The sequence below is a fragment of the Schistocerca piceifrons genome, chromosome 8 (genome assembly GCF_021461385.2).
Source record: "Schistocerca piceifrons isolate TAMUIC-IGC-003096 chromosome 8, iqSchPice1.1, whole genome shotgun sequence".
Taxonomy (NCBI): Eukaryota; Metazoa; Arthropoda; class Insecta; order Orthoptera; family Acrididae; genus Schistocerca; species Schistocerca piceifrons.
This window is the reverse complement of record NC_060145.1, coordinates 244195396-244267484: the sequence shown is the minus strand read 5'-3', so window position 1 is coordinate 244267484 and position 72089 is coordinate 244195396. Positions and strand designations below refer to the sequence as shown.

General features: G+C 40.2%; 1 protein-coding gene and 1 non-coding gene across 2 annotated transcripts; both read left to right on the top strand.

Moving 5' to 3' along the window:
* The first annotated feature begins 29903 nt into the window (after nt 1-29903).
* On the top strand, nt 29904-64723 carry LOC124711594. Its single transcript, XM_047241747.1, has 4 exons — nt 29904-30040; nt 33776-33900; nt 38234-38488; nt 64340-64723. Exons 1-4 carry the CDS (start codon nt 30026-30028, stop codon nt 64659-64661), a joined length of 717 nt encoding a protein of 238 aa, XP_047097703.1. The 5' UTR covers nt 29904-30025; the 3' UTR covers nt 64662-64723.
* Nucleotides 34965-35041, top strand: Trnas-cga. The gene has a single exon. It is a non-coding gene; the product is annotated as a tRNA-Ser (tRNA).
* Nucleotides 64724-72089: the final 7366 nt, after the last annotated feature.

Here is a 72089-nt window from a genome sequence, read left to right as displayed (position 1 = left end):
TAAAGCTTCTTAAAAGCAAAAACACATGGGAAAAAAGTGACAAGTAAGAAAAACATAGTTAATTTACGTAGTATATGTTGGATAGCCACTGAATGCTGCTCTGCCAGAAGGTTTCTATCCTCATGTCCCAGAATATCGACCCACAGATTGAAATATGAGCACATACTTCAGTAAAGGTATTTTTTATGATTTTAGTTGGGGACGTAAGTCTTGCATACCGATCGCTGTAATAATTCGTTAGGCATTTGCACAGGACTACAGGACCTTCCAATTCACGCAGCCTTAAGAACAGAGCTGGTCACCACAAGTCGATCATTATTCCCAAGGCATACCATTAGAGTTGTGAACAATGATGGGCGACTATTTTATGGATTCTTTGATTGAACATTCTTTTCTCAGTCGGCATTAATTATTCTTTAGATACCTTAACTATCTTATATCCATGAGCCTTTTTCATAGGAGGCGCTCCTGAGATATTTAGGAATTGTTTATAAGGAAATAGGCCAATATGACTTTGGGATAGTGGGATTAATATCTTCTACTTTTATTTCAAAAATAACATGTTCAGTTGCTTTCCACTACATCGGAATTCTAAGCACCCTCTTCGAAATAGTGACACCAGTGGGAGATAAAACACTCAGGCGTACATTATTCGAACACAATTAAATATACCTATAAAAAATCTTCTGCCACGAAATACTTTATACACCAAACCTCAGGGTTTTGAAACACCGCCTGGCACCATTCACCAAAGGATTCTCAATTTCTACAATATTTACTCACTCAGTTATGGCCTTAATACCATTCGAGATTACCTTAAACAACATTAAGAATATCCACCATAGAAAAGTTAGCATAGCTGTACTTCCCATTAGAAGAGAGAACAATTACGTAGTAGAGCGGTGTAAGCTTTATTTGTCTCAACTAACGGCGCTAAAGTCTGTAATTTGTGTCACCTTTCAAAACAGAACATGTGTTCACCATCTTCAGCTTCCTATCCAGTTGTGCTCATTTATCTTAGAAAAATCAAATAAACTACTAATTGAGCCTACAGTTCCGCCGGGACTCGACCGCCTTCAACGACGTGATCAGCTCTTGATCACACCTTGTCTCAGTCTCCTCCAAACATATTTTATAATAACATTCATCTGACAACTAACTGTCGAATAACAAACTTCAGCTAACTTTAATACATAGCTTCTTAGGAATGTAGATTTCCTGCTGAGTAAGAAATAAAAATACTTACAGGTCCTGTTTTATTTTAAGATGTGCTTAATTTTAATTGACGTTGGTGATTTCGGCCGTGAGTTAAGCTGCCTTCCTCAGGGGCAGAGTGCAAGTAGCTAGACCACTGCGGGGTTACAAGACGTGGGAGGTAGAATATTTATTGTTGCTTTTCCAGCACTGACCACTTACAGTCGTGCACCACTCATACCGATCAGTTGCTATGGCACAAATTTCGAGCTGAAATTACGTGGATTCGTGAACGCACATTATATAGATGGCATCTTCAAATACCGTAAGGAGTCAGTAGCAACCGATATGAGGATAAATTAAAACTGTTGTTATAAAACAATGAGTAGAAGTGAAATAACCTTCAGTATATTCAGTAAACATTTGTGATCATCTCTCATACTGCAACATGCATTTAAATATACACTGAGGTGACAGAAGTCATCAGAGACCGACATGCACAAACATAGATGGCAGTAGTATCGCGTGCACAATGTATAAAAGGGCAGTGCAATGGCGCTGTTGCCATTTATAATCAGGTGATTCATGTGCAAGGATTTTCGACGTGATTATGGCTGAACGACATAATTTAACATACTCTGAAAGCAGATTGTTACTTGGAGCTGAAGATATGGGACATTCCAATTTGGAAATCGTTAGGGAATTCAGTATTCCGAGAGTCACAGTGTCAGCAGTGTGCCGAAAATACTAAATGTGAGTCATTACTTCTCACCACGTACAACACAGTGCCTGGTCGCCATCGACCAAGAGCAGTGGCGTTTGCCTATTGTCAGTGCCAACAGACAAGCAACACTGCTTGGAACAAGAGTATTATTCAATGTGGGACGTATGACGAAAGTATCAGTTAAGAGAGTACCGCGAAATCTGCCATTGATGGGCTATGGCAACAGACGGCCAAAGCGAGTGTCTTTGCTAGCAGCACAACATCGCACATAGCTCCTCTACAGAGCTCGTCAACAAACCTAATAGACTCTTACGGTTAGGGAACCGTAGCCTGGTGTGGGAGTGTGAGTTTTTTTTTGTCAAGTTGCACAATGGATTGATGCAACAAGTATCCTTTGGTTCCAGCATAAAATAATTTCCACCTCACACTACTATAGATGTCAGACAGACGCTCCTAATGTACCAACAAGAACTGCTTGAAAAACATTCAGCAACAAATATCTTCTGTAGTTGTCCGCTGTAAGGAAAAGACACAAAAATATTCTGTATTCTTACGTAACTAGTGGATTACTTGGGTACTGGTGTATTGCTAGTTAGTGTAAGAAAAACATTAAACGAACAGAAAATATTATTTATTGCAAAAAAAATCTGACAAATCAAGTGAAACCATTTCTTATAAATTAATAAATTTCTGGGTTCTTTTTTGGAACAGTACATTTGCTCTTATGGATAGGAATGCTATTAATTTACAAACGTTGGTAAGGTTTTTTTTCTCCCTGTTCTTTAAGATTGTTATTTACTTGGCATAATGGCTGAGAGCCACGCCTACACAACTTGAATAACTTTTCTAGGTGCCTCATGATGACTGGGTGTTGTGTGATGTCCTTAGGTTAGTTAGGTTTAAGTAGTTCTAAGTTCTAGGGGACTGATGACCATAGCTGTTAAGTCCCATAGTGCTCAGAGCCATTTGAACCATTTTTTTTTCTAGGTATGGTCAAGGCTGTGGCATGAGAAATGTAATGGAGTGTACTGTAATGGAGGACACATGTAGTGGACAATATCATGAGCTGCGATGACTGCTGCCCATGTCGCTCACTGCTGACAAATAAAACAACTATCGCTTTCTATCTGGATTGACCTTCGCCAATAAGACTGTCCCTATGTCTTGATGATGTCAAGAATGCCTATCTGCCCCTAGGTTAACTATTGGTGTGGTACACCAGTCAGATAACCATCCACCGTGATGCCACTCAATATTCGTTCACAGGCGTTTAACTAGTACTCAGTCTGTGTTTACACCGCACAATAAGTGAGGCGGCCAACACAGTGAACAACACTTAATCGCGAGCGTCTCAATATAGAGTGCCACTCCAATTCACTAACGACAGATGTGCTCTCCCAGTGAAGTACTGAGGAGAGACTTTGTTCCTCACTCTTTGCGTACACGTACGAGCACACTCACTCTCGTTACGTGTTCCCGCTCCAAGAGCGACAATGGAACAGCCCCTTTTTCTGGAAAAGTTACAAGGGTATATCATTCGCTGTCTTCCCTCACCCCTCTGGCTCTTTGCGTCAGAAATATTCCGCCAATCAGCGTTCCTCTTTTAAACGATGGAATGACGTTTCGTTTAAGTCGACCAGTGAGAGATATGTAGCATCTCAGTTAGGCATATACTGTCCTCTTGTGAGAACTCCGTAACTGCACAGTCGGTCCGTCAAAAAATGCTTCTTCTGGGCACTCCCACACAATGTAGCGGAATATGCTTTTAATTCGAACACGGGGGGTCGTTATCCCTTCACTCTGCTTTTGCTGTCCTCTCTCTTGGCGGTCGTTCCGGCCGAAGTAGGTGGGCGCCGACCCACCCCTCTGAAGGGACGGGCCTCCCAGCGGGCCGGCCGCCTCCCTAGAACGAAAATTCCTGTGGCCGTCAGGTTGTGCACGCCAGCGTCGACTTTCTCAACCTCGGTGCGCACTTGCGATTTACTTCGTAGATTTGCATATTACTGACATGAATTCATACAAAATATGCTTCTACCTCATCGAGTTTGGGTTCGAATGAAGTGTCTTGATTGCCATTTTTTACATTGGGCACTTGTTACTACCGCCTTCTATAAATGTTCATTTTGGCATCCCTTCACTTTTATCAGCTCAGTGTATGTATCACGACTCATTCTTAAAGCCTGGATTGGGTTCTATGCTCTGGAATATATTCAAGTAAACTGCCAGTCTCCAGGAAAACTGTGTTATGGCCTTCAGTCCTTAATGCTCCACATGGTTAACCTTCAGAATGCTATTCAGTGTCCAGCCGGACTTCATTCTTAAACTTTTTAGTTTTTTAAGTGAAATATGTAATTTTAAATTTTCAGACTTTTTGATGTGTTATAGATTTGGTCATCTTTGTTACCGTGAAGAGTTCCGTAAAATCCTCAGTAAATATAATAGTAAAGAAAGAAATTACAACTAGTGTTCCTCACGAAAGAAATCAAATACAGCTTGTGTTCCTCTCGGACCCCTCAATGCAGTTCATGTCCCACAAGATTTTCTGCATTCAGTGAGTTTTATGTTCGCTGCCTTGTTTTTTTCAGTTATTGTAGCATTTTATGGATTTAGAGTAAGTTATGCCAATAATAAATGGAAGCAATGATGAAGATGATTATGAAAGACATGTTGGAAGCTCGGATTCAGAGAACGAAAATACTTTAAAACAAGAAGAGGAAACTCCAGACATACAAGAATGTGGAAATCACAGTGAAGGTAATAGTGACAGAAACAATTAACACAACAATGTTGGGTGCCTCATTGCTGAAAATGGTATGGTACACTCGGATGATCAGCCAGAGACAACTCAACAGGCTGCTCACAATGTAATTACTGTGCCTCCTGGTTGAAGTACCTTGATGACCACTGTGGCCGAGCAGTTATAGGCGCTTCAGTCCGGAACCACTCGGTTGCAAAGGTCACAGGTTCGGATCCCGCCTCGAGAATGGATGTGTGTGATGTCCTTAGGTTTGTTAGGTTTACGTAATTCTAAGTCTAGGACACTGATGACCTCAGATGTTAATTCCCATAGTGCTTAGAGCCATTTGAACAATTTGAACCACCTCATTTCAACGTATTTAGTAGGGAGAAAAGCTTTCGAATTTTTCGTTGATGAACATATCGCTTAAATTATTGTGATTACACTAATAAAAAGGCTCAATGTCTTTATGGCGAATGGAATGCGGAATATCCCAATAGACTGCATCAATGGCAGCTGCAAATATTGATGAAATTTAAGCCTTTTTTACACATTGTCGACACAAAGTGATCTCTGAAGGTTAAAATAGAGTCTGTAGAGTATCTATACTCTACAATTCCTATCTCCACGATGGAGAATTTCCTTGCCACAATGTTTAGAATTAGGTTTCGACAGTTGTCATCATTTATTAGATTTAATGAAGTGAGTACAAGGACCGAACGAAAAGGAGACCATAAAGTAGCAGCAGTTAGAGTTATGTTTCACTCTTTTACTACCCATTGCAAACCCAACTGTGATCCTGATTCACATGTGACTTGGACGAAAAAACACAAGTTTCCTCAGAGGTAATATAAAGTCGAAAAATACTCATAAGACTCTAAGCTGTGGCAGATGTTATCATAGTGCCTAAACTTACAGGTTTATACCAGAAGAGTGGGAAGTGCAAACAAAAAGTACCAAGTACAATGAACTGTGCTTGACCTAACGAACTGTCTTCAAGCGGGCACAGTGTAACGACAGATAACTTCCTTATCTTGTTCCTCTTTAAAATGAATTTGACCATCTGTCGTACCCTCAGAAAGAACAAGACAGAGATACCAAGAGTCTTGCTTCATAATACAGCCAGAACAGTGGAGTCCTCCACTTTGGCCTTGAAAGATTAGGTCTCCTATACCACCATAAAATAGCACGTTGTAATTTTGCTAACAGGGGAACTCCCAACCGCACCATACTCAAATTTAGGTGGAAAATGGCGCAGTGCATACTAGTAGTAATAGTAGTAGTAGTATGGTATTCTGTCTTACGGCAGGTCTTGTCATGGGTTAAGCCTCTTCCACTTTTGTCAGTCCATAGCCAGTCTTAGTGGGTACTCGTGGTCTAGGGGTAGCATCTGATTTGTAATCAAAACATCTTCGGTCCCGGGTTCGATCCCCGCCGCTGCCTAAATTTTGATAAATAATCAGCATTGGCGGCCGAACACTTCCGGCATAAGAAGTCAGCCTCATTCTGCCAACGGCCTTGTCAAAGAGGGCGGAGGAGCTGATAGAGGTTCAGGGCACTCTCTTGTCCTAGGGGTGGGAAATTGCCCCTAAAGGCGGAAGAATCAGCAATTATCAACGACATGAGGATGCAGAAGGCAATGGAAACCACTGCATTAAAGAAACGTAACGTGTATCCACAGGACATGTGGCCTGTAATTGAAGAAGTGTCATGATGATCTCTCCATTGGCAAAAGATTCCGGAATAGTCCCCCATTCGGATCTCCGGGAGGGGCTGCCAAGGGGGAGGTTACCATGAGAATGAATAATCAACGGAAGGATAACGTTCTACGAGTCGGCACGTGGAATGTCAGAAGCTTGAACGTGGTAGGGAAACTAGAAAATCTGAAAAGGGAAATGCAAAGGCTCATTCTAGATATAGTAGGGGTCAGTGAAGTGAAGTGGAAGGAAGACAAGGATTTCTGGTCAGATGAGTTTCGGGTAATATCAACAGCAGCAGAAAATGGTATAACAGGTGTAGGACTCGTTATGAATAGGAAGGTAGGGCAGAGGGTGTGTTACTGTGAACAGTTCAGTGACCAGGTTGTTCTAATCAGAATCGACAGCAGACCAACACCGACAACGATTGTTCAGGTATACATGCCGACGTCGCAAGCTGAAGATGAACAGATAGAGAAAGTGTATGATGATATTGAAAGGGTAATGCAGTATGTAAAGGGGGACGAAAATCTAATAGTCATGGGCGACTGGAATGCAGTTGTAGGGGAAGGAGTAGAAGAAAAGGTTACAGGAGAATATGGGCTTGGGACAAGGAATGAAAGAGGAGAAAGACTAATTGAGTTCTGTAACAAGTTTCAGCTAGTAATAGTGAATACCCTGTTCAAGAATCACAAGAGGAGGAGGTATACTTGGAAAAGGCTGGGAGATACGGGAAGATTTCAATTAGATTACATCATGGTCAGACAGAGATTCCGAAATCAGATACCGGTTTGTAAGGCGTACCCGGGAGCTGATATAGACTCAGATCACTGTATAGTAGTGATGAAGAGTAGGCCGAAGTTCAAGACATTAGTCAGGAAGAATCAATACGCAAAGAAGTGGGATACGGAAGTACTGAGGAATGACGAGATATGTTTGAAGTTCTCTAACGCTATAGATACAGCAATAAGGAATAGCGCAGTAGGCAGTACAGTTGAAGAGGAATGGACATCTCTAAAAAGGGCCATCACAGAAGTTGGGAAGGAAAACATAGGTACAAAGAAGGTAGCTGCGAAGAAACCATGGATAACAGAAGAAATACTTCAGTTGATTGATGAAAGGAGGAAGTATAAACATGTTCCGGAAAATCAGGAATGCAGAAATACAAGTGCTGAGGAATGAAATAAATAGGAAGTGCAGGGAAGCTAAGACGAAATGGCTGCAGGAAAAATGTGAAGACATCGAAAAAGATATGATTGTCGGAAGGACAGACTCAACATACAGGAAAGTCAAAACAACCTTTGGTGACATTAAAAGCAGCGGTGGTAACGTTAAGAGTGCAACGGGAATTCCACTGTTAAATGCAGAGGACAGAGCAGATAGGTGCAAAGAATAGATTGAAAGCCTCTATGAGGGTGAAGATTTGTCTGATGTGGTAGAAGAAGAAACAGGATTCGATTTAGAAGAGATAGGGGATCCAGTATTAGAATCGGAATTTAAAAGAGCTTTGGAGGACTTACGGTCAAATAAGGCAGAAGGGATAGATAACATTCCATCAGAATTTCTAAATTCATTTGGGGTAGTGGCAACAAAACGACTATTCACTTTGGTGTGTAGAATATATGAGTCTGGCGATATACCATCTGACTTTCGGAAAAGCATCATCCACACAATTCCGAAGACGGCAAGAGCTGACAAGTGCGAGAATTATCGCACAATCAGCTTAACAGCTCATGCATCGAAGCTGCTTACAAGAATGATATACAGAAGAATGGAAAAGAAAATTGAGAATGCGCTAGGTGACGATCAGTTTGGCTTTAGGAAAAGTAAAGGGACGAGAGAGGCAATTCTGACGTTACGGCTAATAATGGAAGCAAGGCTAACGAAAAATCAAGACACTTTCATAGGATTTGTCGACCTGGAAAAAGCGTTCGACAATATAAAATGGTGCAAGCTGTTCGAGATTCTGAAAAAAGTAGGGGTAAGCTATAATGAGAGACGGGTCATATACAATATGTACAACAACCAAGAGGGAATAATAAGAGTGGACGATCGAGAACGAAGTGCTCGTATTAAGAAGTGTGTAAGACAAGGCTGTAGCCTTTCGCCCCTACTCTTCACTCTGTATATCGAGGAAGCAATGATGGAAATAAAAGAAAGGTTCAGGAGTGGAATTAAAATACAAGGTGAAAGGATATCAATGATACGATTCGCTGATGACATTGCTATCCTGAGTGAAAGTGAAGATTAATTAAATGATCTGCTGACCGGAATGAAGAGTCTAATGAGTACACAGTATGGTTTGGGAGTAAATCGGGGAAAGACGAAGGTAATGAGAAGTAGTAGAAATGATAACAGCGAGAAACTTAACATCAGGATTGGTGGTCACGAAGTCAATGAAGTTGAAGAATTCTGCTACCTAGGCAGTAAAATAACCAATGACGGACGGAGCAAGGAGGACTTCAAAAGCAGACTCGCTATGGCAAAAAAGGCATTTCTGGCCAAGAGAAGTCTACTAATATCAAATACCGGCCTTAATTTGAGGAAGAAATTTCTGAAGATGTACGTCTGGAGTACAGCATTGTATAGTAGTGAAACATGGACTGTGGGAAAACCGGAACAGAAGAGAATCGAAGCATTTGAGATGTGGTGCTATAGACGAATGTTGAAAATTAGGTGGACTGATAAGGTAAGGAATGAGGAGGTTCTACCCAGAATCGGAGAGGAAAGGAATATGTGGATAACACTGATAAGGAGAAGGGACAGGATGATAGGACATCTGCTAAGACATGAGGGAATGACTTCCATGGTACTAGAGGGAGCTGCAGAGGGCAAAAACTGTAGAGGAAAACAGAGATTGGAATACGTCAAGCAAATAATTGAGAACGTAGGTTCAAGTGCTACTCTGAGAAAGGAATTCGTGGCGGGCCGCATCAAACCAGTCAGTAGACTGATGGCAAAAAAAAAAAAAAAGCCAGTCTTTTCATTTCTGGATATTTGTCTCCTTTGATATTGGCCAGCATTTGATACCTTCATTTTCCTCTTCCCCTTTTTTCCCTCCACCATTCCTTCTATTCTGTCCTTCAATGAACATTCCCTCTTCAATGTCCAACCCAGTTCCATTTTCTCTTTCTGATGACTCTCGGCATGTTTCTTTCTCCTCCAGCTCTTCTTAATACTTCTTCATTCCCGATGCGGTCTTCCCATTTCGCGTTTTCCATTCTTCTCCATAACCACGTCTCTAGTGCCTCCCATCTTCTTTCATCTTCCTTCCTCAATGTCCAGGTCTCCGCACCATGTAGTTCAACGCTCCAGATATAACATTTGGCAAGTCTTTTTGTCAGATCTTTGTTTAGTTGTCCACAAAGTAATTTCTGATTCCTCTTGAATCCTTCTTATGCCATTGCAATTCTTTTCCTAATTTCTGTTGATCAATACATATCATCCGTTATTACACTTCCCAAGGAAATGAAGTTATTAACTTGCTCTGATTCCTCTCCCCGTATTTTCATAAGGCATTTTCTCCCCTTTCCTCCAGTTACTATGTTTTTCGTGTTCTTCTTGTTAATCTTCATTCCATAGTGTTCTAATTCTGTGTTTAGATCACGTAACATTTGTTCCATCTCTCTTGCACTCTCTGCCATCACAACCATCTCGTCTGCAAATCTTATACACTCCACTCTCCGACCTCCTATACTAACTCCTTTTTCTCCATCAAAACTGTCACTAATAATTTCCCCAGATATATATTGAACAGTGTTGGTGATAAACAACAACCTTGTCTTACACCCCTTCCCAGTTCAGTTTCTTCACTCATCACACCTCCTATTCATACTCTTGCTCTTTGGTTCAAATATAAATTTCTAACTAGCCGTCTATAACTCCAGCCAATTCCATGTTTCATTAGGATTTCCATCAGTTTCTCCTATCTGACACAGTCAAAAGACTTCTCAAGATCAATGAACACAACATACACCTTCCTTTTCTTCTTCATGTACCTCTCCCCTATCACTCTCAGTAGCTCAATGGCATCACTAGTTTCCAATCCTTTCCTGAAACCAAACTGTTCATCTCCTATACTGCAATTCAGCTTTCCATATAGCCTTCTGTTGAGCGTCCTCAGCAAGACTTTGGCCGAATGCGATTTCAGACTCACTGTTCTATGTTCCTCACACTTTTTGCTGTTCTTTTTCTTTTCTGTGGATGTTAAGATACATTCTGTAAAGTCCTTTGGTCATTTTCCTGTCATGTGAATTTGATTGCACAATTGAGTCAACTCCCTTTTCCCGTATTTCCCCAATGACTTTAACAGTTCCGCAGGAATCTCATCAGTTCCCATTGCCTTTCCATTTTTCATTTCCTTTATAGATTCTTCAATCTCAGTAGTAGGTATTATATTTCCTTTGTCATCATATGCACCTTTATCTTCTTCATCTAGCCCAAGGTCTTCTTCACTTGGTCGGCTGTCTGCAGCGTACAATAATTCTAAACATTCTTCCCACCTTCTCATTATTTCTTGGGGTTCACGCACCATTTTACCGTCTGCTGCTTCTCCTTCCTTTAGTCCATTGTTGTTTCTCTTTTCCCTGAATGTCAAATCCATTGCTTCTTTGTACATCAAAGCATATTTTCCTTCTTTCTCTAATTTCTCTATCTTGTCACACTTTTCTGTCAGCCATTTCTCCTTTGCTTTTTCTGTCTTCCTTCTTAATTCGATAGTTAACCTCCTGTAGTTGCGCTTCCTTTTATCCGTGTTTATAGTTTTCCATGTCCTGCGATCATCCATCTTGGTTATCATATGTGCTGTTACCCATTCTTTCTTTACTTTTTTCCTCTCCTTGACTCCAACCCGTTAAGAACTGCACACGGATCAAACATGAAAACGGGAAGAAAGTTAACTGAAGTGTGAAAAATGAAGCAAAATAGAACAGTTAATGATCCAGGCTAAAGATGCGCAACAATGGGTGAGTTGCAAGATGTATGGCGCCGTGGTTGTGTGGTAACGCTGTTGGACTACAAAGAGAGAGATCCGTATTCAAGGCTCCCTTGTGCCCCTTATTTTTAACAAAATTATGAACTTCCCGTCCGGTCATTGGCGTATCTAATCTCCTTTTCTAGCCTTCGCATTTGAATTTCTATACAATGTTTATAGAACATGAGTCGTGTGGTAAGAATATAGTATTACGGTCGCAAGTAAATGTGCTGAATAGTGAGAGTAGGCTTGATGCCGCATAGACTTCTGAAAGAAATTCAAACAACAAATAAAGGGATGTGAATGATGAAACAACAAAGGAATTCAGGAGTCATAACTTGAAAAATGGAACGCAAGAGTCATTACATGTTGTATTCGCATGTATAACAAGTAGGATATACGCATGTCTTAAGGTCTCTTCCTTACACCTCGCTGTTGCAAACGGACGTTACAGCACGACACAGGCTCAGATTTCAATACAGCGAACAGACACGTCAATGACCCGACAGACAGCTATAATTTTGTGAAAAAAAGGAGGCAGATGCGGGCGATCTGAACATGGATCTATCCCTTCTCATTCCATCACCGTGGCCACATAAAGACGAAGACATGGATATTCCAGTTAATCAATGTTGCACATCTTGAGCTGTGACTGTTCACTGTTTCTGTTTTGCTTCTTTTTTCACAGTTCAGTACACCATCTTCACGTTTTCATGCTTGATCTGTGTTCAGCTTTCGACGGACTATGCACTGGGCCACCTTACCACAAAATCTGAGGGAACTGCAATAGAAAGGTTCCCTTGTAAGTACTCAGCACCATGTCAAAAGATCTGAAAATTACAAACGAAACCGTAAACCAGATATAGTTCTCCATTATAATCAAACAAATGGCGGTGCTGATACAGTGGATAAAATGATTGGCGAGTATTCTACAAATCGTACAACAGCAAGATAGCATTCTGTACATGAACTTGTTTGAAATAGGATCCGTAAATGTGTTCACGTTATGGAAGGCGAAGAGCTCTACCTAAAAAGCAAATTCTGCAGACCGCGTAAGATGTTCTCTTCTAGAACTAGGAAAGGAGCCGGCAATTCCACATGTGAAGAAGAGGGTACAAACTGCAGTCCGCCTACACAGAAGTATTGCTGATACTTTTAGAAACCATATCCCGGAAGAGAAGAATGCAGAAATTGCAGGAGGAGCAATAAAACTGAGAGGCCTTTTTCAGTTACGTTCAAGAAAAATGATAAAAATCTGAAACCTAGTGTTAGAGTAAGCAAGAGGTTTTGACGATTTTAAGTACTTTATACAGTTCATCCATTGTCACCCTGTGTGTATAAATCGACCAGTAATGATGGCAATTCCCTCATGTACGAAGATCTCGTTTTATTCAATTCAAAGGCATTATAAAAGACAGAGAAATAAACACTTCTTACAGTAAAATACTAAACACTATGAAAAGAAATAGAAGAAACTATATACACAGCTACAGACTTAGCTTTATATACAAATGTCTCCGTTATTTGAGAACACAGGTATAGTAATTTGAAACACAAAACATTAAAATAAGTCTACTAAACTTAGTGGATATTCTATATTCAAGTAATGACTATCTCTATTGACTCTGTTGAATGCTACAGTGGGTTGTTTTCATGCCATAGTTTAAAGTTCATTCAAGATACACACTATCGCTTAGAATGTCATATTCCCACTACCTGTTATCTAAATAAATATATACAATGTAATCAGGCATTGTGTTATAGAATCTGTTCTGTTCCCAGTATTTAGTTCATCTGATGAGTTTGAATATTGTCTCAAATATTGCTTATTCTAGGAATATACACTACTGACCAATGATATCCGCAACCAATAGTGCAGATAGTACCGCTGACAGAAAATTTTCCCAGTCCACGTGGATTCTAAGTTAAGTAAGACTCCATGATTTTCTTCCATTAAGAGGGACGTTCCAAAAGTAGGTTTCGTCATTGTTTTTGAAAGGGTAGGTAACACAAACAAACGCCATTTGAAATCACACCAGCATGCTGGTTCTACTACGGTCGGGATGACAGTGGAAGAGGAATGACCCATGCGCAGAGTGCCGAAGAAGAGAAAGTATGAGCAATCCTGCGTGCCAACGTTATTGGAGGACACGTCATGATGGCAAACCGATGAGTACTGACAGCATGGTTGTCAATGAAAGCGAGTGCTGTTATCCAGCATGAATGGGCACAAGTTGCTCTAATCTGTCAATGCCTACAGATCGAGTATCGTGAAGAGGTCATGTCTCGTCAGATGGTTGGTCCCTGGTGTTGCATTTCAGAGAATAAAGGAAAAGTGTTGAGGATCAACTTCGAAGTAAGCGACCCCCCACATCCGAAAATAACAGGGTATAGATTGCAGAGTACACGTGCATTAAAGTGCCACACACGTTTAGGCTCATCACATGCTCCATGATGTGTTGGATTACCGGAAGATATTTTGGGTGCAGAGAAAAATGACCCTGGATCGCAACAGTATAGGGACACACACATCCTCTATCACTTGATGTGATACACGTGAGACGGAAATAAGTTCCTGTTCAGTATAATCACAGACTATGAAAGATGGATGCTCCAATTTACCCCAGTATCCAAGGCCACCTCAATAATGGGTAAGTATTACAGTTCACCGGTGAGGAAAAAAATTCGAAGAATCAGCAGCTACAGAGAAGTTCATGGCCTCCGTGTTCTGCGAAGCACAAGGTGTAACTCTCCTTGATATCCTCCAGCAAGGGACCGTCAATGTGGTATGTTACTGGGGCACCATCACGAAGCTCAGTTCGGCCATTCGAGGAAGGAGACCAACGCTATCGAGCGATGGGATTGTGCTCTTAGAAAACAACACAAAAGCACATGCAGCGAGATTCATACAGAATGAGATTCATCCTTTAGGATGGAAGAGCCTGGTCCACCTCGCTTACCGATCCAATGTTGGGCAACTATAATTTCACTTGTCTCCTGAACTGAAAGCCAAACACTCGATATGTCACTTCCGAATAGTGCTGAGGTGGAGCTGGACTGGCTATGGGACAATATCTTGCATTCCAGGGTACTGAATTTTACTATAGTGGTACCTTGAAACCGATTCCAAACTACGACAAATACCTCATCATCGCCGGCTGTTATGTCGGAAAACAGTGCAAGGTGTATAGCTTATGAAACAGCAGTGTATTTGTATTTGAAAATTACAAAGGTTAATTTTAGATCGTCCATGATATTTGCTCAAATAATACAAGATATTCTACTCAACATGTTTGTTGGTTAGCTGCATAAATGCGGATGAATTTGTAAAATTTTCTGGATGAAATTTCGATATAAAAATTTCTTTAGTTTGAAGTTCATGAACAGATGTTCTCCACTACTACACGTAAAATCTGATTCAGTGACAGAAAGTATACAGCATGTTTACCATCAGTGAGTGTATATTCTCCCAGAACTCCTTTGATAACACTAGTTAACAAATTTAAACTTTCTTTCTGCATCTGGTTTGTAAATGGGTGGATTTACCTTATTTTAGGGTGCTGAATACACTGGTAAAATCAGTTTTTCACTCTGACGTCACTTTTCCTAGACACACAACAGAATAAAAAATGATAACAATTAAGTAAAAAAAAAATACATCTCAGAATGTTTGAAATCAATACTACACTCCTGGAAATTGATATAAGAACACCGTGAATTCATTGTCCCAGGAAGGGGAAACTTTATTGACACATTCCTGGAGTCAGATACATCACATGATCACACTGACAGAACCACAGGCACATAGACACAGGCAACAGAGCACGCACAATGTCGGCACTAGTACAGTGTATATCCACCTTTCGCAGCAATGCAGGCTGCTATTCTCCCATGGAGACGATCATAGTGATGCTGGATGTAGTCCTGTGGAACGGCTTGCCATGCCATTTCCACCTGGCGCCTCAGTTGGACCAGCGTTCGTGCTGGACGTGCAGACCGCGTGAGACGACGCTTCATCCAGTCCCAAACATGCTCAATGGGGGACAGATCCGGAGATCTTGCTGGCCAGGGTTGTTGACTTACACCTTCTAGAGCACGTTGGGTGGCACGGGATACATGCGGACGTGCATTGTCCTGTTGGAACAGCAAGTTCCCTTGCCGGTCTAGGAATGGTAGAACAATGGGTTCGATGACGGTTTGGATGTACCGTGCACTATTCAGTGTCCCCTCGACGACCACCAGTGGTGTACGGCCAGTGTAGGAGATCGCTCCCCACACCATGATGCCGGGTGTTGGCCCTGTGTGCCTCGGTCGTATGCAGTCCTGATTGTGGCGCTCACCTGCACGGCGCCAAACACGCATACGACCATCATTGGCACCAAGGCAGAAGTGACTCTCATCGCTGAAGACGACACGTCTCCATTCGTCCTTCCATTCACGCCTGTCGCGACACCACTGGAGGCGGGCTGCACGATGTTGGGGCGTGAGCGGAAGACGGCCTAACGGTGTGCGGCACCGTAGCCCAGCTTCATCGAGACGGTTGCGAATGGTCCTCGCCGATACCCCAGGAGCAACAGTGTCCCTAATTTGCTGGGAAGTGGCGGTGCGGTCCCCTACGGCACTGCGTAGGATCCTACGGTCTTGGCGTGCATTCGTGCGTCGCTGCGGTCCGGTCCCAGGTCGACGGGCACGTGCACCTTCCGCCAACCACTGGCGACAACATCGATGTACTGTGGAGACCTCACGCCCCACGTGTTGAGCAATTCGGCGGTACGTCCACCCGGCCTCCCGCATGCCCACTATACGCCCTCGCTCAAAGTCCGTCAACTGCACATACGGTTCACGTCCACGCTGTCGCGGCATGCTACCAGTGTTAAAGACTGCGATGGAGCTCCGTATGCCACGGCAAACTGGCTGACACTGACGGCGGCGGTGCACAAATGCTGCGCAGCTAGCGCCATTCGACGGCCAACACCGCGGTTCCTGGTGTGTCCGCTGTGCCGTGCGTGTGATCATTGCTTGTACAGCCCTCTCGCAGTGTCCGGAGCAAGTATGGTGGGTCTGACACACCGGTGTCAATGTGTTCTTTTTTCCATTTCCAGGAGTGTATTTTGTATGTATATATGGACATGATGCCAATAAAAGGTCCACATTAGTTCAGGAGATAATTTCAGCTTTAATCGTCTCTGGTTTTTGAAAAATGCGACGACGGATCTCTTCTTTTGTTTGCCGTTTCATCACTCTCCTAACAAGACTCCATCATCGAAGTGTTCTATTGGCCTTGGTAACGGTGTTCCATGATGAGAATGTCTTGGTGAAAGCGTTCATCATGCTCATCGCTTACGGCTCCAAAATTTTCCGCGAAGAAATCGAGGTGAGAACGTGAACAGTGAATTTTAAGTGACATTCTACACCCCATGTTCTTACTGTTGTCCAACAGATCATTCACAATGGTAAGATAGTGTTTGTCTTTTCTGTTACCCAAAACGCCCTTCACAATTACTTTGAAAGGAGACCAAGCGGCTAATTGAATATCTGGAATCAAAGGTGGGACCTTCCAGCAATTTTCTTGTTAATGCTCCGACAAATATACCCTCTTTCAACTTTCTTTCCCTTGATTTGGGAATTTTTCTTTTACGTAATTGAAGGCCTCACCTTCTTTATCCAGAGCTTTTACAAAGTTATAGATACCGCCCAACTCCATAGGAAGGGCAGGGAAAATGTTTGTATCGGGCTTAACCAATGGGGTATTGTTCAGACTTACGTTTCCAAGAATATATTACTTCCTTATAGGCCATACCTTGCCTGTATGGTGGTTCTTGGTGTCACGGCTGTCTCAAAGGTACAAAAAGCAGCTGTATTTTGTGAGTTCAGCCTGTAAACCTGTAAGGATTGCAACAACTCTTAAATCACATCAAATCTGCCAATCATGATCCATATATTTGATTGCCTCTAGCAGCAAAGCCATGGTTTCATAAGTTTCATTCATGTCTACTGCGTAAGCCAAACATACCGATGGAAATGCATTGCCATTTTGCAGTAGTACTGCTTTCAAGCTGGTTTTACTGGAGTCATTAATAGTCGCCACCCCTGTGGATTATGTCATACACCTAGCTATATCATCAGACCATTGACATCTCTACATACATACATTGAATTCTGCATATCAAAATACTGAGCGAAGGAAGCACCTCTTCATCTGAAATAGGAAATTTTAGTCCCTTGTTGCAGTGTCGACCCCAAGAATTCAGCTTGCTGTTTCGAAAGTTTTAGATCACGAAATAAATCGTTAATTTTTTTTTTTAGATTAAAGAGCTGTGGCGAAGTGTTGTGGTGTTGAGGGCAGTACTCTTCGATATGTTCAATACTTTCTGACTCACTTGACATGGTGTCTGGTTCCGTGGCTTTCAAGTTACAGACAGGAACAGGCAACCCCTCATCAGAGGGCACCGGCAGATGCACTGAAGATATATTTTGATACCATATTTTGTGTCTAGTTTTGCTTGAATGTCCCGAAATGTTCGTAAGACAGAAATAACAGTCTAAATAATGGTCGTCAGGCTCACACCACAGCATCAGAACAGTGGATGGCATGGCTCGGCATTTTCCTTCTAACCACTCGGTTAAGCATGTAGTACAGGCTATGCAGGCAATATGAGGTGCAAAACTTTTATCTTAATCACCAAAAGGACAATCGAAATACAATGTATTTGCCCTTTTAATCAAATCAGTGATTGATTTTCTTTTGGCTTTTGGAGTGAATTTCCCTCTTACATAACAAAAGTTGTCGGGTGGTCTGGACAGCAACGAGATTTACTAGTTGCCATTTTCCTTAGAGTAAGTTTTAAACTCAAAAAGTTTGCACTATCTTTCACAGGAAACACTCACTGAGGATCTCTTTCACACCACTGGATTACCACACCAACCATTTACTGACGGTTTGTAGATCTTCTACCTCTTCTCTGCAAATAAAAAATCAAAACAGAAGAACACCAAAAAGCGAAATACTGAATACGAAAAATAAAAAACCTTTAAAAACTCAAAATTAGTGCGTGCTAGAAGGTTTCGAAAGGTATATTCGGAGTGTACATATCAAAATACATGCTAGTTTAAGTATCTCATCACAGATGCCAAATGGCTGTTGAATAGTGTAATTAGAGTTGTGGTAGAAGGTTTTTTGGTATGTAATTCGACATATTTTCAAAAAATATCGTAAAGTAGCTCTAGGTCTTTGAAGTCGCCACGAGCTGAATACGGAGGACCCATGGTATCGACAGATACCATTGCAATAGTTTGGTTATTAGATAGCGTGCATTAGTGATTGACAACATTTGTTTGATGGCTTTGTCTTCTGACACCTCATACTGGTTTTTAATGAGTGTCGCACTTGTCTCCACATGTCGCGAAAATAAGAGGAAAGATTTGTCATTCTCGAACATTTTGGCACTCTGTAATATCCCCATGTGTGATGTGCATACCAAATAAAAAGTATCTTGACAAGCATTGAAAATACAAACACACCAAGAATCGGACTGCCTACTTCACATGTGGAACAGTATTTTATTCTGTATTTTGTCGTGATGGGTCACTTTTCCAATATGATTCTGTGAATTAAGTAACTTAACTTTCTTCAACCAATGCTCAGCGACCTGTAAAAATTCCCTATTTCACAAAAGTCTAATAACTGTTATCTGTAATTGCTGTCTTTTGTCGAAAACATTTGCAACCTAATGATTGATACACAAGTTCTAATTCAGGTAGACCTTGATGTAGCAGACATCTGCTTCTACAATGACCATTCCACAAAAATATGCTATTCTAAAATCATATTTCTATAAGAATAAGAACAAACTTGCTGGACCAGCATGAAGCAGTTTACATATATCGAGATAACTTAAAGCTGGGTGATCAGAGTAAATTATAACATAATTGCAGTAAATATAGTAATCAATTTTTTAAAAGCCTGCACTACATTGATAGTCTCCAACTCAGTGGCAGAATAGGTTCACCATATTCAGACAGTTACGGCTAGTAAAATTTATTAAATAAATGTCACTTTTACCATTATCATCAAGAAAACTGAAGGATACATTCCCCCAAACTCGAGAAAGCAGCGTTAGGGCAACGGAGGGTAATGTAAATTTCAGAATTCATCAGAATGTGATTTATTGCATCAAAATTCTCCTGGCAATTCCTTTACAAACTCCACAACACATTTTTTTTTAAATAAACTTAATTGCACTTTACTGTTTGGAAGATGATCAGGCACAAAACATCTAAAAAATGAATGTAATCCTAGGAATACTTTGAACTGTATTTTGATTTTTGAAATCAGAAAATTCTTGGTTGCACTAATCTTATATGGTACTGGAGTTATACCTGTCGAATTAATCAGTTGGTCCAGATATTTGACTTCATCTCTTTCAAAGTTTGACTTTTGAGGTTGGCAGCGAATTCTTCATTTTAAAACTTCTGTAATGTACTCTTTAATAAAACAAAACGTTTTTTCCCAAGGAGGAGTGGCTAAAACAAGTCATCTACATGTAAGTTTACTTTCACGAATAGATCAGGCACTAACACAATGGCTATTGCACTGACAAAGCTGCCTAAACTTACATACAGTCCAATAGGTAACACTCAAAGCTGAAGGCTTCTTCCTGCATTCCTGAAATTGCGAACGCTCCATATGTTCTAGTGTCTTCTAAGGAGTGCATGTGCCAGTACAATTTTCTCATATCAGAACTTGTAAGGAGTTTAGTAGCATGAAATTTTTGTCATTATTTGTCTAAATATCCCAATCTAGTGCCAACTGGAGCAATGATTTTAGTAATTGCCTGTGCTTCTTGTAGAAGGCACAAATTGCCACCAGCCTGGCTACTGCTAATAAATAATTACAATAACGTGACGGTGATGGTTCTATAATTTTCCATTTTAACATCTGTTGCACCAATTTCGCAAACACCTTTCTTTTTGTCCTTGTGATGGAGTAATAGTTTTGGCAGTAAATTGTATGTGAAATTACCTTCTGATGATATTGGTACTTGGCTTTCTATTAACAATTTTAATGTATTATTATTATTATTTAGTTAATTAAAATTATTTATTATTATTAATGAATATTATTTATGTGTGGTTTTATTTTAATTATTGGTTTAGTTATTCGTTTTAGTTGGTTTATCTTAGTTACTTATTTCCTTTTATCTTTACTCTCCTGAAGATCTGGCAAATATAAATATTTCGTTTTCAATACCACAAGAGAGTAAGATATGTTTTCAGCAGCTGCGATCTCGCGGGAATTCCTCGCCATTATCTGCTCCACATGAAATCACTAAAACCTTTACTCGCTGCACAGATTGTTTGGCTCAACTGTGCTCTTTGTTGGTTGATGAGGCTGGATGATAGGTCTAACAATTTAACAAATTAAAGTTTATTAATTCGGATATAATTCTGGCCCTGGAAAGTTCAAGTTCGCACTATCGTTCCAAACTACGTCTCGTAAAATCTGTACCGTGATAATTAACTGATTTCAGTATGGAGATCTACACACCTTTAATACTTGATGTTAGTTATTTGATTGTATTTGGTGCAAAAACTATTTGAACGTTTACTATATACCGTAATGGCGTTTCACAATAATACAATCTCTCCCCTCCTCTCATACGTCCGATCTCTGCATTTCATTCACAAAGAGTCTTTAAAATAAAGTCTTTGGTTCGGTAAGACACGGAGATGCGTTCATAGCACCGGACGTCCTATTCTCGCAGTCGGTGTATGCCGTTCACCATAATATCAATTCGTCGCACCATCAGTACTCCTTTAGAAATTCTATGGGAAAGATGCTTTCGACTGTCAATCCATACACAACAAGGAACTGTCTAACAATGGCTCTATTTCCTACAATTACCTCATGTCATAACCTTTCAGTGAGTGCTTCAACAAGTTTGCAGTTTTGTACCAGGTAGCTAGATACCGTCAGAACTTTATTAATATTGTGATTCTTCGTTTCTCTAGGCGTATTTTATGACGAAATAAATCTCGCGTGAACAGCCTGGTATGAGTGTGCGTAGGGCACAATATTTTGGCAATCGATCACGTTGCCATCATACGGTGCGCTGATGTACTGACCGGCGGTTACAAGGAAGGGCAAATTCGGAAGGCTCTACTTCCTACATCTGCAGCACCGACGGAAACTGAGGATGAACCTCAGGAGGAGGCTGCGTTGGCTGTTATTCCGTTTTGTGGGGCCTTATCTGGAAAAAGTGGACGCATTTTACGTAAACACCAAGTGAAAACCATCTTCCGTCCTCCAAGCAAAACCAAGAGCCTTCTTGGTAGTGTCAAGGGCAACCTTGGTCTACGTAAATCAGGGGTTTATCAGATACCCTGCCAATGCGGTAGTGTATACATAGGGAAGACCATTCGCACCATTGAGGACCGATACCGAGAACATCAACGGCACACTAGACTGCAACAGCCCAGGAAGTCGGCAATCGCTGAGCATTGCCTGTCGGAACTCCACAGCATGGATTATGACCAAAGCAAAGTCCTGACACAGACTTCCAAATACTGAGACTGTGTCATCAAAGAAGCCATAGAGATCAGAGTAAGGGAGCCACAACTAAATTGTGACAGCGGTAACATCCTTAGCAAGGCGTGGGAACCCGCGATCACCCGGATTAAGAAGAAAAAGGATATGTCCCAGAGTGTACCGACTTCGGGGGAGGAGGGAAGAATAACGAGAGCGGTGCCGGCAGACCCTCCTGAACCAGAAGACCAGGGACGCAGCGCCCAGATGCCGGGAGAACGGACTCTGTACGTGGACCGCGCGCGGGGCGCGGACCGCACCGACTCATAGGAAGCGCCTGAGGGAGGAGCGGGAGGGGGATTGTCCGATATATACACGGCGCCGGCCCACCGTCGGTCAGTACATCAGCGCACCTGATGATGGCAACGTGGTCGATTGCCGAAATATTGTGTCCTATGCACACTCATACCAGGTTGTTCACCTGATATTTATTTCTTCATTACCATTATTAAACAGACTCACGACATCACATTTACAAGAGCATATGAGTAATAACGGCTATAGTCGAAGTTTTTCCCGCAGTAGCATTAATATTGGCTGAAATATATTTCTACATTGATTATGGCATTTATAATGGTCAGTACCTAGCTCATCAGTACTGTCTATGCCTTCAGTTTATCTTATCAGGTTCAGTGATGTGTGCTCTCTGTCTCCACTACATCCCATAGCCGTCATTGGAGGTCTAATGCCGCTGGTTCTAGTGTTGTGAATGAGTCATAGGTGCACAGAATTCTTCAGTCACCTCAATAACATTCACAGTTGGATTTTGCATTTTCTAGCTTTTGTCAACAGTGTGGTTTCGTACTCGGCCACTTCGCTGCAGTGTGTCATCTAGATGTAACTGACGGTGGTTTCCTGTGTCGGAAGTCCACGAATTATTATTGTTTTGATTCCATTGACCTACTCAGTTACTATAGTACCTCATGTGATACATATTAGCTGCTGGTCTTCTCGTGCTAGAATTCAGTCGACCACGGTTTGCATGCTGACTACTATGCAATGATGGTTCCGCTGGCTGCCTTACAAAGTTAATGCTGCAGCATTTTGATCTCCAGTGATTGTGGAACTGTGTGCGTTGTAGAGTGGTCTGAGCCATTCCACCATTTTTAATTCGTAACACATCTCTGTACAAACAGGTTCTTTCCAATTTCAGATTTTATATAAATACTTTTCGAAATATATCACTACTGTCAATTGGCTCAGACGGCTTCATCCCAATATATGGTTTCATTTAAATTCTTTCAGAAATATTTTCAAAAACTGTGTTCTCTACTGTGGAATGGATTCAGGTTGAACACTTATTTGCAGATTCTTTCCTGTACGCAGTTTTACAAATACTTCGACAGGAACGCTTCCTTGAAACGGTCCATAGGTTTGGCAGCATTCGGCTGTTTCAGTTGCCCAAACTGTGACTTCCCCTAGGATGTAGCCGGTAGTGAAATGTATTTTCTGTTGTTGTGACGAAGATCTCGGTTAATTCCCTCAACAGATTTAATTAACACAACAAGATGAATATTTCAATTAACCCCCCATAAGAAAAATGGATAATTAAGAACAGGTGCCACCCCCCACCCCCCTTCACACACACCGTGTGACATACGGTTTTCTGAGAGACTAGAATGATATATTTCATCTCTATGCATTGCATCATATAGTTTTGGACTGTTTTAATCACCACTTGCCCTAGTAATAGAAGCTGTCGTGTGATATACCATATGACTGAACATGTCTCATTTCTCTGCCACCTAAAAATCCCTGTCGCGTACTGTTAATCGGAGAAGTAACGCTGTCACACCACTTGCCCTAGTAATAGAAGCTGTCGTGTCATATACCATATGACTGACCATGTCTCATTTCTCTGCCACCTAAAAATCCCTGTCGTGTACTGTTAATCGGAGAAGTAACGCTGTCACACAAATCAGGAAGATCTCTCCTTAGCTTTGATTTGATTGAACTCCAATTTAACTGGTTCCTCTCTGATAACGCGTTGGTAACAGAGTGTTGTGTAATGAGATGTAGTTAAGAATCTAACTAACGTTGATCTGAATGTGAAACACTTTCCCTCTGTACGGATCTTTAATTCGACTTCCTGTTCAGCAATGAAGTTGTACGCCTTTTCACTTTCCTTCTGAATAGATTCTTTAAAACAAGTTAGTTTGTTAATATTCGTATTGCCGCGGGAATGCCCTAGTATGAAGTCTCCATTTCCTAAATTTCTGTTGTGGGGGCATCCTGTTGCGATTACAATTCAGTCAGCTTAGATGACATGTTATCTTGTTGTTGCCTCTAAGATATAATGACGTAATTCGGTCTTGGGCAGAGCTATCTGATAGAATAATTTCTTGGCTCTCAGCTTGCGACTCTATCTCGCATAACGTAGCGTCGTTATATTCTACACCCGCATCAGTGAATTCGCTAGTAGCGGCGTATGGATCCATATCAAAATGTTTTTCAGGTTCCATTTGTATAGGTTTTCTCATACTTACCGTAAGAAAGACTGAAACTGACTGAGTAAATTATTTTAGTTTAATAACAGCACACAAATAATAATAATAATAATAATAACAGCAATAATAACTCAGAATGTGAACTTTTCAGGAAGAAAACATACTGTCTTGAAACAGTGCAACAGCACCATGGCATGTTGTGCAAATGTAGACAAAGTCAGAAACCGTGTGCAGATTTGAAAACAGCGGCTACCTAGGCAGTGAAACTAAATACTTTTCGTTTCAATGTCCAAAGGACGCCGGCCAAGCTAGCAACAGAAACACAGCAGAGCTTCATGGAGCGGTAGCACACCATGTAGGAGCGGCCCCGCTGACAAACATAGAACGCGGGAAACTATGGTAATCGAGCCTCGAGTGCAGTGCTGAAGATTAGGTGGACAGGTCACGTAACTAATCGAGAGGTGTAGAATACAATGGGTAGAAAAGAAATATGGGCCACAACCTGAGTAAAAGGCTTGATCGGATGATAGGACACATTGTGAGACATCAAGAGACCACCAGTTTAGTACTGGAAGGAACTGTGGGGTGTTAAAATTTGTAGAGAGAGACAAAGAGATGAATACAATAAGCAGAATCGGAAGGATGTAGGTTGCAGTAGTTATTCGGAGATGAAGAGGCTTGCACAGGACAGAGTCACATGAATAGCTGCATCAAACCAGTATTCGGACTGAAGACCACAACAACTGTATACCAAGATTAATTAAAATTTAGTTTTTACCATCCTTCCAGTGTTGAATTTTTGATAGTCAGCAGTGTAGACAGATATATATACACAATTGCATGTTGGTGTTACAACAAGGAACCCTTTTTATATGATGGAACTTTTTATGCAACACGAGAGAGGAGGTCATGAGGCGAGTGAAACGTTTATTACTTGCCTTTCCATACATGAACTGGAAAGTAAAGCCATTCAGTTTATACAACATTGTATAAGTAGATGCTGTTTCCAAATACCATGGGCGAATGTTACAGAAAGGACGGAATATTTTACTGATAACCAGACATATAGAAACCTCACACCTAAGGGAGGTACCTGGAGTGTAGATTCAGTTATAGAGTGTAACGCATGTTTCTTTTACCTTACATGTCGACGTGGAATATAATGAGACACCCTTACAAAGACAAATGAAAAACTGTTGTAAAAGTGTTAAACAAAACACCTGTTTCGTGTACAGTGGCCCTTACTTTTTTATGCGTTTCCTTCCCTATTCCCAGCTTCTCCCTCTCCCTGTCCGTCCTTTGTGTGTGTGTGTGTGTGTGTGTGTGTGTGTGTGTGTGTGTGTGTGTGTGTGTGTGTGTGTGTTTGTGTGTAGTGCATGTCTCTTTCTGTAAGTAAAGAGAGCATAGAGAGTACACTGGTCGGCGACAGTTATAGCAGAAAGAAATGGCGGTCCACTGCAGGAAACCTGTTTGGTACACGCAGTATGAAATAAGATACCAGTCTCTCTGCCGGACTCATAAGGTGGTGACTTCCAGAATAATGTAATTACTGTCTACCAATAATCTGTTGACCATCTCTCTCATCTCGTGCAGGCTCTGCAAATTATATGGCTGCATAGCTATTATGTGAATCCCCGCGTACAAGGAACAATAACGACTCAAAAAAAGTCAAGAGTTGTGAGTCGTCATGTAAAACTGTAGTTGCTGATATATCCGCCACAAAGCTAGACAACAACCTCGTACGGTAACAAGACGAATGAGAATAATGTGCTAAACGTTAGCAATGGAAGCGTGAATTTGAGTATGAATATCGCTAGATGGACGACATATCAATTCAGCGCTAGCGGTATAGCCTGAAGATCACAGTCAAGACGTGGAATGCATATCACTAATAAAAGCTCAATACATTTTTTTTCATTAATAGAGCCATTTTTGTAAATATTTTAGGGGGAAAGGAGAACAGAAGCCGAATGACTCAGTAGAGAAGACGATTAGAAAGATCAGAAACTACTGAGATAAGAAAATTTATATGTATGAAAGTGATTATACAAGTCCACAGACTTAACTGCTGCTCCAACCTGCTCGGAGCCTCTAGTCATTGAAGACTACGAGGCGTTGTTTTCCTGTGTGCCACTAACTTGTTATCCAGTAGTTGATTAGTCTGATAGCTGCTTTATACATATTCCATTTACACGATAAATGTCATTATGTGAAATGTATTAGCAGAACATACAAAAAACACACATATATTTTAAAAACTGAAAGGATTTTTTTTCTGTGGTCACATGCTGGCCATTTACAGGCTTTCCCGGTAAAAGAGCAAGTTATTTCTATTGAAGAAGTCCTTTGTTACACAGAAGGTGTTGTTAAAGACGTACATCCTTGATCTACGTCTGAAAACACCTATGTTCTTTGTCAGACATTTATTTCCATTTACTATTAAAAACAGCCTTGATCACGATTTATTTATTATGGTGACCACAGTAGTGGTCGAAACCGGTCACCTTAATAAATAAATCGTGATAAAGGCTGTTTTTAATAGTAAATATTTGTAACACATTGATCACTGTCACTCCCATAATGTATTCAAAAGTAATTAATTTATTTCTATGGATACGTGTTCTCTCCCTGCTCCAAAGTTATATTAATTAAATAGCAATGTAGAAAATTTTTCCTTCTAGTGGTTCAGTACTTTTACACATTCAGTATTTAGTGTTTTTTTCTGTTGATGTTTCTTTGCTTTCCATGACAGGAAATGCTTGTATCATCTGTAAGCAAGACTAATTCTGCCTCTTCATTCAAATGTTATGTTGCTGCATAAATTCGTAGTACTTTTGTTCTCCGTTTTGATATTCCGGGTTTTGTGAATTAATTATGGATTGTCATTTCCATTTGTAGCTCACTGTTGTTATTTGAGTTTACATATTCTCATTCTGTCATTTTGAGCCAGTGAGCGGAGCTGTGGGTGGTAGACAATCGAGTGGCAATTGGAGACATCGATATATTTCCGACGTATCCTATTTGATTTGAGTAGAGCGGTGAGAGAAGCTGAAACATCCAGAAACATTTGAGCCTTGTATGGGAATAATATCATTAGTCAGAGCACGGCGAGAAAATGGTTTTGTCTTTTTAAGGAGGATCTTTTTGTGATTAGTGGCTTTCCACCTTCATTAAAACCGTCGGGGTTCGATGAAAACTCACCTCAGTGTACTCGAGAGATGGCATATGCAATGAACTGTGGTCATTCCACCCTCGTGGGATATTCGCATGGAATGGGAAAAGTTCATAAATTGGTTGTACAGGTGCGGCATGCTTTAAGACAAGAATCAGCGGATGAACCTATGTGCACCTCTGCTAGACTCGTGAAGAATACCGATTCCCATCCTGTATCGTTATTGGTGACGGTGAATGGTGTCTTTATGTGAACAGTAGGAAGAAAAAGGAGTGGTTTAGCCCCAACAAAGCAGCAACAACCTGTTTAAAGACCTGCGCTCATTCACATATCATAATGTTATGCATCTGGTGGAACAACGACGGTGGAGTATACTACGAATTGCTTTCCCGAGTTGTAGCCATCACTGCTGACCTTTATTGCAAACAACTGGGGAGTCCTGCAGACGTAATCCAAAAACAACCACCATGAAGACTGCGTGAAGTCGTGACACTCCTTGATGAAGCCGTTCGCATTCTACTAGAATGACAAAAAACACTGTATGAGAGCTCTGTTGGGAAGTCATTCAGCACCCACCTTACTCACCAGATGTTACGCCCTCAGTTTTTCACTTTTTCCTCTCTCTATCGAGCAACCTTCAAAGAATTTCTTTCCGGATGGAAATTAGCTGAGGACACGGCTCGGCAAGTTCTTCATCTCTAAATCAAGTGATTTCAACATTCGAGGAATCTAAAAGTTACTCCAGCATTGTAAATAGAGACGGAAGGTATATTACTGGTGACTAAAGTCTCTGTTATGTGTATCTGTTGTGTTTATTAACGAACCCCAAAATGAACGACGCTGCGGAAGATCTTTGACGTCAAATAAACACGTGAGAGGAAGCGGTGAATGTGTATTTTATCGTTTTCGGCCAGGAGAAAGGTGATGATCATGAAAGGGTTTGAGTAACCAATTGGTCATTTCGAAATGGAGGGGAAACAGCTTTCAGATGACTCATCAAATATCTTGGCAGTGTTATCTCCGACACAGTTTCCATAAATGATGAAATCACTCACAGATTCAAGCAGACAGTGGATTCTACAAGATAGCTGATTATCTAGTACGATAGAAGAAAGTATCTCTAAATTGTAAAAGAGTAACAAATGAAACCTATTTCATGCCCATGGTCGTGAAACATGGAACAAGAGATGTAAAGATATGAACGGAATCCAGGAGACTGAGATGGGGCTTGTTCGCCATATGGTCGAGAAGAGAAGAAGAGTAAGAAATGATGAAATCCGAAAACAGTCTCATATTGTAAGACTACAGGATAAAATAACATCTCAGCGGCAGATATTTAATGATGATGTACGATATATGCATGCTAACAGGCTACCAGGTCTAATCTATGATTTTAAACTCGGAAATAAAAGACCAACAGCAATACTAGATCTCAGATACAGGGACACGGTGAAATGTGACATCGAGCCGAGAGTACGTACCTGGGATGCCATCGAAGGAGGAGAGAAGCTTATGGACCATAACTGGTGGAGAAGCTTCGTTTGTTGACCTGTCATATACGACTGAACGACGTCGGATGATGATAAATAAATTAGCCATTATTAGGTTACAGAAATTTGATTAATACAACATATGCTAACACATATAGAACTAGAACATTAGTTTCCCAGTAACACTTATGTATGCCTAGTCTGTGTGCGTTTGCATTCGTCTCAGAAGAGCCCAATGGACAACTTGCTTGGCACGTGCAGTCTTGTGGTTAGTGATCTTCTTTTTATAAAGCCTTTCTATCACTACGATGAATGCCTTGTACAACGATCATTATTAGTGAACTGGGCAAGAGAGATTATACAAGCAATAAAAAATTATACCAAAATACCGCCGGCAATCATACGACAGTCTCTTCTCGGCAGAAGGCTCCGGTAGATCAAAAATTTTGTAAAATAACAATTGTTACAGTCTATGAGCCATGGCAATGTATATATAACGGTAAAGCGTGAACGCGTGTGTGTGCGTGCGTGCGTGTGTGTGTTTGTGAGAGAAAGAAGAGAGAGATAGACAGACAGGCAGAGAGACAGATCACAAACGTGTGCTTCATACCATTTAAATACATGTGTAGTAAATTTTGGAAATATTAATTATTAATTTTAAACATTATAACCGCACTAAGATCACTTGATTTTAAGCGACTTCAAAGAAAGTAATAATAATATTTCTCGTAAATCAAAGCCGTCGGTAGGTACCTTGTTTTGGTGGATACTTTAGGCCAGAAAAATCATAGGTTGCACTGTACAGTTTTGAGACAGTACAGTCATCGGGCAAAATTCATTTCTGGTATTCAGCGTGATTGTTTCCGCAGCGACTCTGGCAGTACCGCGTGTGTGCCCCTCACCTTCAGACCGGTCTGCCGGGAGTGGGGTCCGCCTGCAGGGTCGCCGGCAGATTATAACTTGGCGAAGTCGTCTGGTTGCGTCCACAGTGCTCGATAGCCGCAGAGATGAGCTCAAGTACGGTAAGTCGCCAGGCTACTCACTCACCTTCACTGTGAAACTTCAAACTTGTCAAACGCGTCATATCCTTCCTCTATTTCTCTCTCCCTCACTTTCTTACTCTCTCTATTTCTCCACACAGCCGCACACACATACACATAAACGCACACACACACACACACACACACACACACACACACACACACACTCACACGGGCAGGGCTTCATATCACGTTAGTCCCGCGTGAGTAAGATGTACTTGACATCAGCTCGTGACACCGAGTGAGGAATAAAGCTATATATGCTACATATATTAATGTTTTCTTTGTTATAATTGTTCTGTGGGAAATATCTTTACTCTAACGACTTCAATCGAAAAACAATGATGTTAAAATAAAGTGTTGTCTCTGGTCAGTGGTTGTTACAACAACGACGTAGAACATGTTAAACCTTTCTATCAAATTATTTGCCTTCGTATATCCATTTTTGCCATCAGTTTTGTACAATAACTTGTTATCGTTATCTTCAACAACAGACCCCCCCCCCCCCGTCCCCCACTCTCACTGCAGTCTCGACGTCGCGAAGAAATGTTTCTGCCCGTAGGCCGTTACGTCTGATGGAATTCCATTAAAAAGATCCGTGTCATCAACAGGTTCCACATCCCTCAGCGGTCAAATCCACAGAAATTTACAATACTTGCAAGGAAAGCACTTCAGCTATGACATCAAAACGATTTGAAATTTATTGATTTAAAATCTATCTGTTAAATGAAAATCTATCTGTTAAACTCTGAATTTGTGTAGTTTCTATGTTTGAAAGGCAACGAAACTACAGATTAATAGAAGAACACGTCATTAAAGAAACATTATCATCTAACTGAGAATTATACCAAGAAGATGCACATGGATGATAAATTAGGCATTACTAGCCTACAAAAATTTACTTGAAATAAGATGTTAATACATTCAATTGTAACGCACTCATATTTCTCCAAGTGGTTGCCTTTTGGTCCTACGTTCTTCCTTTAACTCGTCATCTAAGAGTAAATACGACGTTCAATGAGGTGATTAAAATACTGTTGAAGTTACCAGATCCTGAGAAAAGCCTGGAAATTATGATCACTGTTGCTTTTCATACTCGACTACTGCTGCGGGGATACAACGAAAATGGTGTGTTATGTCCTCCTGTAGCTCTTGTTTAGGTCTGTAACGAAGTGCTTTTGCGTTGCTGACCAATCTGCTGTGAGAAGTGTGCGGCGAAACTGCTGTCCAAAGGAAGAAATGAAATCGCTTGACACCGATTTAACTTTACGAACTAGCAATGTAGGCAGCTAATTTGTATCTCTTAAACGTATGAGCTGCGTACATTTGACAATGTACAGAGTAAGACTGTTGACTGTAGACGGACAGATTTTATTGCCCGGTGCTGATCTGCTGGGGATTATGTCAAGACTGGTAACTGTGGATCAGAGTGTCAGCAACGTCAGTTAATTAACAAAGGTAACGGAATAAGCAAACAATACCTAACTGAGCTGCTATTGACAAACGTTGTAAACCATAAGAATGGCAACAAGCGACTTCGCAACATCGAAGGAAAGATATTATAGGGTGGTACGACGTTCTTTCACTGAGAAAACGTTAGTCGAAGTGAACAGTCCAGACTTACTGCTATGAACTGTGAAGCTTAGTGACGGATGTGCCATACTTTTCCCGTGAGTAATCTCCTCACAGTCATTATAAATAGCAAAGTTTATGTAACTGTTCTGTGTGACTACTTTAATTTAATGAGACTTGTGTTCTCTCCAGGAGGAAACTACAGCTCTTAACACGAATATTTCATAACTCACACAACAAAACCTTCCTCGAGCTCTCCGGCTACACAGCATTTCACTGGGTGGACATATATTTTGTCCAAACCTTGAAGAGATCATCTATTACCTAAATTTTATTGTTGACTGTACTCCTATCAGCTGTAATTAAAAATTCGCACTCATAGTTTCGTGATCTAAGAACCTAGCAGGAACTGTATTGAACAATTCCACATTTTACAAAACAATATCTTACAAGTGGTCCGTAAGACCTGTTAATAACCGATTGTGATGAGCCTTGGGTTTGTTGTCTGAATGAACAGATACCATCTTCATACATATTGGTAAGGCTCACCGGCCATTTAAAAATCTTCTGTGCGGATGCACACACATTGCCCGAACTCTTACGGGATCGGTAAAGCTGCGAGTAATGAGTGTCAGGGGCAGGGGCACTACGAATACAGTGCGAGACAATAAGTTGGGAATGTGGGTCTCACGGGAGGCGTGCCAGAGATAAGTCCCTTCAGTCGCACTATCCTCTGTGTCCTCGGTGGCTCAGATGGATACCGGCACGGTAGCTCAGCGTGTTCGGTCAGAGAGATGGCTGGTTGGCCTCTGTAATAAAAAAACTGAGTGAAAGGATCAACAACGAACTTGAACGGATGCCATGTGACGTCCGCAACGACCAAACACAACGGTGAAAGAAGGAAAAAAAAGAAAAGAAAAGAGGGCCGCTCGCCCTCCGTAATAAAAAAGCTGAGTAATGGAATCAACGATCAACTTGAACGGATGTCTTGTGACGTCCGACCAGACTAAACGCAACGAACAATATCGAACAAAATGGAAAGAGAGGAAAAAAACGATGGATAGCGCGTCTTCCATGTAAGCAGGAGATCCCGGGCTCGAGTACCGGTCGGGTCACCATTTTCAACTTTCCCTGTTGACGTATATCAACGCCTGTATGCAGCTAAGGGTATTCATATCATTGTATTGATTTAACTGTAATTACATGAATGACTTTTAGCTGTAAATTCTCTGTATTTAATGCCAGGATAAGCTGTTGCTTCAGTGTGGGTGGTACAAATTCCATGTTGTCATTCTATTTGAGTGCTGTTGCAGGGATATCAAGGTCTGCTACATTTGCACTGAGTGCACCGACTTCAAACACCTATGGCCAAACGCTTCTCCAGCTACAATCAGTTGACCACTATAGATTGTGGTATAGCTGCTGGTACTGAGTCGTCTCTTCCAGCGACATTCATGTTGAACTACACTTATGGCCGACGATATGTGAAATGCAATAGATATGAATGCTATTCTATAGAGTGAATAAATGAGCCCCGTACTGGCACAATTACTGAATTGCAAATACCTTCAAAGGCAAAAAATAGTACAGCCCAAATAATGTTTCCTCTGGTTAACTTCTTAGGGTGGCGGCACACAGTCTTAAAAGACTTCATACTGATCATTGACTCAAGAAAACGTTTATTTTCGCTATAGCATTTTCGACCTTAATCGAGTGGCAGATTACACTGCATAAGACTGTGCGTAGCTCGTGTCAGGCTTAAAAAATTTTCTGGAATGCACACATCTCATCGTCGTGTCTGAGTTTTTTCCTATGTTTTACCATCTTTAACACAAATCCCAGCAGATCACCTTTCCTAGGTTGAACAAGAACAGTAGTTCTAGTATAAAGAAATACCAATTGGTGGTGTTACACATAGCAAATGCGATTCATATTAAAGACTCTGAGGGTAAAAATATAAAACAAAGTACAGTTAGTTACCTACTAATTTGAAACTTTAATCCATCAAAGTGTGACCTTATTCTGAACCTCTACCGCCAAAAATTTCGCTGTTGGTGTTATCAAATTGGTGTCATTGTTTTCGTAAATCTCTCTAAAACAGTACTTATGTGTGTATAATTCTGGTGAACCATACATGTGTTCTAGTACATCTTTGCAATTCTGGTGCTGAAAGGAGTCTGCTCAGCACCAACATCGCAGATAAAGCCAGATAAAGTTGCCATTCTTGAACAAGAGAACGATTTCAATGGCATCAACCCCTGGCGCTGGAGGTATTTATGTATTTCACTAACGTGAAAATTTACTCGTAAAAATAATAACAGTACAATTAGAATTTCATATACAAACATAATATTTTCAGAAAATAAAATTATGATAGTTCACATTTCGATTCTCACTGTGGTCCCCTAAACGAGGTAAAACTGTCTTTTATTTATATGCAAATACAGCCAAGAGACTATTTTCCACGAAATTAAAATTTTCCAATGGACACGTTATCAGCTGGGAAAGTTTCAGATTCTCTCTCTCTCTGTATCTCTCTCTCTCTGTCTCTCTCTCTATTTAGAACAAATAAATCTTATAAAAAAGGAGTTGTATATTTGCGTAACAGCGACTTTACGTCGCAAAATTCCGTATTTTGTCATTATTACTTTACAGGCAGTGGCCAGGCTAAAGAGCAATCTTCTGTAGCAAGGCTGTTATATACAGTGGAGTGGAAATACTGTATGTATTAAGAAGGACATAAAGAACTGAATACTACTTACATCCATTTTTCTGCATACCACAGAAAACAACTAATTTTCGTTGTTTATTCATCTCGTGAAGTTCCAGGATTTATAGTTACAGCTATTTTCAGATTTCTTCCTAACAATGCTTTATTTCAATTTCGATATTAGTTGAACAATTAGTGCATATATTTAGGTTCTGCATCATTGGCTAATACATACGTGAAAATTGAAACAAAAAATTACATGTTGAGAGACCATGATTCTTTCCCAGATACAGCAGTTAAACAGTTAATTAAAATTATCCAGAATGATATTTTCACTCTGCAGCGGAGTGTGCGCTGATATGAAACTTCCTGGCAGATTAAAACTGTGTGCCCGACCGAGACTCGAACTCGGGACCTTTGCCTTTCGCGAGCAAGTGCTCTACCAACTGAGCTACCGAAGCACGACTCACTGCCGGTACCCACAGCTTTACTTCTGCCAGTATCTCGTCTCCTACCTTCCAAACTTTACAGAAGTTCTCCTGCGAACCTTGCAGAACTAAAGTTTGGAAGGTAGGAGACGAGATACTGGCAGAAGTAAAGCTGTGGGTACCGGCCGTGAGTCGTGCTTCGGTAGCTCAGTTGGTAGAGCACTTGCCCGCGAAAGGCAAAGGTCCCGAGTTCGAGTCTCGGTCGGGCACGCAGTTTTAATCTGCCAGGAAGTTTCAATTAAAATTATGGTTAAAGGTAATTAATGTAATCAGTGATTCCTACACAGGACGAATCACCTAAAACTGGCACGGCAAATACAGTGCAAATGGAGAGGGCTATTGATGTGTGGTTTTCACGGAATGGATTGCTAGTCTGAGGCTGATATTGTCAGATCTTAGTAATATTTTTAGTCTATTTTTTTTGTACAAGCATACACTTTTTTAAATGGACCAGTGCCTATTGCTTTTAACAAGATAAACGTAGGGCATATTAGAATGTACGGTGTGTTTGTTGTAGGATTCGTTTACGAGATGTATTTTGAAAAGCTCCTAGACCGTCGTTTGTAGACTGCCCGTGGAAATGGAGTTCATACACCAAACAACAGCACAAGTACATACACTAGTTCTGTGCATTCTGGTTAGTAGCCTGCATCCGATCCTACGATATGGAAACAATATATGAAGACGATATACTCATTACGTATGTAATGTTCTTTCTTGTTACAACTGTCTCACTAACACAGAAAGCAGCAGTACCTTTGTGTGACCTGGTTGCATACCTGTCATAGCGGTACTACTACTCTCAGATCTCCACACAGTTTTCAGTTGTGTGTTATATATCATATTCTAAGTAACTGTGCCAGTCTCGCACAATTTCAAGAGTCTCTTTCTTGCTAACTGACTATCTGGTTGAACGTGAGGGACCTTTATTACTGTTAAGAAGGAGGACTGCATTCACACTTGGTTTAGAGGAATCGCAAAGCAGTGTCCATACCTAACTGTTGTTAACATTACCCAGCGTTCCTAGAAAACAATTGCTCAGACTCGTTGGTGCAAGAGAAAAACGTTTCAAATTCCCTCTGGCTCTTCCTACACGAAGTAACTGTAACAAACTGAGGGAGAGACTCCATCGTTGTAATCGCGAAGCCAGTGACTCAGATTATGCCTGTGACAGATCCAAGTCCCGACAAAGTTCGTGACGTATCCTTGCTTAAAACGATGAGAAGATATAGATTGTTGATGCAGATATTCGGGGCCGGACCAACACATGCTGTGCTGATTACTGCTGCTGTTTCGTTCTTACTGCTTTCAGATAACATCTCTGAAAAACTGTTCATCAGTGACCCTATTTGTTAGTGACTTAGGAGGCGGAAACGCATAAAAAGGAACTGTCCGCATGGCTTAAGAAAGATTTGGAAATTGAATAGCAAGTCCTGATTTTTTTCAGAATAACCTACACTTTGGTCAAGCAAAGATAGCAGTCAGTGGTTTGACCCTCCTGTTAGTGCCACACCATTGTTACCATAAATAGCATTGATGCTCGAGAAACCTGCAGCCGTTTATGCAAGTTACACATACATGTGTCACAACAAAGATGAGCAACGAAGGGCTTATCTCGTTATCCAGCTCTGCAGCCAAAATACATCTCACATGCCCTCTTAGCTACAGGAGAAACATAGTGCTTTTGGATTTTCACTCTATATTCCCCACATATGTAACGAAACATAAGACATGCATTTACTCACAGTGTAGGCATTTTATGCTGAAGTTTCTGACAGAATATACTCGTATATCACAAACTTCTCAATAGCATATGCTCAAAAGTGCCGTATTTACATGTCAAAGATGCAGAACCCACACAGATGAAATTCAAGATAAGCATTCATGAAATTCTTTGAAACGATTTCTAAATGCATGATCTACGTAGTAGGCCAAGCTCTTATATTGTCTTTAGTTGAAAATTTTATGCAAGAAATCCGTATTTATCAGGTCAATAAACTTTGAAAATTGATTGTAAGCGAGAGGGAAAGAATGCTCCAAGATTTCTGTAAAATACTGAAAAGATATGTTTAAGACATGGCTTAGGACGGAACAGGCGCTTATGTGACATGTTTACAAATGCCAGTTTGATAGAAAGTGGCCACATGGGTGGCGCGGTGGAGAAGTTTTAGACGTATGAGCCGCCAAGCATATAATGGCGACTTTGATACTGGGTGATATGGAAAGCTTACTCGACGTTGCATAAAGCATGGAGAGGAGTGGGATGACAACAATGGGATTAGACACTGTGAGGTGCTGTTACGCACATTATCAACATGTGTGCTGATTTCCAATTTTATTAATTACTTCTGCAAACTATGAACTGAAACGGAGAGAGTAATCAAAACATAATAGAAGAACATAATATTTTCCTGCAATGCAGTGCCTATCGTGTATATGACAGCCTTGACGCGACCACAAATTAATTTGCTAGAGGACTAACTTTGCTAGAGGCCGAGAGGAGAAGGTAACAACGTAACCGCTACTTACCGAGATAAAGCTGAAATGAAAAACGTATCCAAGACACAGAAGGTAAGGGAGAGAGCAGGTCATAAAGAGTCGTAGCAGTTTTGGCGACAGCAACTGCTAATCACGTTTAACTTTTTTAGCATCGTTAAATCTAACGTCACCTAATTCCTCTATCAGCAAGATCGACGCAATCAAGATTGAGAAACGAAGAGGTATATGTTGTTTCTCTCAGAATTTATACACCAGAATACGGTCTGTACCTGACCCTGAAAGAAAAACTCACTCCAAGAAGGTTTACACTTCCACGCCATTTCCCAGGCATACAGACGGTTTTCATTTCACAGAGTCAGTATAGTGAGAATAAGGAGGTACCAAGTCCTACGCCCCTCACGCCTGTTTAAAAAGGGGTCTACATATTTACTGTTAATTAGAAAAATTCAAGAACTCGAATGAGGCGAAACAGAAGAAAATGCCATGACCAGCTTGGATACAATATGGGTGCCGTGCGCCTTTTGTTAGTCAAAAGTTCCAAAAGATAAGTAGAAAGCTTTACCTTATAGCTCTATCTTAAAAAATAAGATCTATAAATATAGATCTATTGAGTCTCCTCACATTCCACGCTTCAACCATCAACTAAGAATGAAAAGCTGACACGAGAAATAAACTTAAAAATAACAATAAAAATTTACGTTTGTAGATATTGCTGTTCTGACTGTTTATCACATTACGTATTCCTAAAGATAATGTCGTGAAACACTCAGTGCACTCACTGTATGTATTCTAGTTGAACACTTCAACCTTCTTGAAAAAACACAAATGAAAATTCTAGTTGGACATTGTCCATTTAAAGCTACAACATCCTGATCTGAGAGTTTAAGGATACTTGTTCAATTTTAGGTCAACACTGCATGGTGTGGCAGGTGATGGCGGCACAACGCACGATGATGGTGTGGGCCAAACGCATGGTGACGGTGGGAACCAGACGCACACACCATCTGTGACAGACTGTGCGCCTGGTGCTGGATGCTGCAACGGGAGTGAGGCACTGTGTGGCACGAGGGTACACAACACGACCCAGGTGGACAACACGACCCGGGTAGACAACACAACTTGGGCAGACAACGCGACCCACGAAGACAACACGATCCTCAGGTAAAGCGGGTGGGCTGCGCCAATGAAGAAACTGAAAATGGACGTCATGTCTGTAGGTGGCAGCGAGAAACCGTTATCCAGGTGAAGACGGCTCATCACTGGTCACTGTCACCCATGCTGCAGGAGACGAGTAGCACATAGTGACATGCAGCTGCCTCTGGCTAGTGGACCACGACCGTCATACTAGGCAGGCTCACACGCTGTGTGCACGTGCATGACGCATGCAGTATGGCCTAGCTCAGAGCACTCGTGTCGAGACAGTGATCCTGCTAGCGGTAGACATTGACTGGTGAGCTGGACATTAATCTTGGCACTTTACGTCCGAGGAGAAAGGCAAATTTCAGCCACAGCTCATGTGGCTCCTAACTGGCCACACGTTGTTGAACATGAACCAAAATTTGCAACCACCCTATGAACTGAAAATTAGATTAGCTACCACTTCTGACAAAAATATGTGTAGGATGACGGGTAGCATTTGTGATCATTACAAGGGAGGCGGTGAAATAAGTAACTTAATGAAACAAAATTTATTATATAAACTCAAGGGCGAAGTAAGAAAGGTCTCACCCTGGCCAGCAAGTAAACGTTGACTGCCAGTGTAAGAGACTGGCTGACGATATTGATAAAAAGGGAAAATGGGTGAGGTAATGGTTAATGTTTGTGGAGCTGTTGGCCTGTCCTGATAGGCCGAAACGGATGTTTATGTCACGAAGCCATCCGCTTTGTATGAAGGCTACAACAGGAGATTGTATCCGCTCTGTCAAAATGCTGGACACCAACAGAGTGAAGCCGTTGTGCTCTGTACTCTAAGACCCTCCAGCGACCAGACATGTTATGTGTCTCCCACGCTCCATTCTGGTTAACATGGTGGCTTGGACACACAAGTCTATTCAGCAGAGATTCCAGAAAAGTAAGTGGCATGATGTTGAATTCAACAGCTTATACTGGACTGAACTTCATCTGTCCACATAGGTATGCTGTGGTGGCACATTGGCGCTGGCAAACTAATACTGGGGGAGTAATTGAAACACTCAATGGAAAACTAAGTTTGAAATAAAATGTTTGAAGAAATCCTGAATATCTCTAGATTGGCCAGCCACTTTGTACATTAGGACCGCCATTATATATGATTCTTTCCCCACTGCACCAACGATTCTGATGTGCTGTAAGGAAAAATAGTATATATGTGATATAGCTTTACAATGTTAATTGCTAATAATGGAGCAAGTTCATATTTCAAAGTACAGAAACAACATGACATGGAAAAATTAATTCATTCATGAATTTCATTTTTGAACCATCACATTACTGTGTTAAATCTTTCGTCATCAAAGGCCAAACATAACTAATGTCTTACATGCACTGTAACTTACAGTAATTTACTGTCCATAAGTTCCGTGTTTTATTTCTAGACGTAGTTTACTCCAGAAATATCATGTGCGATGCATGTATAAACATTAAGCAGTAGTTGTCTAGCTTGTTTTAACCCCTCACAGTACATGAAGCTTTGTTATTATTGCTTTCTCGAGGTCTTTATAATTTTTATGTTATCAGGTAATTTTATTCACTTTGCTGTCGATTATTCATGATCTCTCCCGTGAGAAAGGTAATATTTCTTTTGTCTCATTTCATGGATGCTGCACTGTGAGAACTTTAGAGAATTTTTAGGGTAACGTGGCTGTTGATGCAATATGTTTTTACTTATGTTAGTGAGACAGGGTTGTAGCCTCTCCCCGATATTATTCAATCTGTATATTGAGCAAGCAGTAAAGAAAACAAAAGAAAAGTTCGGAGTAGGTATTAATATCCATGGACAAGAAATAAAAACTTTGAGGTTCGCCGATGACATTGTAATTCTGTCAGAGACAGCAAAGGACTTGGAAGAGCATTTGAACGGAATGGACAGTGTTTTGAAAGGAGGATATAAGATGAACATCAACAAAAGCAAAACGAGGATAATGGAATGTAGTCGAATTAAGTCGGGTGATGCTGAGGGAATTAGATTAGGAAATGAGACACTTAAAGTAGTAATGGAGTTTTGCTATTTGTGGAGCAAAATAACTGATGATGGTCGAAGAAGAGAGGATATAAAATGTAGACTAGCAATGGCAAGGAAAGCGTTTTTGAAGAAGAGAAATTTGTTAACATCGAATATAGATTTAAGAGTCAGGAAGTCGTTTCTGAAAGTATTTGTATGGAGCGTAGCCATGTATGGAAGTGAAACATGGACGATAAATAGTTTGGACAAGAAGAGAATAGAAGCTTTCGTAATTTGGTGCTACAGAAGAATGTTGAAGATTAGGTGGGTAGATCACGTAACTAATGAGGAGGTAATGAATAGTATTGGGGTGAAGAGAAGTTTGTGGCACAACTTGACTAGAAGAAGGGATCGGTTGGTAGGACACATTCTGAGGCATCGAGGGATCACCAATTTAGTATTGGAGGGCAGCGTGGAGGGTAAAAATCGCAGAGGTAGACCAAAAGATGGCTACACTAAGCAGATTCAGAAGGATGTAGACTGCAGTAGGTCCTGGGAGATGAAGAAGCTTGCCCAGGATAGAGTAGCATGGAGAGCTGCATCAAACCAGTCTCAGGACTGAAGACCGCAACAACAACAACAGTGCTTACTGTCACTCAGTTCAGCTAATTAAGCATGGCACAGTGGAACAGGGTCAAACAAGATAACTTGTACTTAATTAGATGCGCTACTGGTCCTTCCATCTGAAAAATATGAACAGACAACTGATTTTAACTAACTTGCCCGTGCTCATGTATCACATGTACTGCATCGATATCGCTGAAAAAGTTTAGGCTGGGTTATCTACTAGATTGAAATTCTAATGGTAGAATGAAATAGGTGTGCCCTTATTCCAAGTTCACAGAAAATCATTATTGAGGACTAAGCCCTCAATATCGAATATTTTTATTCTAGTGCAGCATAGTCACACTGTAAAAAGTCTGTGAGTGGTCAATAAAAGATCGTCTGCTGCCTCGTCACATACTAATTATTCAGTGTACTAAACTTATGTTAAAAACTCACTCAAACCACGCATTTCCCGATGATGTTCGCCAAGAAAATGTGGCTTCATAGCACATTTGAAAAATAGATAATACCAGGAATGTTGTTACTGCCACACGGATTTCTCTCACGTCATGCAGAAAAACTCTCTTGACGAAAATATAAAAACAACATTGTAACTGAGGTTCATTAGAGGTCTCTGTATTGTGTGCAGTCGCTTCGAATAGCTCCAAAGTGTCTAACAATAATTCAGCTGTACATTTCAGTTCTACAAAACCACGTTTCTCAATAGTTCACGACCGAAAACTCACACTCTTGAGTCTATGAGAGTTTACAACGTCCATAATATAACACAATCCTTAAAATAACTGACTTTCCACTTAGTTTCAGCTACAAAAGTTTTCATCCGAAAATCATCCTGCGGTCTGACTGGGAATATATGACCAAAGAAGCGAGTCTCATAATTATGTTGCAATCTGAATAGGCTAGTTAACCCACCCAATCCAAGGTACAATTTTCTAGCTGATTTCATTGAGATCTCAGACCCCAAAACTAATTTCCTTAATTTCCGATTGTCAGAATATAGCAACGCGTAACATTTTAATTCAGGTTAACACAGAAGGTACCTAACTACAGACCAAACCCCAATCCTCCAATGACGTAACAAAGGAGACCATATTTTAATGAGTTACAAAATCAAACCTCTCCCCTACGTAAGTTTCTATGATTTTTAGTAATTAACTTAATATGTTCCTGATTAAAACATCTGAATCCATTATTGTGATCCAAATTTAATGTCTTTCATGCAAATGATACAGTAACTGAAAGATTCTACATATTTTTTTACAAAAAATGCTATGGTTTCAGTTAACTGATGTGTAATTTGAATGGTAAAACTCTTCTTAGGGTCAATATCTACATCTCCCATCCAATTTAGTACGGTACATCAGAACTCGAAATTATGTGCATAATTCTTCAGTTGGCATTGCTTTAAAGAAAACATACTCAGCTAACTGCTGTCGTATTTGGTCAATATGACATTCTACACACTGGGAGTATAAAATTTAAATAAAATAGTCATCATAGCACATAACCCACAAATGTTATAAACTGCAGAAAATATTTTGGATTTTACTAAGGGCTCTCCTCTGTTATGTCACCCAATAACTGTTCAGTTCTCTCAGGAGCTATGTCATACGAATACAATAAGGTTCTATTTGCTGCTCGCACAAGCCTTCCAGCAAATTGTCGCTTCAAATATATACGCTCGTACTTACACAGCTCTATTCACGTATTCACGTACATCCTAATTTTATAGTGATGTACACACAGCATAGCTCACCACCTTCACAGTATTATCAAAGTATGCAGATTATAAGGATAAAGGCGTTGCACTTGACATTGTTTTACACCTATCTCCACCGATACTGATATACAATTGTTGACTTTTCCTAAATGTTAGCATCAAGATACTTATACTCGCTGTTGATGCATTCATAAAAGCCTTCGACAAAGCATAATGCGTCACCGAATATGAGGACTATGACTTGCCTGTCTAGCTAGTATGACTCTGCTACATATGTTTTAGATTATAAGAAATGAAAAGCACCAGTTCGCTTTTGTTCTACAATATCACTTTTATTATGTTAACCGGTTTTAGGCTTACAAGGCCATCTTCAGATATTTACTGAGTATTGTCACCAAAGAAGTTACAATGTTCGCAAACAACATTGGAAGAGAAGTAACATGTCTAGACTGAAGTAGAAACATACAGTAAGTAACATCTTTGACAGTTTGGCGGTAATGCAATGAAAAAGTAAAAATTAAACAGTAAATAAATAACAATGGTGTAGACAGGAAAATCTTTAACACAAAAAAGTAACAGCATGCCCACATAAGAGTTTCTATTAATAAACAAAACTAATAAATTAAAATAAAATTAGTAGTAGACAAGCCTACATCAGGAGGTATGAAACATGGATAGTGATACACCAACCTATTAAAAGAAGAGACATCACTGTAACTAGAGAATACGTATGGAACTTAAGCAATGTCAGTAAGATAAACAAAAATAAATAAATGCAGGAAAATGGAGGCGTTTGAGGGAACCTACAGTTAATGCAATCTTTGAGAGTATGCTGGTACTACATTTTAACATTAACTTTATATTCAAAATAGTGTCTATGTAACAGTATGCATTAAATAAATGAACAAAGTGAAATATGAACAATATTTGATGAGACAACTACAAGAGGTGTTACCTTTGTTTGCTAGGTGAAGTACACTGAACACTGGCTGGTAGCTGTGACTCTCACTCAGTACATGCTCAGGAAATACGGAGTCAGAATTCTGCAACCTCCAGCTGCGTTCATGTTCAGCCAGCCTAGTTGCTATGTCTCTGTCTGACTGACCTATGAAAAATTTGTCATAATCGGAACAGGTGATTTTGTATACCCGACTGTTGGCTAATAACTGGATCTTATCTTCGCTATTGAAACACACTAGGCTGTTGTGTTCCTCACATAGTACGAAAGCCTACAAGTGTAAACGTCTTTGGATATCTTCAGTTACATATACCTACGTCTTCATACCTAAATTACTATCAGTGATTAAAAATTATCGTGCATTGATCTGATTACCGTATTTTCCTGATATGTGGTAGTGCAATTGCTTTCATTTAAACTAACTGTATGTCTACGATTTTATACATTCGGGCAATACAGTAAAAGATGAAAACATCGAAAACAGCTTAATTTCATTTATAAATAATAAATCTAGAATTTACAAGAAGCATAAGGTTCTAAGGCTCCCTATCTTTCTAACAGCAATCAATCTGTAATGATCAGATACTACGTGTCAGTAGTTAAAGTTCCATTTTCAAATCTCACTTGATAGAACCACTGCTCAAAATTACGTCAAATCTGAAAGCGTATTATTAACGCGGGTAACAATAAACAAAACTTACACCTATGATGGCGCTGTATGTGCCAGAATGGGCATGTCACACAGACGTGTGGCAGACGGCTGTTCTTCAGTGTACGTCTGAAACGAAGGCTGTAGAAGTTCCGGACCGGCAAGGTTATGAAAAAAAAAAGACGTTGGTCCGATGTCTACTAAGGGTCTAGAGAAAACGATCATAAAATTCGAAAACACAGATTCTTCTGAAGTGCAACTTGGCAGAGGGAGGAATGCAGTGGATTCGATGTCTGTCGAAGATGTGGAAACAGCATTGCAGAAGCGTCGATCGGTAGTGTGCAGAAACGCAGTGGACTGGTGAATTCGCGAGGGTTGGACAGGCCTGCGAGCGCGATGCATAAAATCCTACGAAACACCTTGAATTCCTGTCCGTACGAAATCTCCCATGTAAAGGAGTTGCTTCCTAGTGACAAAATTTCGCTCTGGCATTTATTCCTCACGTGGAATGTGGACGATAAATGGCCTTGGAACATTCTGTGGAGAGACTAAGCCCATTTCTATGTCCAACGGCATTTCAGTATGCAAAATTGCAGTATATGGTCTACGGAAAATCTGCACGCTCATCAACCGGCGTCACTTCATTCTGCAAAGCTGACTTTGTGGCGCAGGTGGGCGGCGTTGTTTCTCGTCGTACAGTGTACTTTCTAGGAGATAAATACCGAAGGTCCTGTTATCTGTCCCACCACTGATAGACGCTATGAGAGTCTTTCGTGGAAAAATGTCATCTCAACCTTTCAACAGCGTGGAAGATGGCGCTCCTTCGGACATTTCACAGGCAGTGAACTGGTTGCTGTAGAGGAATTTCGGATATGCTGTAATTATCAGTTGTCATTTCCCTAGGGCGTGGCCGTCCATACCAGCTATTCTTAATCTGTCTGACCTGTGTGATGTTTCGCTGTGGGGCTACCTCAAAGGTGCTGAGTTCAGTGCTCCAATCACGAACGCAGCCGAATAGAAGGCACACATTGCGCAATGCATATTCAAAGTAACCCCGAGACATTCCGATCAGATGTGGTAAATGCTGTTTCTTCCTAAAAAGGTTGGACACCATATCAACAAGTCTTGCGCCTGTCTCACGAAGATTAGAAATCAATGTCATTTTGTATTTTGATTTTTATGTGGTTCTTGGCCTCAGAACAATTAAAGGCCGATTTTTCCCATCCGGTTGACGTCTTCCTTAGCAGCGACTCTCTTTCTACAGAGTTTTGAAAATTGAATTAATTGTGTTTACTCTGTATATGCTCATTTGACTTCGAAACAGAATACTTCACGAAGGAAGGATACAGTGAATAGCATCAAGTGATCCACTACCCAAAACTAACCTAAACATTTTCCTTGTACATAAGGTTGTATTGTTGTTCTTATTATTTATTGAACTTAAACGCAGTACCATGTCTGTTTCCGTTTTGGCATCGAAGAACTGTATCTACCTGATGTAAATATTGGGTAATGGGAAAATAATGTCGTTTAAAATTAATGCTGATTTTCTGCACATAATTTTTGACACCGTCTACAAACTGTTCACTTAAACATCATCAAACTAATATAAATTTCTAAATAGCCATAATACCATCAAAATAATAGAAAGAACCTTGTTTTTGTTGTCAGATTTGCCTTTAGGATAACAGCGGATGAATTTGTTCGTTTTTCTCATTTCATTTGCAGCTTTATGGAAAGCTTACCAGCCGGCCGGTGTGGCCGTGCGGTTAAAGGCGCTTCAGTCTGGAGCCGCGTGACCACTACGGTCGCAGGTTCGAATCCTGCCTCGGGCATGGATGTGTGTGATGTCCTTAGGTTAGTTAGGTTTAATTAGTTCTAAATTCTAGGCGACTGATGACCTCAGAAGTTAAGTCGCATGGTGCTCAGAGCCATTTGAACCATTTGAAAGCTTACCTTGGAGGTAATCCATTCTCCATTTCATTTGGCATATGAGACACACATTTGCAGTACAGTTTTGAATGTGTTGGGGACTCAAAGATGATTATTTCTTTAAAAACAATGCCTCTGTTCTTTTCCTTTATTTCACGTCTATGGTTACAAATTCTTAGGTCCTGAGACTACCGGTTTAGTCAGAAATGACCATCTTCTGATCTGCAGAAAAATATGGGAAAACACAAATGCAACTATCAGATTGTCTACAGCTTAAAACAATAAAATAGACCATAATGAAAAGCGTTACTGACATGTACACTGTTGCGCTTTAAATATGACGAGGTATAACTGTCTTATAAAAACTTGTCCTAATATACTGGAACCATAGTGGTATCGTCAAATTCTGAACACAAAATCATCGCCAGCATTGTCAAACATCTATAAATACTAATATACACAAGAGTCATCTTGTCAGCAGCACTACTGTTCAAAACAAACTGCCTTACAGTAGCCGCAAAATGTTTGTGTTGCAAATTAGCCAGATGTCGCTGTTGTTGGCGTACACACATTCTTCAATGATAATTGTACGATATAAAATAAAAATGGGGGTACAATCAGAAAAGTCTATAGTGGACTTATAAGGTGTATTAAGGCATTACAGTAACATAAAACACTGAAATAAAGCACGGCAAATAGTAGATTGCTCTGCTCTTGTTGCCTTATATCGCGTAGTTGCCAGTCCCTACACTGATTTAATGTTCTACGTATCCTTTTATCCTGTGGCGATCTTCACGTTTCATGTTTAATTGAAAGCATTTCTTTTCGTGGTACCAATATGCACTAGCCCACAATTAAAAGTAAAGTTGTATACACCGCATGCATCCAACGAATGCCATATAGCTTTTGCTGTTCTTAAATGTTCTTTTATCTTCCCAGTTGGTGTGAAAGTAGTTTCAAGCCCATAAATTCCTAACGTATTAGCAATGCGATCTGTAATCTTACTAATAAACTGAAGAAAAGCTTGCCGATGCGTGGCTGCTGTTCCTCGTTCATCCTGATTTTCTCCCCAGGGCTAAGAGCTGGAACTATCTCCTCGTTTGCATAAACATTCTTCTTAACGGTCGACTGTAAGTGGTTAACCTCGCTTGTAAATAAAACGGGTCATAAATTTGTCTCCCTATCTCCCCTAAAGTTTTATAACACCTTGTTCTGTTCTGGGGTGATGATTAGAATCTTTATGAAACCAACAACAGGTATGCCTGGCATTTCTATTCACTTTATGAGTAAGAGCACGTATTCCGCACTCAGAGTTGAAATGTGAAGTAAAGTTCCATAGATCGATCATAGACTGTCAGCCCAGAAGTTTTAAGTGAAGTTAATACCAACAAAGCCTACACTGAGTGAGCAATTTCTCTGTTACGAACATGACTTTTCTGTTACGAAGATCGGGTATTTTATTCTTCAAATGCACTTACAATTTTCATTTTTGTTCAGAGATTCTCCACTTCTTCCACAAATTTTTGACATACAGATTACAGTAAATCAACAACGCTCATAAATTACAGTTTCCTCTAAAACTTATTTTGAGAAATAAGGCCTGAATGGTTTTCACATTTCTATTAACACCACAGTCTTTACAAAAATATTCTTGACTTCTCCACCGTTTCTACAGATGTAGAACTTATTTTCATCTACAAAAATTGTTTGTATATGGACCACGAGTACTACGGAAGAGTTTCGTTTTATTTCCATGTTCATTCCTCCATTATAATGCAAAATATTGTTCTCTCTGTCCTTTATCTATCTTTATAAAATTCTTATAATTTTTTGTGCACGGTTCTTAGTAAACACTCCTTATCAATAACACAGGCCAACGAAAAATTTGTTCCGAAAAGTTTTTTTTGACTTTGATAGCTGATTTTTATGAGCTGAATCCAAATCCAGCCTTAGGTTTTTTGTATCACCAATAGTTTTCGAGCAATACGCTTTTTATGATATAGTATAAAATCCTATGCTATACTGCAAATGGGGAAATTAATGAAACGGTTTGTTACAACATAAGCCAGGTTTGTATTTACAGTAAGCTACGTAAAACAATGATATGGGTTAATAGAGGTATCACTTGTCAGCTGCAATTGGTTTGCATTTTCTTTCTCTTTTTCCTTTGGCCCTTCTTGTGTAGCTTTTTATATGATGTATTGCTTGCTGAACTTTTTGGCGAAGTGACCAACTGTAGTCCCCAATCATGTTGGTGTTGCAGTGGCCTTGGTATCGTTCCCGCATTACTTTAATGTCCTGGTGAAAACGCTCTCCCTGCTCTTCACTAACGTCTCCCATATTGTCCAGGAAGTAATCAAGGTGATTGTTCCAAAAGTGAACTTTCAGGCTCATTAAACACCGTGAAGTTTTAAACTTCTTTAACATTGTTGCTAAAACAGAAACAAATTCTGGGTCTTTTTCATGTCCTAAGAACTTTGTAACGACCTGCTTGAATGATACCCATGCTTCTTTCTCATATAAGCTCATTGTGAATTCAAAGTTAACAACAAACATCAATTTTCTAATGTCAAGTCCGACAATGACGCCTTCTTTTAGTTTAGCTTCTGAAAGGTGTGGAAACTTTTGGCAGAGGTGCTTAAAACATGGTCCATCTTTAGACTAAGCCTTTACAAACTGTTTCATTAGGCCTAACTTTATATGTAGGGGTGGTAAGATTACGTTTTTTTGGATCTACAAGGTTTTCGCATAGAATGTTCTTCTCACCAAGTTTTAAAGACTCCCTCACAGGCCAGTTCTTTCTGCACCAGTGTTGATCCCTAGCCGTACTGGCCCATTCACACAAGAAACATGGAAATTTGGTAAAGCCACCTTGCTGACCAAGGAGCAGGCATGTTACTTTTAGATCGCCACACATCATCCAACCATGAGAAGAATATCTTATTTTATTTAGCACTATTTCTAGGTTTTCGTAGCTTTCTTTCATACGTACAGAATGTCCAACAGGTATAGATGCATACATGTCACCATTGTGTAGTAGAACAGCCTTTAAGCTAGTTTTGGATGAATCAATAAACAGCCTCCACTCATTCATCAGACTGGGAATGTCTGAGCAGCACACTAAATCACCTTCTTGTTGAAAAAACTTGGAAAATTGCTGCTCTCACTTTCTATACATGTATATGCAGGTTCCAACAGGCAATAAGTTCTTTTCTTTTAATCTAGAGCGAAGGAGTTCAGCTTTCTCTTTCGTTAAGATCAGGTCCCTAACCAAATCATTAAGCTCGGTCAGAGTAAACAATTTGTGCTCTAGACTTTCTGTAGTACAATGAAATTCGTCATCATCTGGTTCATCTAAATCGAATCACACATCAGAAAATACTTCTGTTGGAATAAAATTTAAATCATCTGGTAGTTCAGGAATTTGCTAATCTACACCATGCTCTATTGATCAGATGGTGGACTGAAGGTTAGGGCAGCTTATTACCTTCTTGGTTTCCGAATTATGACCAGATATTTCAACACTGCAAAAGCAGCAATCATTGGAATGATTTCTTGGCTCCCTCCATATCATAGAAACACCAATTTTCTCAGATCTTCAACACACACATAACATACCATACGCGGCACCTAAGATTTATCTTGATCACCAAGCTTAGGTCCAAATTATGATAGATAAACCGTTTCCACGAAGTCTGTAATGTTTCTTTGGCGTTTTTGAATCACCAATTCACCACAAATACAACAAAGACAGACAGCAGAGTTTTTACAACCACGATTAGACATTGTACTGAGCACATGCACAGAAAACGTTAAAGCGACGTTTGGCTGACAGTAAACCGAACACTATCTGTTAAAACAAAAATATAATCGACCTTTTTTGCTAGAAAATGTTTTTCAGCAGTGCTACCAACGTCACCTGCATTCATTACACCTCCTTTTTAAATTATTTAAATTACATAGAAGCTGTTAAATTCTTTAAAATATCGCTTAATTTAGTAAATTTAACTGTGGAATGTGAAGAAATGGTGAGTGATACAGTTTTTTTAAGAATCATATTTGGATTTCCCACCCTAAAAATCGTAAGAATAAGGTATTTTCAGCAAAAAAAGTTTTACCATCGTTGGCCTGTGCAATTAATATAATAAATTAATACTAAGAGTTCAATACGATATTAACTGTATTGTACGATCTTCAGTAGTGTGATGGAATTTTATTTTTGGTGAATACTTGATAGTGCATTATCCTTCAATGCATTTGCGACCCTATTGAACGACTGTCTTCCTATAATACAATTAAAGACATTGGACCCACTATCTGAACTGAAATCACTCCTTGCTGTTTCAATCAAAACAGTATTACTACATCATCTAATATTACTCCTTGTAAAAATTTATATTGCATCATCTAATTTGGTCCCTTGTAAGCATATATTTGGTTGAAGCACTGCTGCTTTCTATTTCATTTCTCTGTTGTAAAAAGAAAAGAATATATATTCCTGACACCACTCGGGTTGATACCATTCTTCTCTGAAATTATTTTTAATAATCGTCTAGGCAGTGTCGTTTTTCCCATAACCGTCTTCTTTTCAATATGTGTAGGTATTTCCGACAAACTACTTTAAAGATGACATTACTTTAAGTGAGACTCTGTATTTGCCTGATGCGAAGATTACTTAAGCTGCTATTACCGAATTTCAAGTAATGTATCTACAAGTTTAACTTAATATGGTGTCCAAAATACAGCCAGGGCAAATAATTGCCTATGTGTGTGTTTATAAGCGCACAAATTAATAGGTATAGGTTAAAGGACCATATAGTGAACATTGTCATTGAATGTCTATACAACTAATTTAGCCAATGGTGGTTCAAGTAAACAACGTTTTATGTAGATCACAGTTTTTGTGGAAAAATTGTCAGCTTTCAAGGAATAATAAAAGACTGTGGCATAACTTGAAAAATTCTCTTTTATGAAACTACCTTCAAGTGTGCAGTTAACCTAACATCACCAGTACTGGGAAATTCCACACTGTTCCACAGTTATTAATCTGTCTTCAACTAAGTTCCTCCTATGCTCTTTCTTTTTCTTTACTGAAAATGCAGCATATTTTCTTGTTCGTAAATTCTAGTCCCATTTTACTTAGCACAGTTGATGCTCCCCATATCTCTCTCTATTTCAAGTACATAAAGGAATACATCTGTTTGTAACCTGAACCAGACCTTCTCTACCTGATTGCCTCAGTTCGTGTGCTTCTGAATAGAACACATTCTAAAGAGCATGTTAGCTTTAGTGTCTTGTAACACATTTTATATACCTACAATCACAACAAGAAATGGAAAGATGATACAGACAAACTCAAATAATGTGTTCATATCAAATTAATGTTTAAGCACACTATCATGTCATCATACAAAAATATTTATTAAAGAGAGTGTTCTCATTCAGATTTAATCTCTTTATTCATGTTAAAACTATAATAAACAACTCACAAAGTAATTTTTCAGCCATCTTTGGGAAATATGAAATCTGTTTTCATGACATAATCTTTATCTGAATAATTTAATGGTCGCTGATATTTCTTCATGTGTTGCATTGCTCAGAAAATCCTCATATGCTTACCTTAACTTCTTGCACCACTGTGTCTTGATCAGAATCAGTTATTTTGACGACTTAATTTTTGATAATATGATCAGTTTTACACCTGATTTTTTAGGGTTATGCTTTTGCTTTATTTCCTTCATTTCATATACTGAATCCATGACAATGATAAGACTCTTTTAGCACAGGTTCTTATATTTTGTGCTCTTTTGTTAAGTAATATTTGGGAACGGTAGCATCAAGGACACACACATATCTACTCTGGTAAAGTGGGCTCTCAAAGTTGCTTGATGGCACCGTTAAGTTGAAGGTGTTTTGGAAATCTTTAGCATGTAACTCGAAGAAGTTATTAGTTTGCTAGTTGGACAGGTCTCTTTAAAATTATATGCATCATCGTGGTTGTCAAATATATAGGTTACTATTAAATTTATTGACGTGTGAGGTTGTAGAAGGGCACGTTTTTCAGATGTATCTTTCACTACGAAGGATCCCAATGCTGTTTTAAGAACAGATACATAGTGCATCACCTTACAAGATTTTATCATGTGATCTACATGTAAATTTCTTTCATGTTTGTCATACACACCATTTGAATGCTAGTGTATAGACATGTTCCTGTTTGTTAGTTATAACTGTTTAACAAATTCACTGTATTACTTATTTTTCTTGTTACTTAGCAAACTTTTGTTTTATGAACAACAGTTTAATAAAAGATATGACAGCAGCAGATATTTTGCATCCCTCAAGTACCATTATTCTTAAGCCTATACTCCTGTCCACAGCAGCCATTATCTTTCAACGTGATATCACATAACTTCGATCGCCTATTTTATGATCCCTGATAAAAAGAGCATTTCGGCAGTTCATTTTCTATTGTCTGGATTCTCTTGGAAAAAGCAACTTATTCCATAGCAGTACATGACTTTATAAGGGCCAGGACACAAGAAGATGCTACATGGAAGACATGTATTTTTAAGATAGTGCTCGTAATTGCGCGGAACCCTTTTCTTTGCTAGAAGAAGCGAATTACATGAGACTTCAGAATCATTAACTGGAAATTGCAGCTACTAAATGTAATCGTCAAAACTTAAATTACCTCTTGGTAGTTTACACTGATAAAGCAAGCTTAAGTGATCTGCCTATTAGCGTGGATCACTTGAAATGGCATGTCAGTGCTAAATAGCAGAGATCTATAGCTGAGGGAGTCTGGTGGCACACTGTTTTCAAGCAGTATCAGTCTTCTCTTCAATTTTTTCTAGTACAGTCGATTTTAATGTCTTCCATCTCCCACTTCTTTGCAGTCTGATGGAAGTCTGAAAATAAGTCAGTGTATCGTATTACGATGGTGCACACAGACTCCACATCCCTAAGTGCTACATGTGCATCTACATCTACTGCGATACATTTAAGTGCATGGCAGAGGGATCATCGAAGCAAGTGCAGGAGGGTCATCGAAGCATGTTAACAGTTCTCTATTATCCAAATCTCATTTAGCAAGCAGAAATGACGAACAATTGTATCTTTCCGTGTGAAGTCTGATTTCCCTCATTTCATCACAGTGATCGTTTCTCCCTATGCTGGTCGGTGTCGGTAAAATATTTTCGCATTCGGAGTAGAAAGGTAGTGATAGGAGTTTCGTGAGAAGCTTCCTCCGCTGTGAAATACGCCTTTGTTTCAGTGCTGTCCATCGCAAATTCTGTATCATTTCTGAGATGTCCATCGCAAATTCTGTACCATTTCTGTGACTATGTTACTATTTACGGCCCATAATAACCAAAATATTCCCCATTGTCAATAAACTTTCGATGCGAACATTCTGTACTGTGCAAGGGACCATGGGGGAGAGGGGAGGGGGCGAGTGTTGAAGGATGCTTGGATTTTTAAACAGATCCATGAAAGTGGCCAAAATAATTATCCGCAAAGATTTTATAGACATTGGATGCGAAAGGCTGTTGCTTGAAATTAGAGGGGAAAGTTGAAAATTTGTGCTGATCTGGGTTAGAACCTGGGAGTCCTTCTCATTGGGCAGATGCTCTGACCATTCCGTCAACCAGACACAGTGATCTTCGCAACTGCACGGACTACCGTAGCACGCCTTCCGTCACACCCAAGTTCTCAGCTTATCCACACACAACAAATACAGTACCCCTTGCCCATTATCCTCATTACACGCTGCGTTCCGCCTATTCCCGTACGAGCCTGGTATGCATCCTTACTGAAGAGGGCGTTGGCCTTCTCGCCTTTACATATATGAAAATCGCTCTCTTTATCTGACAGAATTAAGTTGTTGCCCTCCAAAATATTGGGCATGGAATTCGTTGCCTAAGAAACTAAAGAAGAAGTCTAATTAACTCTGTTAATACATTAAAATGCATAGTACGAGGTTTGGCAAGCTTAGACACTGATAAGTAATTCCTTCGTAAGTCAAGGTTTAGGATTTTGAGTGTACCACAAAAGAACGCATATCTGGATAGACGATCATATTCGCGTAAGTTGTACCATCATTCCAAAACGTTTAAAGACAAAAATACACTCCTGGAAATGGAAAAAAGAACACATTGACACCGATGTGTCAGACCCACCATACTTGCTCCGGACACTGCGAGAGGGCTGTACAAGCAATGATCACACGCACGGCACAGCGGACACACCAGGAACCGCGGTGTTGGCCGTCGAATGGCGCTAGCTGCGCAGCATTTGTGCACCGCCGCCGTCAGTGTCAGCCAGTTTGCCGTGGCATACGGAGCTCCATCGCAGTCTTTAACACTGGTAGCATGCCGCGACAGCGTGGACGTGAACCGTATGTGCAGTTGACGGACTTTGAGCGAGGGCGTATAGTGGGCATGCGGGAGGCCGGGTGGACGTACCGCCGAATTGCTCAACACGTGGGGCGTGAGGTCTCCACAGTACATCGATGTTGTCGCCAGTGGTCGGCGGAAGGTGCACGTGCCCGTCGACCTGGGACCGGACCGCAGCGACGCACGGATGCACGCCAAGACCGCAGGATCCTACGCAGTGCCGTAGGGGACCGCACCGCCACTTCCCAGCAAATTAGGGACACTGTTGCTCCTGGGGTATCGGCGAGGACCATTCGCAACCGTCTCCATGAAGCTGGGCTACGGTCCCGCACACCGTTAGGCCGTCTTCCGCTCACGCCCCAACATCGTGCAGCCCGCCTCCAGTGGTGTCGCGACAGGCGTGAATGGAGGGACGAATGGAGACGTGTCGTCTTCAGCGATGAGAGTCGCTTCTGCCTTGGTGCCAATGATGGTCGTATGCGTGTTTGGCGCCGTGCAGGTGAGCGCCATAATCAGGACTGCATACGACCGAGGCACACAGGGCCAACACCCGCCATCATGGTGTGGGGAGCGATCTCCTACACTGGCCGTACACCACTGGTGATCGTCGAGGGGACACTGAATAGTGCACGGTACATCCAAACCGTCATCGAACCCATCGTTCTACCATTCCTAGACCGGCAAGGGAACTTGCTGTTCCAACAGGACAATGCACGTCCGCATGTATCCCGTGCCACCCAACGTGCTCTAGAAGGTGTAAGTCAACTACCCTGGCCAGCAAGATCTCCGGATCTGTCCCCCATTGAGCATGTTTGGGACTGGATGAAGCGTCGTCTCACGCGGTCTGCACGTCCAGCACGAACGCTGGTCCAACTGAGGCGCCAGGTGGAAATGGCATGGCAAGCCGTTCCACAGGACTACATCCAGCATCTCTACGATCGTCTCCATGGGAGAATAGCAGCCTGCATTGCTGCGAAAGGTGGATATACACTGTACTAGTGCCGACATTGTGCATGCTCTGTTGCCTGTGTCTATGTGCCTGTGGTTCTGTCAGTGTGATCATGTGATGTATCTGACCCCAGGAATGTGTCAATAAAGTTTCCCCTTCCAGGGACAATGAATTCACGGTGTTCTTATTTCAATTTCCAGGAGTGTATGTTCAAATTTGTTTGAATTCCTAGGAGACCAAACTGCTGCTTAAAGTAATTTAAACTATGCTAAGAACAACACCCACACCCACGCCAGAGGGAGGACTCGAACCTCCGGCCGGAGGGGCCGCGCAATCCGTGGCATGGTGCCTCTAACCGCGCTGCCACTCAGTGCGGCGTTTAAAGACACAAAGCACAACAGGAGGCTACACTTTGCCTTTTTGGCTTGAGTTGGAAGCGTACTGAACGTAAAACCGGAAACTAGTGTTTAGAATGAAGCTGGAAATTACTGAATCAGAGCAGAAGTGAGTCTACTTTCCGAAAAGTTCGTCTAGCTGTGGCGGCTGAATATCACCGCATTAGACTGTAGATGGCAGCTGAATTGTCCGCAGAATCAGTCATTGATTTCGTGCCAACAACTTGCTCTGGCGTCTAAGTTCAAGTCAGTTGGATATGTGTCTAAACCGCCTCCGTGCCAAAGTCGCCTGCTCGTCAAGTCTGCTCGAGGAGGTACAGGAATGGGGAGATGCTCGACCAAAGAGATTGCGCCCTGATGGATTCTGGCTACAGAGTGATATTGTATCGTCGACTTCGTATAAGGAAGGCCGGAGTCTCTGCCTTTTTCTGTCATCGCTTAACTTTGGTGGCGTCCTTCCCTTACCCCTGTCTCAGATGGTTAACAAGTAACAAGTTTCGGTAACATTTGGTGCTGAAACACTGTGTCCATTCCCTGTCTTTCAGTTTTCACATTGCGTTAAATATTTTGTCTCACAGGGTCTGAGCTGGGAGATGTTGGTGTCCCACACTCTTCGAAGGCGTCCAAATATTTGCTGCCTCTCGTTCTGTCATTCTACCAATCTGTCCACAACGGTGCTCTCTCAGGATGCTGCCATAAACGGACCATACCCCGTTCCACTAACACTTTGTTAACAGCAAACGCTGTTTCCCTTGCCGGCTTTTATGACCTAAAGCGTCCTCTCGTTTGTTGCAAAGGACAACTTGCTTCCATACAAGCTTCTTATTTAGATGAGCATGCAGTTCAGTATTAGAAACTGTCATCTATCTTGCAAGGGGATGGCCACGGATGTCGGATCATGGATTTACTTAGAACTTCGTGCCATTTTTTGTAGTCGATTAGGACAACGTAATGTGCAAATGTAAGGCGTAATTATAAGACGATTTCGAGAAAATCGCAAGATAAGTTTTACTTGTTAATGATGTACTGGGGCGTTACGCCTCTCAGTACCGCCGCCACCTCTCAGTATGAGGTGGCGGCGGTTGTGTGGCCAGCGTTCACGTTCCGTAATCGATGGAGTTCAGGGTGAAGTCACGCACGGGTTTTGTTTCTAATTCTTATTTTTTGCAGTACTAGTCATATTACTTGATATAGACTACATTTTAAAAGTAATATGATGTAAAGACGTATTTGCGGGAATTCTTATAGAATTTCCAATATACTCTTATTTGGTTATTTACTAATTTTATTGTTATATTTTCAGCTATCGACAAATTTAGATCAAGCGCATAAACTTGCTCAGAATATAAATGCCTGTCACAATTTCCAAAATCCCTTATCCTCGCAGTCAAGTATGGTACAGAGAACTGCTTTGCTCCTGGGCGCTTCGATCTGCAGACACAGATTTCAAGAACGAAGGATAGCATTGGAAAGGCTAAGTCAAACATCGATAAATCAAGGTGCAAATAACCTTATTCAACAATACAATGAGTTACAATATGCAAACATATGAGGATAATGTACAATTAATCATCGGATTTCCTTTCTTCATTAAAAGTTGCAGGATGTTATTTTTCGTACATACACTGGAAATATGTGATACTTTGTGAAATTTTCCCGGCGTGTGTGCAGCCAGCCGGCCGATGGGGCCGAGCGGTTCTAGGAGCTTTAGTCCGGAACCACGCGACCGCTACGGTCGCAGTTTCGAATCCTGCCTCGGGTACGGATGTGTGTGATTTACTTAGGTTAGTTAGGTTTAAGTAGTTCTAAGTTCTAGGGGTCTGATAACTTCGGATATTAAGTCTCATAGTGTTCCGAGCCATTTTGTGGGCAGCCAGATCCCGTAAACATGCAGTCACGATATTTCGGCCGACAGACGTCCGGCCATCTTCAGGTGGGTAGGCAACTTCTGAAGAACCCAGGTGTATTCACGATATTTATGCCGAATCTCGCGCATGCGAAATGTTCTGGAGTCTTTCGGCGCATGCATCAGGTGATGACATGGGCGGGACGGCCGAGCCACCGCTACCGATGGCAGCAAGCCATCCTTGGTCGAAGTGAGAGATGATCTAATCATTGAGTATCGAATGATTCCGCTGTTTCCGCTGCAACTAGATAATTTTAATAACAGTATTCCAATTTTTATCTACTTAAATGCCGTTGTCACGGTTTATAAGGTTATCGCCCAAGACGTATTTCCACCGATTCTTTGATTACTGAGTCCCAAATACTGGAAACTGGAGCTGATATTTTTGTTCCATTGTATTCCATTGAGTGTCCTATGGAACACAGTGTTCCGCTACTGCTGTTTTCGACGGTTGCCGAACACGGGTGTATTTTCTTGTTCTGCACTACGCTCATCTATTCTCTACATGCCGCCCATAAAGTTTTTCACATCCCTACAGAATTGAAAGTCGCATAATATTCGATGTCGTTATAAAACCTAGCAAACGGCAAAATAACATTGGAAGCTGAATAAAAGTTCAGTACACCTATCTTTTCATCATATCATCTTTCAGATGCGTTGTTGTTGTTGATGTGGCCTCCAGGCCAAAGACTGGTTTCATGCGGCTCTCCGTGCTACTGTATCATGTGCAAGCCTTTTCATCTCCGAGTAACTACTGCAATCTACATCCTGCTGAACCTGATAAGAGTATTTATCTCTTGGTCTCCCTCTACGATTTCTACCCCACACGCTTCCCTCCAGTACTAAGTTGGTGATCCCTTGGTGACTCAGAATTACACCTGTCAACCTATCCCTTCTTTTAATCAGGTTGTACTGCAAATTTCTCTTCTCCCCAGTTCTATTTAGTATCCCTAATTAGTTACATGATCTACCCATCTAATCTTCAGCATTCTTCTATAGCATCACATCTCAAAACTTCTGCTCCATTTTTGTTTAAATTATTTATCCTCCACGTTTCACTTCCAAACATGGCTACACTATATACATATACTTTCAGAAAGGAGTTTCTGACAAATCTATATTCGATGTTAACAAATTTCTCTTCTTCAGAAACGCTTTTCTTGCCATTGCCAGTCTACATTTTATATCCTCCCCGGTTTGACCATCATCAGTTATTTTTGTACCCAAGTTGCAATACTCATCTACTACATTAACTATCTCATTTTCTAATCTAATTTCCTCAGCATCATCTAATTTAATTTGACTACGTTCCATTATCCTAATATTGCATTTGTTGATTTTCATCTTATTTCCTTCTTTCAAGACACTGTCCATTGCGTTCAACTGCTCTTCCAAGTCCTTTGCTGCCTCTCACAAAACTCTCAGACGTAATATGTACAAAATAATGTGAGTAGTGTTGGAAAAATATAAATTAAAAAGAAACTGATGAGCTGGGCTCGATACAGCAATCCACCGAGTAAGGGGCTTGAATGTTAACCACATTACCGCCGCCAGATGGTGCTCAGGGTCAAAACGCACTCTTACATCACTGACCCGCAAAACTTCTCTTTTCTCAAAATCAGCAAAGTAGTTTGCCTTACTGCTTGCACATTGTTTAGTCGTAAGAGACTACTAATTGCGCACCGGATCTGAAGTGAATGCGTGATCCAAAATGATCCGAAATTGTAGCCTCGCCCAGTTAGTGAAGTAGTGGCCATTACTGCTACATATTTCTTTTAATAATGGGAAATAATATTCATATTTGACTGAGCTTATGATTTTAGGTTTTATTTCAGTTACGGCAGTGTTTGGGAAAAATGGTTGCCTAATAGTTGCAATAAGGTTAGGATAGCCTTGCACATGTTGTTCTACATCCACAGATCATATACTGGATGAGATAAACAGATAGGCTCTTCACACGCTGTTCGACAATCCAAAGACAAAGTTCGTTCTGTTGCTTTATTTATCAATGGGAACTGGGCAATAACTTGTAGACCATTACCTCACCTTTGAAATTAAGCCATCAGTTCTATGTAGAATGTGTTGTGTACTGGCCTGCTACTCAGCTTCAAATATGATTCCACTGAATATGTGTCTCAGTACAATTCAAATTCACCTCTTCATAACTGTTAATATTGAAAGAGACCAGAAAAATGTCTCAGAAAATATGAGAATTTGTGGGCATCATCAATCACGCTACCTTCAGTCAATTATCATCACCTGTCCGATTGTAAGGAGGAATTTGACTTAATAGTGGCAGAATAGTATTTCCTGTCGACAACGTTATAAATCCAAAGCTTGACAACTCCATTAGCTGCGTTAATATTGACAGGTTCTTACCACATACATATTAATACTGGCTAAAAATTAATAGCTAATAATTAGTAATACTTTCAGGATCTCACAATACATGGCTAAGATCCATTAATGAGACTGTATAATTCTACTTGCTCATCTTCCACTATATTTTTGATCTCATTACGTAATGGCCTCTGATAATTATATAAATGATCTAAATTTCGTATTAAAAGTTTTTTAAGTGATGTTGATTTATAGTTATTAAAAGTCAATTTCTGCTGTGTTTATTATCGTATAATAATGTTTGTCCATGTGTGAGCCGCCGGTCTAACTAACACTTACAGCGCCAGCTTGAGAAGCAGGGAGATGAACCAGACTCGTGTTAAATTCCCACAGTGTTGTAACAACAGTGGGATGGAACAACTGCTACCCTATGCTGTTTTCCATACTCACTTAGGCAAGAGCTGAGCTTTTTTCCAATTCCGCCTCGAAAGTACACGACACACAAACAGTTAAAATTCGACAGTGCACAAAACGAAAGATCATATGAATCAAAGACGTATGGACACATGATTTCCCTCTGTTAGGTTATCTTGACGATATGGGATCAAGAAAGGCACATGGGCCCAAAACTAACTAATAAAATTTACCTAAACCTATAAAATCAGACCCCTTACTTGGCATAATAAAATCTAGGGAAATTAAAGCAAGAATATTTTTCTGTGTCTGCCAAATAATTGTGGGCTGGTAGTTTATAAACTTATCCAATAAAAAGGTAGAAACGTATATATGTGAAAGAGTCTTACATAAAAAGCAATAGTGTACTGCTGTACAGTTGTGAGCTAAATGTCTATGTGCACGTTACAATCAGCTGCAGTTACAACTAGTACGATCTTAATGCAAGGGAGTCCCAACAGTGACGAGATTGTTGGAGCATGTATTTCAACTGGTGAAACTTGGAGAAGGAAGTCAACCAAGTCCTCTTCAAAGGAATTGTCTTTGAAATTACTTTATTTAGTCGAGGGAAACCTACAGTTGGTAAATAAGAACCGTCAGGTATGTAATTGAAGTTCTCTGACAGGCGAGCACTGTGTCTTGTCACACGTGCGATCGTGACATATAACTGTTAATTCAGTTGATACTATTATGACGGTGTTAACTGCCGCATAGTCTTCTCCGTCCTTAACTGTGAAACACGATGTTGACGTCATTTGTATTTACCGAGATGGAATAAAAAGTTAATCAGTATTTTCTAACAAGAAATAAAATTCTGCAATAAATATCCCAAAGAGATTCTAAAGATTACTAACAGGAACATATACATATATGTCCAGTTAAAATGTACTTGTTAAGCAGTCGATTCTATACAGAACAATTAAGTAAATAACATACAGTGGGAATTTAATTAAAATATGTAACATAGTTAAATAATAACTATATTACCCTTTTAGAAGATCTTTGCCATATCAGTCAACACTTCCGTGTTTTTGTTTCCTTCCTTTCTAGAAAACATTAATCCCATATGTTCGCAATGTATTCTTCTGTCACTTTATGTTCTATCTGAGTTCAACATCTCGTTCATTATGGGGGGAAATTGGGTTAGTTTTTTAAGTGAAGAATTTAGGAAGTTGCGGTACAAAAAGTGGAAACCGAATATTGTCGTTCCGATCCTTACTCCCTCTTATAGTATGTGCACTGCTACATTATGAAATTATATATGTATAGTACGTGTAGCGTTAGATTACGAAATTATATATTTAAAACGTGTGAAGTGTGTAGAATATTGTTGATGAAAAATGAATGAACAGCTTAGCACTAGCTTTTTTATTGTTAAATAACTGCTTTGCAAAACATTATTTTAAACTAAGGATAATGGAAGTGTAGGAAATGAACAGCAGCTATTTTAAACAAACTTTTTATTTTGAATAATGGAGGCTCCAAACTCCATCCAGTTGTAATAATTTAGTTTTTTCCGTGCTTTCTCTAAATTCTCCAAAAAAATGTTGGCATGGCTCCTCCATAAGACCACAGCTGACGACATGCCTAGGTCTTTTAAGGGATACTTGTAATTATGTAAATATCTGAATATATGAATTATGCTTTCGTTTATTTTTCAATTGCGATACCATGATATGTGCAGTTCGTGAAAAATGTGATCCACTCCTTAAAAACATTACTACAGCAACTACTGGTCTCTCGCCACCTCCCCTCCCCCTTCCACCATTATTCCAAAACTTGTATTCTGGAGGAGCATGTGGATACACTGGTTGTTGTTGTTGTGGTCTTCAGTCCAGAGACTGGTTTGATGCAGCTCTCCAAGCTACTCAATCCTGTGCAAGCTCCTTCATCTCCCAGTACCTGCTGCAGTCTACATCCTTCTGAATCTGCTTAGTTTATCCATCTCTTGGTCTCCCTCTGCGATTTTTACCCTCCACGCTGCCCTCAAATGCTAAATTTGTGATCCCTTGATGCCTCAGAACATGTCCTACCAACCGATCCCTTCTTGTAGTCAAGTTGTGCCACAAACGTCTCTTCTCCCCAATTGTATTCAATACCTCCTCATTAGTTATGTGATCTACCCATCTAGTCTTCAGCATCCTTCTGTAGCATCACATTTCGAAACCTTCTATTCTCTTTTCGTCTAAACTATTTATCGTCCACATTTCACTTCCATACACAGCTACACTCCATACAAATACTTTCAGAAAAGACTTCCTGACACTTAAATCTATACTCAATGTTAACAAATCTCTTCTTCAGAAATACTTTTCTTGCGATTGCTAGTCTACATTTTATATCCTCTCTACTTCGACCATCATCAGTTATTTTACTCCCCAAATAGCAAAACCCCTTTACTACTTTAAGCGTCTCATTTTCTAATCTAATTCCCGCAGCATCATCCGACTTAATTCGAGTACATTCCACTATCCTCGTTTTGTTTGTTTTGATATTCATCTTCTATCTTCCTTTCAAGACACTGTCCATTCCGTTCAGCTGCTCTTCCAAGTGCTTTGCTGTCTCTGACAGAATTACAATGTCATCGGCGAACATCAAAGCTTTTATTTCTTCTCCATGGATTTTAATTCCTACTCCGAATTTTTCTTTTGTTTCCTTTACTGCTTGCTCAATATACAGATTGAATAACATCGGGGATAGGCTACAACCCTGTCTTACTCGCTTCCCAACCACTGCTTCCCTTTCAAGCCCCTCGACTCTTATAACTGCCATCTGCTTTCTGTACAAATTGTAAATAACCTTTCGCTCCCTGTATTTTACCCCTGCCACCTTCAGAATTTGAAAGAGAGTATTCCAGTCAACATTGTCAAAAGTTTTCTCTAAGTCTTCAAATGCTGGAAACGTAGTTTTGTCTTTCCTTGATCTATTTTCTAAGAAAAGTCGTAAGGTCAGTATTGCCTCACGTGTTCCATCATTTCTTCGGAATCCAAACTGATCTTCCCCGAGGTCTACTTCTACCAGTTTTTCCATTCATCTGTAAAGAAATCGTGTTAGTATTTGCAGTCGTGGTTTATTAAACTGATAGTTCGCTAATTTTCACATCTGTCAACACCTGCTTTCTTTGGGATTGGAATTATTATATTCTTCTTGAAGTCTGAGGGTAATTCGCCTGTCTCATACATTTTGCTCACCAGATGGTAGAGGTTTGTCAGCACTGACTCTCCCAAGGCTGTCAGTAGTTCTAATGGAATGTTGTCTACTCCTGGGACCTTGTTTCGACTTGGGACTTTCAGTGCTCTGTTAAACTCTTCATGTAGTATCATATCTCCCATGTCATCTTCATTTACATCCTCTTCCATTTCCATAATACAGTCCTCAAGTATATCGCCTTTGTATAGACCCTTCTATATAATCTTTCCACTTTTCCGCTTTCCCTGGTACCTTTTTGAATTACAGTTCCCCTGTCTCGTATTAATGTTCAACTCTACAAATCACGAGGTCTATGTCCGCAGGACACTGAACGTGAAACTACCTGCTGTCATTTTCAGCTACAAGAAGAGCGATGGTCAGCCTCACGACGAGTCTACATCGCTGACAGCTGACGGGGAGTCAGAGGCGCTGCAGGGTGGCTACACGTGGACGTCTCCAGAGGGAATCACCTACACTGTCACGTACACGGGTGACGTCCCCACGATCATCCAGCAGGGGGCAGGTGGGGTTGACAGTCCACTGGTGTCGCCGTTTGGTGGTGACCAGCCGCAGCCTGAGGGCCCAGAGATAGACGTATTCGGGCGGCAACCGGATGAACCTGGCTTCCTCGGCAGGCCTACGATCTCTGGTAACGCAGCACTGTCTCTCATAGGACGCTGAAAGCAACGTGCTACTCTGTGTATTGAATACATTACATGAATTACAGAACACTAAAATCCTAAGACATTCGTTTGATACTTAATCATTGTTAACCAAGCGGACAGCTCTTTCCACCATCCTGTCTATCATTAAGTACATGATGCAGAGTTACAAACACAGCATTTAGAAATGCCTTCACAATGTAGATGTAAATATTCCAGAATTCGAATCGAGAACAGCTGCCAACATGAGTAACGAAGAAGTAAATATCCTCGGAGTAGTGAAGCAACTTAAATCACTTAATAAAAGCAAGTCTTCTGATCCTGACTGTATACCAATTCGGTTCCCTTAACAATCATATACAACCACCCAAAGATTGACAAGTTGCACAAGTCACACCAATATTCAAGAAAGGTAGTAGGAGGAATCCACTAAATTACAGGCTCATATCATCAAAGTCGATATGCAGCAGGATTTTTGAACATATATTGTGTTCGAACATTACAAATTATCTCGAAGAAAACTGTCTATTGACACACAGTCAACATGCGTATAGAAAATATTGTTCTGGCGAAACACAACTGGCTCTTTATTCACATGAAGTGTTGAGTGCTATTGATAAGGGATCTCAGATCGATTCCGTATTTCTCGTTTTCTGGAAGGCTTTTGACACTGCGCCACACAAGCGGCTTTTAGTGAAATTTCGTGCTTATGGAATATCGTCTCAGTTATGTGACTGGATTTGTGGTTTCCTGTCAGACAGGTCACCGACTAAAACAGACGTGATTTCTGGCGTTCCCCAAGGTAGTGTTATAGGGCCTATGCTTTTCCTTATCTATATAAACGATTTGAGGGACAATCTGAGAGCCGTCTTAGGTTGTTTGCAGATGAGGCTGTCGTTTAACGACTAATAAAGTCATCATAAGGTCAAAACAAATTGCGAAACGATTTAGAAAAGATATCTATATTGTGCGAAAATTGGCAGTTGACCCGAAATAACGAAAAGTGTGAGGTCATCCACATGAGTGCTAAAAGGAATTTGTTAAACTTCGGCTACATGATAAATCAGTCTAATCTAAAGGACGTAATTTCAACTAAATACCTAGGTATTATAATTTCGAACTACTTCAGTTGGAAGGAACATATAGAAAATATTTTAAAGGAAGGCTAACCAAAGACTGTGTTTTATTGGCAAGATAATTAAAAAATGTAACAGATCTACTAAGGAGACTGCCTACTCTACGCATGTCCTTCGTCTTTTAGAATACTGGTGCGCGGTGTGGGATCCTTACGAGATAAGCCCGCGGAGTACATCGAAAAAGTTCAAATATGGTAGTGCCACAGAATTGATACAGGATATGGGAGGGACATCATTAAAAGAAAGGCGTTTTTCGTTGCGACAGAATCTGCTCACGGAATTCCAATCTCCTACTTTCTCCTCCGAACGTGAAAATATTTTGTTGACACCAACCTACATAGGGAGAAACGATCATCTCGATAAAATAAGGGAAAGCTGATCTCGTACAGGAAGATATAGGCTTTCGTTCTTTCCGCACGATATACGAGATTGGAATAATAGAGATTTGTGAAGGTGGTTCGATGAACCCTCTGCCAGGCACTTAAATGTGATTTGCAGAGTATCCACGTAGATAGGGATAGATGCTAGTCTTTGTGTCCTAATTTTGAAATACATTACTCTTACTACCTACCACCCATAGAACATCTTCAGAAAGTACATGTTGTCAATGTGAGGGATTTATGAATCTTGCTGACAGTGACTAGCAACAACATTGCAAGATGTCGTCACCACTGAGCTGCTACACCTCTACAAAAGAATCGCTACATCACTGCAGGATATTGCGTCAATTTATTTGCTACACAACTATAAAACAGCTGGCACCTCAGAACTGCTACAATAGTGCAAAATGTACACAACACTAAATTTCTACAACTCTGTGAAACTTGGCCACCACTACATCGTTTCATTGCTGCAAACTGTTTCCACTAGGCCTATTGGTTTGTTAAACTACTGGAAATTGCTGTCTTCATATAGTTGCTAAACCACTTCAGAATGTTGCCACATTTGTGTTGTACCACCTCTGCAAAGTGTTGCCAGCATTTAGTTGCCAAATTACTGCAAAACGTTTGTCATCAGAGAGCTTTTAGAAGATGGTATACTTGTGTAGTGTATTAAGGATGTATTTCAGGTGCCGACTGGAGATGTACTAAGATGGTTACGCGCCGAGAGCAGTCCGCTTAGTCTGGAGTACTCAATGCAAGGTGCCAGAACCACTACTTAATGCACCGTTTGGGCTATTTCGGTGTAAAACTAAACGAGTTATTGATGAGCAGCAGGATTGTTGGTGACCAATAGTGTGTGTAACGTAACCATAAAGATTTATTATTTTATTACCGTCCTCATTTAGGGACAATGTGTCTGAGTATCTGGCTCCAAGGCTGTAATTCAACTTTTTTTCTGCAAATCGTAGTATTGTTTTCCTTTTACGAGCACAAAACGAGAACTGATATTAAAAAGAAAAAAAAACTAGGTGGGTGATGTACTGTAGATATTGCTAACGATGTGAAATCCGGTAGCAATTACGTAGTGACTATATGGCATAATAACAATGTTAGTGAGAACATACACATCCATTCACAGACACTGCATTGCTAATCGTACACTAAAAGACATTTGGGTTAATATGAACGATATTGTGCAGTCTATGGTATTTCAGTGACTTTTGATATATTACTAGAAAAACTTTTGAGGAACAACTTCAACTACTGCAACCATCAAAACTGATAACGATATAAATTTTCCTTTCATTTCAAGTAACAAAAGCTACTGTACTACAAAGATAGGTTATAGATAAATGATACACAAAAAACAGGTCGTTAAATGAAATATTAATGAATCAATGTCGCAAAAAATTAAAATATTCACTGACAAACAGCTACTTACAACGTGTTGTTGAACTTGGACGTTGTAAATTTAATGACAAATAGGCATTTTACATGTATACATGTTAACATTCCACTATACGAGATCTCTTCTCTCAATTTATCGATGAATTGCTCTCTCCACAGCTCTAAGCATCATATCTTCCTCAGAATATTAGACGAGTATCCAGCTGTAAGAACACTGCTTCAGTCACAGAGTATCAGCCACAGATTCCTGATACTCTACACTTTTAACAAACCCAGCCTAGTTCTCTTCGACATGTTACCAAATCTTTTGCACGAATATATCGTTTCCACACCAGATTTTGAAAGTTGTTTGAGTATAAAAGAAAATGCATCGACCTAGAAATAACATATCAAGTTGAGACTTGGCACAGACCAAAAATGTATTAGCACTTACATAACTAATTGTCTGCACCACTAACACATTTCATTACTTGTTACATATACTGACCTTCTGAGTGTACGTCTCGATAGTTCAAACTGAATTATTGAAAAGAACTGACAAATAACAGAAAGAAAATTAAACGGTTCTTTTACGTCTCGAATGTGTGTGTATCTTAGACGTATGTAAAGGTATCGGATGTAATGTGTCACTACAAGTGCTGACAACTCTGACTCACACAGTGTTATTTATTGTTGGTGACAGCGCTGTTTTGAAATTGAGAGTACATAACTGGTACTCTCATTGTAAAATGACAAATAATATTTTGGCGTGGTTATCGGTACATTTACTTACGCATGAAAAGTGAAGTAAAATTTCTAACTGTGATAATAAATTTGAGCCACTGAAATTTAAGTCAACAGACTGGAAAAAGGAAATTGTCGCTTAAAACCCAGGTGGCATAGTGTGTCGTAATTTTATTGATATCCAAGATTTTCAGTATTGTGGCCTTTCTTGTATCTTCTACATAAGTAACACCTGTGTAATTCATACATTATTTCGTCTGTGTGTGCAACATTCAGTTCACAGAGCACGAAATATATAAAAAGCCCAGGGCCTGTTCTATGATACAGAAGCACCTAGCAAAGAACTAACTTCAAACACAAAAAATGGCGTGATAAACAGTGTTCATGTGTTCCTAGCTTAACAATATTTTTCATTCATACTTCGCGGATGAATTTCGTAGTTTAACGGTAATGTTTGTTACTGGAAACTGAAAGATTTTTGCTATCTTGCAAAGTAATATATTCCGAAAAAGCAACCAAAAAAGAGAGAGTAACCGTTTATAGTGCAAAATAATGACGTGCTGTTATAGGTGCTAAACTGATTTTTTGTATGTTCTCTCTCCATGTTTCTTATTCACTGTAATTTTCAAGCAAATTACATTTACAAAGCCTTCAAGATATTTGTTTACATCCTAGGGGAATAAAGCAGAGGAGTTACACATTACCTGAGTAGACTGCAAAAAAAAGTACCACGTGATAATTTCTTACAGCATTTTGCTTTAACTACGTAGGCTTTTTGGATGCAACCATGCCGTCTAAATAGTGAAATGAGATATATTCACAGCATTTATTAATGCCACATTTGTTACATTAGATTTATTTCTCATGGAAACATAATATTGCATTTGCTATTGTAGTTAAAACGTTGTCAAATGTACAATGACGGCTACTACTGCTAATATCTGTGTAGATACAAAACGAATACCATATGTTGCTGAATAGTTCTAGGATTTCACCTGTGCCTAGAGTTGGCAAAACATTTTGATTGACAAAAATTTTCACACACCTAAGAATAGCAGCAATTACTGTCTTCCACTATATTACAAAGTAATTTTCATTTTCTTAACCAAAAATTGTGAAGGAAAAGAAGGTCAGAGACAGTTCACATGGATGATAAAAATATGATGTTCAGTATTCTTCATCAACTTTTCTCAGTTAAGCCGAATTTTACTGTTCCGCTTTGCTTACTATTATGCAAATTAACACTTCACTTATGGACAATACCATTTATAAGACGTTAAGCAAACTCACTTCATATTTTACCAAATAACTGTCTATTTGCACGTACAGAGAAAATATTAGATTATCAAAGAAAGGAAGATTTGTGTTTAACGTTCGGAGTTTTGTGCTACAAATCTATGCATTATACTATTATTTGCAGGTTGAACATAGTTCCATAGCATTTATTATTAATGAATTTTTTTCCCAAAATGTATTTATAGTGCAACTACACTGAACAGGACCACTAACACACAGGTGTCTGTAACATCACTAATTGCATCTACTGTGATATTCAGCTTTCATTTAAGCAAATGCCACTAAGTGCCATGAAGAGGAAAAAAGCACATTACAAATTATGATAAATAATTATTACTAATGGTGTAAACCTAATGAAGCTATTGTAGTACAATATTCTGATAAGAGGACTTTTCTGCTGCACTGTAGTTGCCTCAAATATGAGTGGCTGTCATTCTAATTGAGCGATATGCTTTGTGTGATTTTAGAACAGAGGCTAATATATTACTGGTTTATTATATGCGAATATAGCCTTTATGAATACGAGACTTGCGAAGACTTTTAAACCAAAAAGACAGTCGTGTGCAAAATATTTTCCGTATGAAAAGAAGTACTACAACAAAAACAAAATGCAAGACAATAAAATTACACATCAACTCAGGGATAACATGTAAAAGCATTAAATTGGGCGCAGTCCAGCCCCCGCTTTAAAGTGCACTATAGTGTGAAACAGAGCAGTGCGAATACATTTTTTCTTACACCTGCTAAAAAATCAAGAGTAGACGCTGAAACGTGTTCGCTTCATAAATTATTAACATGTACTAAAAACACTTTAGCAGAAATCAGTGGTCAAGCATTACACTCCCATTGCAATGGAAATATCAAAGCGAATATTACGCTTAAGATACAGAATATTTATCCCCATGAAAGTCATGCTGCAATCTTTGGACGTACTATTGAGCTCTGTATAAGTAGAGTTTATTAAATGCAGTAGCATTCAGTATAGTGAAGACACTTTAAGTCTATGCTATACAATTCCATCTATATACAGACCTCAGTTCAGGTTGGGGTGACAGACTGATTTGTAGCCTAGCCATAGGTCTACGTTAGTTTGGAAGGTGATAATTTGGGTAAAAGTTATGTCGTAGCCCCTTTCTATTTCTGAGTGAAATGTAGCAATGGTTAGTCCACAGGATTCACACTCAGGAGGAAAAAAATGGTTCAAATGACTCTGAGTGCTATGTGACATAACATCTGTGGTCATCATTCCCCTAGAACTTAGAACTACTTAAACCTAACTAACCTAGGGACATCACACACATCCATGCCCGAGGCAGGATTCGAACCTGCGACCGTAGCGGTCTCGCGGTTCCATACTGTAGCGCCTAGAACCGCACGGCCACACCATCCGGCTCACTCATGAGGACGACTGTTCAATTTCCCGTCTGCTGTCCTGATTTCACGTGATTTCCCTAAGTCACTTAAGGCAATGGTGGGATTGCTCCTTTGAAAGGGCACATCCGGTTTTCTTCCCCATCCTTGCCTAATCTGAGTTCCTCTAAAGACCTCTACGTCGATGGGAAATTCAACGCTAATCTCCCTTCTATTATTTCTTGCATTCCTCGAAGCTTAGGTGCATTACATATACATAATATTCAACAAATCGCTCATCGGGGGGACTACATAAATTACGAAAAATATAAAGGGATGAAGGGGAACGGGGGATGGGGGGGTGGGGGGGGGGGGGACCGGAGAAGGCTGACTGTTGTTATTGTGGTCTTCAGTCCTGAGACTGGTTTGATGCAACTCTCCATGCTACTCTATCCTGTGCAAGCTTTTTCATCTCCCAGTACCTACTGCAACCTACATCCTTCTGAATCTGCTTAGTGTATTCATCTTCTGGTCTCCCTCTAAGATTTTTACCCTCCACGCTGCCCTCCAATGCTAAATTTGTGATCCCTTGATGCCTCAAAACATGTCCTACCAACCGATCCCTTCTTCTAGTCAAGTTGTGCCACAAACTTCTCTTCTCCCCAATCCTATTCAACACCTCCTCATTAGTTATGTGATCTACCCATCTAATCTTCAGCATTCTTCTGTAGCACCACATTTCGAAAGCTTCTATTCTCTTCTTGTCCAAACTAGTTATCGTCCATGTTTCACTTCCATACATGGCTACACTCCATACAAATACTTTCAGAAACGACTTCCTGACACTAAAGTCTATACTCAACGTTAACAAATTTCTCTTCTTCAGAAACGATTTGCTTGCCATTGCCAGTCTACATTTTATATCCTCTCTACTTCGACCATCATCAGTTATTTTACTCCCTAAATAGCAAAACTCCTTTACTACTTTAAGTGTCTCATTTCCTAATCTAATTCCCTCAGCATCACCCGATTTAATTTGACTACATTCCATTATCCTCGTTTTGCTTTTGTTGATGTCCATCTTATATCCTCCTTTCAAGACACTGTCCATTCCGTTCAACTGCTCTTCCAAGTGCTTTGCTGTCTCTGACA

Coding starts and splice junctions, on each gene's coding strand:
- LOC124711594 (XM_047241747.1), top strand. Junction 33,901..38,233: donor ATCAACCCCTGGCGCTGGAG/GTATTTATGTAT, acceptor GTTCAATTTTAG/GTCAACACTGCATGGTGTGG. Junction 38,489..64,339: donor GAAGACAACACGATCCTCAG/GTAAAGCGGGTG, acceptor TGTCATTTTCAG/CTACAAGAAGAGCGATGGTC.